At 39.3% G+C, this 61,582-nt stretch overlaps 2 protein-coding genes and 1 long non-coding RNA gene across 11 annotated transcripts; 2 read left to right on the top strand and 1 right to left on the bottom strand.

Annotated features, from left to right (window-relative positions):
• Positions 1-1,364: 1,364 nt before the first annotated feature.
• On the top strand, positions 1,365-20,947 carry syt9a (synaptotagmin IXa). 2 transcript variants are annotated; one of them, XM_028580739.1, is made up of 7 exons: positions 1,365-2,035; positions 7,975-8,470; positions 8,956-9,511; positions 17,780-17,900; positions 17,997-18,168; positions 18,383-18,512; positions 20,285-20,947. In XM_028580739.1, exons 1-7 carry the CDS (start codon positions 1,888-1,890, stop codon positions 20,351-20,353), a joined length of 1,692 nt encoding a protein of 563 aa, XP_028436540.1. In that variant the 5' UTR covers positions 1,365-1,887; the 3' UTR covers positions 20,354-20,947. The 2 variants fall into 2 exon arrangements, with proteins under 2 accessions (XP_028436540.1, XP_028436547.1); XM_028580746.1 differs by lacking the exon at positions 20,285-20,947 and having other exon boundaries at positions 18,383-18,521.
• Positions 20,948-24,041: 3,094 nt separating this feature from the next.
• Positions 24,042-27,769, bottom strand: LOC114553439 (uncharacterized). Its single transcript, XR_003692336.1, has 3 exons — positions 27,598-27,769; positions 26,115-26,265; positions 24,042-24,419 (listed from the first exon to the last, which is right to left on the bottom strand). It is a non-coding gene; the product is annotated as an uncharacterized LOC114553439 (long non-coding RNA).
• Positions 27,244-53,000, top strand: ppfibp2a (PPFIA binding protein 2a). Of its 8 annotated transcripts, XM_028574651.1 has the most exons (23): positions 27,244-27,272; positions 32,750-32,997; positions 37,677-37,763; positions 38,740-38,853; positions 40,583-40,714; positions 42,454-42,759; positions 43,056-43,148; positions 44,706-44,817; positions 45,624-45,685; positions 46,346-46,424; positions 46,587-46,711; positions 46,790-46,857; positions 46,946-47,006; positions 47,262-47,400; positions 48,279-48,420; positions 49,822-49,950; positions 50,224-50,374; positions 50,560-50,671; positions 50,963-51,051; positions 51,203-51,325; positions 51,666-51,791; positions 51,902-52,090; positions 52,187-53,000. In XM_028574651.1, the coding sequence occupies exons 2-23, from the start codon at positions 32,755-32,757 to the stop codon at positions 52,406-52,408; spliced, it is 2,904 nt and encodes a 967-aa protein (XP_028430452.1). In that variant the 5' UTR covers positions 27,244-27,272; positions 32,750-32,754; the 3' UTR covers positions 52,409-53,000. The 8 variants fall into 8 exon arrangements, with proteins under 8 accessions (XP_028430452.1, XP_028430467.1, XP_028430461.1 ...); XM_028574666.1 differs by lacking the exon at positions 42,454-42,759; XM_028574660.1 differs by lacking the exons at positions 27,244-27,272; positions 32,750-32,997 and adding an exon at positions 33,607-34,228.
• Positions 53,001-61,582: the final 8,582 nt, after the last annotated feature.

Genomic DNA, 61,582 nt, shown 5'->3' with positions numbered 1-61,582 from the left:
AGATCACAATCCTCATCCAACTTAAACACGTTAAGGACATGTGGCAGTCCATGCTGAGCTGGGAGAGAGCTTATGGGAATGCAGTCTATGCAATGTTTGTACGCATTCTTCATATTGGCCTTTTACCATTCTGAGGACAAAAAAATGCATTAGTCCATGAGCAAAGGAAAATAAGTAAGACATACATGGAGAGAGTAAGAGACACAGTGAGAGTTATGGAATTTAAGAAATATTAGGGAGTAGTTTACAATGAAAGAAGACAGCAAGGAAAGAAGAGGAAACATTATAAAATGAAAATGGGGAAAAAGGTTGAGTGGAAATAAAATGCTGGAGCATTAACGGGTGGTGTGGAGAAGAGTGGCTGACAGAAGAGAGAAGAAATGGGCGAAGAGTGCCTTCTGTCTTTTACAGTTGCCATGGACACCAAGAAAGCTGACTTACCGCTGTGAGAAGATTTTTGAGTGGAAAACACACTTTTGCTAGTGGAAAAGGCATTTAAATCATGGCATTCAAATTTATGTCATTTTTTCATCCCCTCATCCCTTTCTCTTAGTATCTCTTTTTTTCCCTTTTGAAATCAGCAGAAAAAGTGGGACATCCTGAAGCTCTGATATATTCATAAAAAGTATTTACTTACAATTCTGTTACACTGTTGTTCCCTCTATTGGCATCCTCTTTGAACTTTCTTTCTTCCAATAACCTCATTATGATTACTATACGTCTTCATTACAGCAAAGGACCATTTTATATCATACATGAAATTATCAGTCAAGATTAGCCTAGAGCATATTATATGTCGTTGGATGGTACATGTCACAGACTGCCTGGTTTCACTTGGTGTGGTGCGCACACTCAGGCTATTACTTTCTACACTCAAGTGCAATGGCATGCACCCTGAAACCACATAGTCTATGCCCTAATTACTGGACTTGTCAATCACTGAAATGAACTCAGTATAGATGACATTGACTGTGTGCCTTTAGAAAGACTAACTGATCAGCTATGTAAATGAATAACAGGAATGACAGCACAATAATGTACACTCTTTGAAATATTGACATTGATTGTCCCATGAGAAATATATGGAGGTGTTGATTACAATCCAGAAACGATTTAATAGCAACTACAAAAAATAACAAACTAAAGACAGGATCTCTCACACAAAACGTGCACATGCAACGTTATATGCGCGACTGCTGAGTGATAACTCGCTTTGCATAAACAGAAATTGACTGTTTTCACACACACACACACACACACACACACACACACACACACACACACACACACACAAAAATCATGTCATCCTCTGATTGGCCACGTGCATGCACGTAAAACCACACCAGGTTCGTCGTAGCGGAGAAGTGATCGGATTTCGCTACAGGTAGAGCCGCTGTCAAATCCAGCTATTTCTCCCTTTAGGTAAATGCTGCTCAACTTTTCCTGAGCTTGTTACCGCTTGAAGGCGTAAAGACATTAGATGACAACGGACCGCCTGGTGCAATGATTCTCTGTGCAAGAGTCCGGCTCTGAAGCGCGCGCACATTTCAGCACCCTGGACAGCGCACGACGCCGCAGTGGCGATGCGAGGATTCAACCGGTGGCTTTCAACCAGAGCAGCAGTGTGAGGAGACCGTTTGACTGAATGTTGCATAAAAAAAAACTCATGTGGGAAACGCATCTTGCTTTCTCGGTCACTTGGACTAGTGTTTTTTCGTTCTTTCCAATAGAGAGCGTCTCCGTCGACTCCATCGTGTGGGTAGGGTGTGCATAGTTGACTCCAGAAGCCGTGCTGAGAAGCGTGGAATAGGTGACTGTCAGGCGGGCGGAGTTGGGTGGTGGTGGTGCCTATAAGAGACCTTCCATTTATAAGGATGCTGGTGGGAAATGCCTGGAGACAGAGATGAAAAGATTTGTCAAAAGGCACTTGAACTCCTGTCAGATCTTTGTTCGAAGGGGGAAGTGCAGAACGAACACTGCCTGGATTTCATCTACTATTTTCGAGACCTTGCCAGGCCACGTTATACGGATTCAGGTGAGGCATCATTTGCACGCTTGATGGAACGGTTGCATTTGTTTGAACTGCAGTAAACGCGCATGTGACCTCTTTAATTGGACATTCTGCGCCTAAAACTCAAAAAGGTGGTCCAAGCTTTTACTTAGAGTGCTTTTACAATCAGTACCCTTTGTTTGTAAATTCGATCTTCACCATGTTTCCCCACATTACTTATTAGCTTATTTATTATATAATTTCCATTGCAACGAAATACACGTGCACGGCGATAGGCTCTCATTTTCACGGAGAGCCAAATTCGAGGTCTAAAATGTTCAATTATTATTTCCAAACAACATTCACGTGAACCTGACATTTGTAAAGTGTGTGCTATTACTCCAGTTCATTCTTGACACGTGCACAAATGCCGGTGTTGTATAGAACTCTGTTTCACCGTCGAGATCTGTTCCCCCCCTGAACCAACCTTTAATCCTAACCCTAACTACTGAAGGGGGAGATATACGTACAACACCGGCAGTGTTGTCACAGAATAACACATCAAACACAACTGCCTGTATAGGATTCTCCGCCCTGAGTTGCGCTTGCGCTCACCGGTAGCAGTTACTTTCGTGGCACATCCATCTATCCTACTTCTTTAATAGTTTACCAAATATTTAAGTTTTCGTCTTACCTAAAGCATGTATGTACCGTGAAACATTTACTAAATGGATGTACAGAAATTTAAATATAACTGTATTGCAGAAAAGGACGTCGTTTTTGAAGAACAAAGCGGGCATTCAGTCACATGTGTGAATGAATGTGACTACAGAGTCACGTTTCATCATTAGCAACACCTAGGCTAACCATCTTTGTCAGATTGACATGCGTGCGTGCGTGCGTGCGTGCATGTGTGTGTGTGTGTGTGTGTGTGTGTGTGTGTGTGTGTGTGTGTGTGTGTGTGTGTGTGTGTGTGTGTGTGCAGAAGAAAAAAAACGAGGGAGATAATGTGCAGGAGCAGGAAAGCACAGTAACTGCTCCTACTCCATTCATTCTGCTTCCATTAGTTTGCTTTATCATTAATCACTCCTCACCACATTAAAGACCTTTTCTATATTCCCACACCTTTCTTCATGCTACCTCTCTGCACCCCTTTGCTTCAACCTCTCCCTACTTGTTTCCTCCTGCTTTCCTCCATTCCTTAATCTCTCAGCTCTCTCCTCATTCATCATATAGGCCCATCCAGTCTTGTCTTTTCCATTGCACTGACAGTTTGAAAAGTGGAATTGCCATAGTAGGTGCTGTAGTGGAGTTAGCTATCACGATGGCTTGCCTATTCGATTCAATTTCAGTAACCCAGCATGCTGGCAGCACCCATAATAAGAATGACAAAGGAAGTAGATAACAGTAGATAAAAGATCAAAAACTGTGTGTGTTAAGGGTACTGCTCATGAACATTTATGTGTTTTTCACAAATATTCATAAAACATATTGACTTGGCAACTGAAGAAATCCTTTCTTGTTAAAAGTAATTTATAATGGATATGTATTTGTGGCCATCTTGTCAAATGTGTCTGGTATCAGAAAGATAATCAGAGTGATCAATTCATGTGGAAAGTGAAACACATCAAAATGAATCAATATATCACTCCCTTCCCAAAGTCCATAATTTAAAGGGCAACTATTATAAAGCATTTTCAGGATAAACATTTTTTCTCATACTGCCTATGGCTGCTGCATTCACTATGTACTGTGAAAAATCAACAATAAAGGCTCCTAAACCAAATACTACACAACCGGACATGTCACAGCAGTAAAGTGACCTGAAATTGGGGAGAGAAATGACCAGCAAAAGAAAAAAAAACCTCCAGTCCTGCCTAACTAGAGCAGACGACCAATCATAGAAGGCCGGCTTAGAGTTGCTGTTGAAACTGGAGTGTTCAGAACGATTTAGCTGACAGGGATTTGTCTAAAATACATGTACCTCATTATTTGAAATTTTGGCGAAATGAAAAATCCGACATTATAACATTGTAGATATGACAGAAAATATGGAAAAACATAATATGTACACTTTAAGGTTATTTAACCCAAATTTATTGAATGTGTTACATTGTCACTGTGCAGTATTTTTTATGCTCACACAGCCAACTAACAATCATACAACCATCTTGACTTATCTTGTATGTGAATGCTCGCAAGTTGACAACATGGAAATCTAACCTATCCACCCTTTATGATGTGAATGCCACCATGAATTAATCTAGCACGTAACCCCCCATAAAACCATGACTTGTCATGTTTACATTTTGCTTTAAACAAAAGATATTTAATGTGTTAATTAATTAGCTTTAGCTTTTATATTTTGTTACTATTGGACAGAGCCAAACTAGCTGTTTCCCCCTGTTTCAGGTCTTTAGGCTAAGCTAACTGACTGCAGGCTGTAGCTTCACATTTAGTGTACAGACATGAGGGTGGTATTTATCATTTCATCTAAGAATTGGCAAGAAAGTGAATGTGAATTCAGTAATGGTTGCCAAAGCAGGATCCAAAGTACCACTTTTTTTGTAGCCATCTAATTAGTTAGACAAGGACCATCAGGTCAATGCAACTAACATTCTGTGAGGCTAGAAACCGGCAGTAGTCAGGGCCTTGAGAACAACCAATTAGCAATTAGAACCACTCATGTGTAATATATGTTGTGTACTCTGTGTTGATACTAACTGTACAAAGGTGAAATGAAGATATTTCCAATAACTGCATACACACACACACACATATATGTTTAAAGCAAATAACATCTCAGGAGGTAGAAGGTCATATATTGCTTTTTTAGCTTGCCTCCTACACTATTGCACCTTTGAAGGTCCTGTGCTCTAAAATTGGTCCACCCTCCTTGTTGTGATGCAGTCTCTGAATCCTTCCAGATGTCTATAGATTCTTCTCTGCCAGGCAGCACTCTGCAGGCAGCCTACCAAACTGACTGTGGACTAAGTGTCCTCAGATGGCAAGTCCCTCAATTTATCCACATTATTCTCCCAAATCACACATACTCTGGTATTCACAGAATCTCAGAGCAAGGACAGTTTGTCCAAGGTCTGGACAGCGCCAACACACAGAAAAATGCTGCATTAGGCATTGCTGATTTGGAGGGTAGGTAATGCAAAAGTATTACCGTCTTAAATCTTTTGAGATTTGTTGTGACTGTAAATGTGGTGTGACATTTTGTCTTATTTACTTTTAACTAATATGAATGTTAATGGCATAATAAAAAATATAAAAGCTAACTAACAAACGGTTTTATAGCAAGTGTTAGCTCTACATCAGATGTGCCTGGCATGCTTCAGTTTAAAATGATTCCTGGATTATTCCTGCTTGCAACATGTTCTGATGTTTTAAGCAGCATTATTCAAAACAACCAACTCTTTCAGGGTAAAATTGTAGTAGCATATCTTTATATTCAGGATTTTCTACTGAACGTAGAGTGCAATAATTAGAAAAGGAAAAAAGAGGCTGGAATTCAATAACTGTCAGAAATTGTTCACTTGTAACAATTAGTCATACCTTAGTAAGGGCATAGCAACAGGTACACAATACATAATTCTAATATTGTCTTCATATTACTATACTATACTATTTTATTTGTTATAAATAAAAGTTATGATATCATGGTTTAACTGTGGGACAGTGAAGTTAGCCATCAAGCTGCTTTTACTGTAGATACTACCTGTTATGACATGCACCATATAAATACTAAATATTGGCCACTGTCACTGCTGATCTTAATTGTCCAAGTTCGTCATGAAGTCAGCTAGTCACCGAAAAGATATACAGCGAGTTGTCAGCTCATATGGAAAATACATCTATCTATAGTCTGGTAATCAACATCTACCTGATATGATGCTCATTGTGTTTATTATGTTTCTTTAAACATATCAGCATGCATTGCAGTGACACACTGTGCTAAATAATGTGAGTATAGTTACTCAGGAAAAGCAATCATTAGTGCATCTAAAGTGAAATGGGATCATTTTACTCATTAGTATGATTAAAGTAAATGCACTGATTATATACCTATTCGTTTCTTTTGTGTTTTCGTTTTAAATCCTGACAAATCTTCACCAACATTGACCTCAACAAAACCCCTTTGCTATAATACTGTAGGCAACTGTTGCACAGGCAGCACATAAACTAGGCTCAAGTCGGTTTCACTGCCCTCGCACAGAACGATTCTTAGCCAATAATAGACATGGTTATGGCGATACAGTAGACTGATACTGAAAAACACATTATGCAGGAGCCTGGACTTTTCAATATTCCTCTACATTAAATTTAAGTAAAAATTACAGCAGCTATACAGGGATGGCAGTTCAGAAGGGCATTATAAGTCTCAAGTCTATGTAAAATACAGTACTCACATTCCCCAATGCACGTTGGAAAAGATTTTGGATGCTGTGATCATTCCTCCTGTCAATACTCTGCTTTCCTCTAATTACATTCTAAAGTTCAGACAACGCTAATACGATGCTTCAACAGTCTGAGTTAGCCATATTAAGTGGCTACTTTCCAAAGTTACAGTCTTGTATAGAACACAATTCATTGTTTTTAGTATACATCAGCTACACCTCAGCAAGGAAACACTGTCAAGGGAAGCATGAGGGAATTTTTCACTCAAATGATGACTTTGGAAGACACCTTTCATTTGTCTAACTCAGACTGCTGAAGCCTCATGTTATCCTCGGCTGAACTTGTGTGGACCGGATATTCCCTAACATTGTTCACTAAAGCAGAAGTGATCACTGCACGGCCAGTTCGGAGAAGAGGAACAAATATAGTTGCTGATTCTAACTCTTTCAATAGACATGTGAGTATTGTGTTAAGACTTAAAAAAAATCTGGACCTATCCATTTAGAGGTGAAAAACAATTAAAGATTAACAATGGACTGAAATTGTGGCGCATGGCAATACATGTACTTTTTAGTCTTGATGTCCAGATGGGCTGGGCTGTTATTTATGGAGTTATATTACTGTCATTAGTCAAGAGCGCATTATTTCAATTTGTTATTGCTGTAAAGCTCATTAAGGTTTAGAACAATATTTGTAATGGTACTATATTACTTCACTATTATTATCTGCTAATTGCAAAGTAGCTGTCTTGCCTGTATTTTACCTTCTGGTGGACTTATGTGAAAGGCTTAAGATTAGATTGAATTAAGATGTGGTTATAGGACACCATTTCACTCATGTGAAGACTTTGTTTTGACAAAGATAACTCCTGTTGTGAACTTAAATTCAGTTCTGCTTTTATCTTGTTGTCAAGCGTTTACAGTAATCAGCCAACTCAAGCATAGAAAGTGCATGCCTTTGATAATTACATGTAAGGAGGAAGTCTTATAGAAACTAATCTCAGAAATGCACTCCATCCTCATTATAATGTAACCTACATGCTGACCTAAACTCTACTGATGATGTCTACTCTATTTTAGCTCTTCACCACTCATACCAGATAAGTGTGCATAGACTAGGATCATGACTTTAAATACATAAATCAGAGTTAGTTCAGGGTCTGACACAGAAATTAAAGCTTTTACCTTAACCCCTAATGTTTTGCTTGGGGGGGAGGGGGAGTTTGCAGTCAGAGGCTCCAGAGGATAATTAAATAAATGTAGTTAATCCATATTAATCTTGTCAAGGATGTTTTGTCAAAATGTAGAATAAAGTTTCTTTGTGACGTAGTGACAGAAGCATGATGTGTCATAAGACATTGAGAGAAAAGAGAAACCAGCATAAACCGTCACATACCCGTGAGCGTTATTGCAATAACACTATGATGAAATATGTGTAAAAAGGTTTTCACAGTATTTGCTGCTGCTGCTGCTGATGATGATGATAAAAGGGTAAATGTGTAGCTTTGCAACAAAACAGGAAGGAAACTGAATTCACTGTCAGATCCTTATTTCCTGTCTCTCTTGTCACCTTCTCAGATATATCGGTGAGTCTCTTGTCATTGGTAGTGACTGCCTGTGGCTTGGCCCTGTTTGGGGTCTCCCTGTTTGTTTCCTGGAAGCTCTGCTGGATACCATGGAGGGAGCAGGGGCTCTCCCCCACCACCAAGGAGGCCCATGGGCACCTCAACCCCACCATGAGCCCTCTGCCCTCACAGCTTTCAGCCAGGCAGCCAGTATACACAGCTGTGGACCCCCCGCCGCAGAACCGCCGTGAGTCGTCACACTGCTCCATTGCCAGAGAGCCCACTACTGTGGCATCTGTAGTGTCAGTGGAGGCTCCGATGACTCCCGTATCACCCCCACCTGTGGTCATGGCCACACCTGAGGCAGCTATGAAGATCAGTCACACATCTCCAGACATCCCACTGGACGCACAGAGTAAAAGCCGGGTAAATGGGGTTCACACCAACCCTCGTATGCAGAGACAGACCACTGAACCCCCACCCTCTGGTGACTTGATGTCGGAAGTTGGGTCAGTATAAGCTTTTTGATTATCGTTTTGTCTTAGTCATAACTACTAGATTTCTGGAACACTTCCACCAACCTCTTACATTCATTGATGTTTGAACTCATCAGTGCTCATGGCTCTTAACCATTGCCAGACAAAAATATCAATTTATTCTGCAAAACTTCATTCAAAGCCCACGTTTAAAGTCCAATGGCAATGTTTTTTCAACTTTTTGCTTTCTACAATGTCTCTGCATGACAAATAAAATTCGTTTAAGGTTAGGAAAAGATTGTACTGGAAAAAATGTGTATTAACAGGACGTGAACTCTACACTACACAGCTTTACACCGTGCTACATATAGAGAACACTACTTCCTTCATGGGTATGCAACTTTGGCACTGAGTGTAAATTGTGAGGTGCAGAATCATCCAGTATGGATGTAAATGCCTTTTCTGACCTAATCTGTTGATGTTGTATGGTGATGTTTGTGGTTTTCCTCTGCCCACAGACAAGGGTCCATTCGCAGGCATATCAACCTGTCCAACCCAGACTTCAATGTGGCCCAGTTCCAAAGGCAGGACTCCCTCACTGGAATGGGGCTTGGCCTTGGTCGCCTTAAACCTGAGCTCTACAAACAGCGCTCCCTTGAGGGAGATGAAGGCAGTCGCAGAGGCGGGGGCTGTGGGCGCCTGCACTTTATCCTCAAATTTGACTGTGACCAGGAACAGTTAATAGTTAAGATCCACAAAGCAGAGGACCTCCCAGCCAAGGACTTCTCTGGTACCTCTGACCCTTATGTTAAGATCTACCTGCTACCTGATCGCAAGACCAAGCACCAGACCAAGGTGCACCGGAAGACGCTGAACCCTGTGTTTGATGAGGTCTTCCTGTTTCCCGTGGCGTACTCTGAGCTTCCCACACGTAAGCTGCACTTCAGTGTCTATGACTTTGACCGGTTTTCACGTCATGACATTATTGGCCAAGTGGTTGTGGACAACTTCCTGGATCTGGCAGATTTTCCCAGGGAGACGAAACTCTGTCGGGACATCCAGTACGTCTCCTCGGTGAGTCAGCAGTTATGTTTAATATGATGTCATGCTCACTTAGATATGCCATGTCATGTTTAATTTATTATTATTACCACAAATGTGCAAAATGTGTTTTAAGAAGTCTGACAGATTTGCTGCAACTTTAATGAGAGCTGAGATGATTTAGCTCAGTTGAGTCCTTCAATTCAGCACAGTCTGTCTCTCGCTGACAGTATAAAGTGTAAAATAAGTAATAAAGTTGACTGCTTGTTTAAACACACTGAGCTGTCAGCTCTGAATAAACAAGAGACGCATTAGTTGGTAGGTAAGGTCAATAGGTCTCTCTTTGAAGAAAAGGATTTGTGTGTCTCTGACTGCTGGTGAGATGGAGAGTCTTGTAGCAGTAAGTAAAGTATCTGTTCCATATCTGATATCAATATAGTTGCCTCCTGCAGTATTTTACAGACTAGCCACTACCAACAGTGGTACATCTCAGGCATCTGTACTGTACTGTTATATAACAACTTTTACACATATGCTTCATTGCCTTTTCAATTTTTTAAATGTAGACTGTAGTTAAGAAATGTTAGGAGGCAGTGTGTGTGTGTGTGTGTGTGTGTGTGTGTGTGTGTGTGTGTGTGTGTGTGTGTGTGTGTGTGTGTGTGTGTGTATGTGTGTGTAAGAGAGGGAGAGCATTAGGGTCATACTTTAGTATGAGGTCATGAGCGCCTGTTATAGACAATATGTGTCAATATTTATGGGTTTATGCTTCCAGTGATTGCTTCATTGACAGGCATTTCATCATGTGAGCATGTCCAGTTGTAATGTGCAATTGATCCCTTTCTTTGTGGCATGCTTAAGTGGCCTTAATACGATTCCTTGCCATTGATCGCTGCAGACAATTCATTTCATCCTAGTGAGGTCAATGAAGCAAGATCAGTGAGGCACAGGTGTTGTGGTGGGTTAAATTTCCGTAGGTCCTGCCCTCGGTTACATCTGTTAAGATGACTTTTTTTTTTCTTGGGTTTGCAATGTTGAAGCGTTCAGAAATACGAGCAATCTCTTTTGTGAGTACAATGCTATCACAACCAATAGAACCAATGTCCCAAGAAAACCCAAGTTGTAATATACTGTAGTTTTTTTTTTCTTTAAGACAACACTTTTATTATTGCTGAACTGTAATATCAACTACCTGGCACCATTAAGCAGACCACTAAGTCAGTTCTACAGTGTATAAAGCAGCATGCAGCTATATTACTGAGCAGCTGTGTGTGTGAGGATTTGTTACCTTCTGCTCTGTCCCTCACTGCATATGCAAATGGTCTGCACTGCAGCTATTTCAGTTTAATAAGCTTGGTAGCTCAGGACCTGAATTTGTGTCTTTTACCGATCCACTGTCAATCCAGGCTAAATATAGCCACTGGAGTAATGTGGTCTATGTAATTTAGCCAGGAAAGGAAACTTGTTAAAACTTGAAACTTGTTAAGGTGTTTTTCTACTTTGGTCTCTCACATTGTGCAAGAGAGCTGCATCATTTAATTGTGATATTCATTTTCATTCATTCAGAATAACTGCTCCACTGTGTATCATTTGTGTGTGTGTGAATCGTTAAACCAGATGGTAGTGCAGAAATACATTTGAAAGGCATCTGGTGAACATGTTTTAGAATTGCCTATTTGAGCGTATTTTGTTACAGCAATATCTCAAGACAGGCCATGATATTTTGTGATTATATCACAGCTAAGGGGCGTTGTTTGGCCCAATTCCAAGCTAAAGTGAGCTATTGCTTTTATAAAACGGTCATCACGTATGGCAATATAAAAGTTATAGTCACATTACAATTAAAACTAACTGATCGAGGCAGCCTTAGACCAGCAACTAACCGATGGAGGCAGTGGTAGATCAGCAACTCCTGTGTTCTTCGAGGTAAAATTGCTTCCACCTTCCTCTCTTCAGCTGTCCTATCCAAAAAAGAAGAGAGAAAAAGAGAAAGAAAAATAATCTTGTGTCAATGGAGTCGGGCGTCTTTGAAGACAGCATAGATTACAGATTCAGTTCCCTGTCGGAAAGGGCTGTCTGCAGTGTAGACGGACCATACTCTAGCACTGTGGAGCTCTGGCAATATGAGACTAGCTGAAGACCATTAACATCTTCCTACTCATGGCCTCTAAAAATACTCTCTTTCTCTCTGTCTCTCTCTCTCTCTCTCTGTCTCTCTCTCTCTCTCTCTCTCTCTCTCTTTCACAGCACGCATGCATATACGCACGCACCCAAACACACACACACACACACTCTCTGTATCCTCCTGCTTTACCTAGATGCTAGCTGCTGCTTTCTGTAACCAGTGAATGCTGAAAGCAAAGGCAGGTTAGATGGATCCATCCAATCCGTCTTTGCTTGACCACACTCACTGCACTGAAAAGTGCATGTAGGCCATATCGGCCACTCACACAGTACAAGCCATATATACGGCCATAACCACACTTGGCATCCACAAAATCAGCAGCTGTGTCCCACTTTCATAATACATACAAAGTCTAACTGGGTTTTGAGTACGTAAAAGGGACAAAAATAAGTAGTAGTTCATAAATAGTAGATGTCAATCATTAAGTAGGTTCACTTGAATTGTCTGGTGTTGATGGACACTGTGGCCTTATATTACTGTGCATGTAGGGAATGGAAGAGGTACTCATGGCCAGAAAGAGTTTAAAGACAGCTGCGTCAAGATCCTGGAAAAAAATGTTTCTTTTAGTTAAGTTTAATTAGGTGCAGCTGTTGTAGTTGATTGATGTTTAAAATAAAGCATTTTAGTTACTACTAAACTAACGGCAAAACAGTGAACTATACTTCTGTATAGTGTTAGTATGTAGTGTTACTGTGTAGAATGTAATTAGGGGAATTATCAGGTTGAGGACAGCAGGGTGACACGTTCAGTATGCTCTAGAGTGCCCATATGCTTGATGTTCTAGGGTCACAATGTGTAACCATTCTGGTGAGAAGCTTCAGCCTCTAATGAGCTGTCACAGTGGCAAAGTACAACAACCAGCTTGACAGCTTCATAGACACATAAAGGATCATGCAGAAGCGGGTGACTGCTTAGCTATTCTGGCATCCATTGTGGTTGGAAAGGCAGAGACCCATGTTCAAATGCAATCTATTTGACTTGTCATAAAGTAGAATAAAGCACCAGCACTGCCCCCAATATAGTTTGTTAGAGGGCAAACCCTGTGTGGAACAGATCACAGGGATGTACACTGACATTTGCACTTACGTATATCTTGAAAGCTTATGTCTTCTTAAAACCAAAACAAGACAGTGTTAGTGTAGGTTGACTTAATATGAACGTTCTAGCTATCAGTTCTAAGTAGGTATTCATTTATTTACCATAACAAAGCTGATCTGGGGTAGAAAATAAGAGAAATGGCTAGTGAGATGCTGAGAAAATGACGAAGATATCTTTCAATATGTCAGTGTGTGTCAGAGAAAGACGGAAGGGAAATATTGATAATGACCAAAGTATTGATATTTTGTATAAACTTGTTTTATGGTGCAGTGCTGACACTTCTGGCCTTTACTATTGATTGTTAATCAATGTTACCCAGTTGGAACAGAATGGTATGTGACAGGTGGCGATGGGGACCAGAGATTCACAGTATCTGGAGTGCTCCATTCTCACACTGTTTTCATTTTATGCACTAATCAGGTCATGCACACATGCCCACACATACAGTACACACAGACTCTTACACTTGTTCTCAGACATTTGCACACATACAACTTAGCTCTGCGGAGCTTATTCCCGCATCTGCTTCAAGACACTAGTACTTGCATACAGGGCCACGAACGGATCAGCCCGAGCATACATCCAGGACATGGTCAAACCCTCTACCCCAACCCGCCCATCCGCTCTGCATCAGCCAACCTGCTTGCTGCCCCCTCACAGCGAGGGAGAGCTAATCACTTAACGAAATCCTGACTGTTTCCTTTCCTGGCTCCTAAATGGTGGAATGAGCTCCCTATTGACATCAGGATGGCTGAAAGCCTATGCGTCTTCCGCCGAAGGCTAAAAACACATCTCTTCCAACTACACCTCGGATAAAATAAAAAAAAAAAAAAAATATATATATATATATATATATATATATTTCTTGAAGCTGCACTTTCATATGGCTCTTAGTAGTTTTACTTATTTAAAGCTAATGTACTTGCACTTACTACTTGTTGTCTGGAGTTTGAACCTTCAGGGTTGAAAGCACTTAATTGTAAGTCGCTTTGGATAAAAGCGTCAGCTAAATGACATGTAATATTTAGTCCTTATGTTTTTTTCGCGCAGCAGTTTTCCTTGGATTAGGGTGGCACCTAAATCATGGTTGCAGCTGTCGCCGTGGTCCTGCTCCCCGCCCTGCTATGCCCTGCTACACCCTGCTACGCTCTGCAGTGCCCTGCTACGTCCTGCTGCGTCCTGCTATGCCCTGCAGTGCCCTGCTATGCCATGAACTACTACAGCTACTATTTGTAGTCATAGTTCCATTACCTTTATTGAGACTATGATTGCCACTGTTCATCACACACCCAACCGGCACCTTCAGACACCGCATACCAAGAGCCTGGGTCTGTCTTAGGTTTCTCCCTAAAAGGAAGTTTTCCTCACCACCCGAGGTTTCTCCCTAAAAGGAAGCTTTTCCTCGCCACTGTTGCACTAAATGCTTGCTCTTGGGGGAATTACTGGAATTGTTGGGTCTTTGTAAATTATAGAGTGTGGTCTTGACCTACTCTATCTGTAAAGTGTCTTGAGATAACTCTTGTTAGGGGTCCGCGTTTGCAATGCAACGCGGTTCACAGATCCAGCGGAATCTGTGAAATGAGAACTTATGATGCTCGTTCGGCATGCCGTTTTGAGTCTCTGTACCAAATTCAGCGAAGATCGGCCATTAGGGGGCGCTATACTCAACATAGACCAGTTTTGGCCCTTTTACTCAATCAATGTGAATGGGATATTTGCAACGGCAATGTACCACAGACCTTGCGGCTCAAACCTCTTGATATTTCCCGACGTTTGCCTCCCACCTTTACGCTTTTGGTCCCGCTTTTGCATGCTTTCACTAATGCAGAAGAAGAAGTGCAGAAGTAGGATATGTTGTATCCAATGCATTAGAACTCATTTGTCATAATCAAGGTACAGATTCCTAGAACAATAGGATTATCATTAAGTCATGATTGTCAGTGGGACTGACCATATGGTTTGTTCCATTGCCAGATTTGGATTGTTTAGATCTATGAGTTTTTATGGTTTTGAAAAGGAGCATGGCAATACAAAGAAAAGCTTTAAAATATATTACTATTAAATGTGGCTTACTTTTGGTTTCTTTGGTTTTATTTATTATTTTGATTGACGGTTGTGTCTTTAATGTGCTAGGGTGTGCAAATTGTAAATGATGGTTCCAACCCGCAGGTATTAAATGCCGTTTTTTGCCTAAGAGGGATTCTGGAGCACATGACCAGCCCTAATCTCTCTCTTGTCCCACCTGTATCTGGAGTGTGCACAAAGACCATGGACTATGAAGCGTGTTAAACCCACAGGATCCTTTTGGGATGTGGAATGCATTTTCTGGAGTGATTGTCAGTTAATCCATCATGCAAATTAAAATGCCTTAGACCATAGCCTTGTAGAATACTTGATCCTGATTGTAACAAAAGACCAACGTCAAGATACAAGGCGATATGGGTCTCAGGAGGGGAAGTCTTAAACTCTTTTTCTTTCTCTCCCGCCTTCTTTCTTATACTCATATAGTTTGTGAAAAAGAAAGAGGACATCAAATATAATATATATTTTTTAACATAAATCATGACCTATTTTTGTAACTAAATGAAAATTTCATTAAACTTCTTCAGACTCTGCTAAGCCAAAAGAACTGTACGTTGTAATGCACATTATCCAACTGTATTTCATACTATGCAGTTTGAAACAAATAATAAAATAATAATTTAATTAAATAATATATAAAGGAGTGATAGAATGATTATATAGGGTATTTCACACTGTTCCTTAAGGTCTCCTAATAGGGTATGTAACATTGGTTGGGCTGAAAATGGCCCAGGTGCTGTTCTATGGGCCCTAATGCAACCCTGTGAAAAATCCCTGGATGAAACGAGAGGTTGTCTCCATTATATGGTATGCTCATGAATATTTAGTTGGCTGAACACACACACACACACACACGTGCACACACAGCCCCTCCCCTCCATGCCACTCCGTGCACACCACGTCACACACTGCACAGAAATTTTATACATTGTTCGTCTGCTGTTTCATTACTAAATTCACTTCTGAGACTTTTTTCTGCGAGAAATCAACTATGTAGAGCTCAAATATGTGAAATTGATGGCTAATTGCAAATTTGGTCAGACTGTGTCGGAGTTCAGGAGCTCCACAGTCTGAGGTGACAGCCGGCCGGTGCCTGCTGTGGTTGCAGCCTTGCCGGTCGGCCTGTCCACCTTCACAGACCCCACTGTGAGCTGGCCGGCAGCCCATACCCAGCGCAAAGTCACCATTTCTGTATTACCTACTGAATGGCCGTGTGTGTGAGTGAGAGCGCGGTCAGCAAGCTTGTTACGCCCACAATCTCTTGTGGCGCATTATAACTTAGAAAAACCACAGGTTCCAGTTAATCTTATAATGGATGTGTGTTGAGTTATTTAAACAAATGATTGGGGAAATAAACGCCTCTTGTCCACGAGTCTCCTGATAGAGCTCCATTCAGCTCACAGCGGGGTCTGTGAAGGAGGACAGGTCGGGCTGCAAGGCAGTGACTCCGCCAGGCACCAGCCGCTGTCGTGTCAGATTGTGGAGCTCCTGAACTCTGACACAGTCAGACCAAATTTGCAATTAGCCATCGATTTTCGTAAAAAAAAAACTGCCCATATTTTCTCGCATAAAAAATCTCAGAAGTGAATTTAGTAATGAAATAGCAGACAAACAATGTATAAAATTCCTGAGATCTGCGTGACCTAGATTCAGAAGACCAGCTTGCCTCAGATCAGTGGTTTGTATGTAAATGTTGGGGCATGACAAAGACTAGAGCCAAATAAGGTACGGCTACCGAGTTGAAGTCAACTATTAGCTTTGTTGAGATTTGCCCGTTTTCAGCAGCAGTTTCAAAGTGTGAGATTTGCATAGGAAATAGGTGTCACAGGTGATTTTGAGGTTCTATGTATGCCTATTTTACCCACGAACTGTCGTAATTCAACTATGACAAGGTAAACTCGGTTTTGCATTCTATCACCCCTTTAATATATAAAAAATGAATAACCCCCAACTTAGATTAGGCTCCAATTATAAGTAGTATATCTATTTTTTTCTGATTGTTTTTTGCACAGTGAAGTTCAATCAACCAAGATCAATTACTCAATAGTGCCTAAGTGTGTGAGAGGGTGTGTCATATCCAACAACCCCCCCAATAATCAAAACTGGCCAGTGCAATCCCCCCCAAGAACTTTATATAATTTCATTTACATAAATTAAGACATCTGCACCATAAATTGATGCAGAAAAGGAACAAATTGTTGCAGAAAAATTCAGCATAATGCAAAGTGTTTGATGCTCAAAATTTTTATTTTGGAGATCTTAACCCCCCCCCCTCCAATGTTGAACCCAAAGTTACACCCTTGTATTTCAGACATTAGATGCCATTTATCTCATCATCTAAACCACAGTTAACCGAGCAGCTCTGAGTAGTAATGTGATACCATAGATTCTTGGTTCTCAGGTTTTATGTTCACACACGTATTAAACTCACTGAGCATCCCTTTAAGAATGATTGCATTGAAAGTTAATAGCAGAAACGCAATCTTTCCGCCAAACCACTAGATCAGCAAGAGATTCTGCTGTAGGAGGAGTTGTCTTCACCAGACACGTTTGTGTGCTTTCCTGGTTCTCACTTCTTTGGTGGAGTTATTTTAAGAGTAAGTGAGAAGTGAGCTTCTGCCTTTCTGCAGCTCAACAGAAGTCTCCATGCCGGGTGAAATGTGGGAGGCTTGTATTTGAGCAATGTGACAGAAGAGAGTAGAGAGAGATTCAACTCTGTAACCAAATGCCAGATGGCTATGCCATTGTTCTTCACCTTTGACTAGTGTACAGTAATGAAAAGCAGCAGTACTAGAAATAATGTCATTAATATCATTTAGATATGAGCAGCTGTCAGTATATCAATATAATAGCAACAGATACTTGCATGACAGAAATTAGTAATATATCATCAAAATAAAGCTTATGGTAGAGTTAATGCGTTCTGTGTTGTCTTTCAGGATAATGTGGACCTCGGGGATCTGATGTTTTCGCTCTGTTACTTGCCCACTGCGGGCAGATTGACCATTACCATGATAAAGGCCCGCAATCTCAAGGCCATGGATATCACTGGCGCATCTGGTAATTGAAAACTGATACTGTCTACAACTACAGAGTTTCGCTGGTATCCTAAATGAAAATGAATGTCTTTCCGTTCTGTTTGTCTCACTTTCATAGATCCATATGTGAAGGTTTCACTAATGTGCGATGGTCGCAGACTGAAGAAGAGGAAGACATCGACGAAAAGGAACACTTTGAATCCAGTCTATAATGAGGCTATTGTCTTTGATGTCCCTCCAGAAAATATAGAGCAAATCAGCCTTATGATTGCAGTGATGGACTATGACCGGTTAGGAACCATTGCAATTCCATACCTGCTACAGGACAAAAAGGATGAAATGTTTTTAAAGTGCTTTTTTGTAAACTCTGACTCTTTGTTGCTGTCATATAACTAGTTTAACAGTTTGAGTTTTCACACTCAAGATGTAATACATAATTATTTTTGGAACGCATGGTAGTCGCGATCACATTTTTTTCCTCTCTCCCCCCCTCTGCACCTACAGTGTAGGCCATAATGAGGTTATTGGTGTGTGTCGAGTTGGCAACGATGCAGACAGCCTCGGTCGAGACCACTGGAGTGAAATGCTCACGTGTCCCAGAAAACCTGTCGCTCACTGGCATCCTCTTGTTGAGGTGAGGTGACTTTACTGTGATGGGTGTGACGTGTTTCCATGCATGCACGAGGACTGACCACATTTTGAACACAAACTATTTTTTTGCTCTTTTTGTCATTGCTCTTACACATGTAGGTTTTAGCTCTCAGGAAAGAATATGCTAACAAATGTTAGAGCAAAATGAAATTTGGTAGATGGTTATAATCAGCTATTACTGTAACAGACCCTGAGACGTGTGTCCAGTTCAATACATTGGCAGATTTTGTTACAAAAAGCAAAGTGTGTGCAAAATGTAGATTTCCAGGAGATAATATTAGAGACGATAAAGCTTTATTTAGCCATGTGGTAAAATTGTAGCGGGAGTATTAAAGGGATTCAGTAGAGGAAACAAAGCAGAACACATACAATATATATGCTGCCAACATGTTTGTCACATTGCATGTTAAAGAAGTAAAGGAAAAAGAAGATGACTAAAGGCAAATAAATGGATTACTGACATTTATGGAAAACAAACTCTTTTAAAAAAACACGAGGCTCCACAGAGGGTGATGCTGTGTTTGTGAAAGTAGGCTTACTAATCTGGATCTGACGGCGGAAATATTACCTGCTCTGAAACAGATCACATCTTGTGCCAAAGTTACCATGCCGATGCACTGTAATGTACCTAGTGTAAAAGACCAAAAAGCCAGTTTTAAACCCTCAGTTATCTTTGTAATTGACTAGGTCCCTATACAGGACAGATCCCTTGTCTTTCTAGAGTGTGCCAGATCACTCATTGTATATTTATAGTCTTTATTTTCTTTCTTTTTCTAGATAGTGCAGTGGGGAACTAGCGAGGGAAACAAAGTAGACAAAGCTCTGACGCAGTTCAGCCCCAGGCATGTTGGGGTACATGTAGGTTTTAGATGAGAGCCACTCAGCTCTCTCATGGCAGTTCATGTTTTTAATATGTGAAAAACAAAATAAATGCAATCACCCAAATATCTACCCTTGGAAAAAACTTAACATTCACTGGGAATTGCAGAAGAGTGGATGAGGCAGAGATACTATATAACCTATTCTGACAGCAGAGAAGAGTAAGTCTCGCTGAGAAGTTGGTATCTCTGACCAGTGCACTCAGCCGGACAAAAATGGCTTTATTGGGTACATTTGTGTGCACATCAAAGGTCTGCGTCTTGCAAAATACAAAGACAGTGAGAGTCAGAGATAGCTGGAAATTGAGCTAGTTATGTTTCTTTCATGGCTATTAAAGCATGTACTATAGTACTTTGAAATCTTCATTGGAGCCTCAAAAAACACCACTTATTATTTGCTTCCTCCCAGTTTATATCAGTCAGTGGTTCTGTCTTCACAAGTCCCTCATCCTTACACCACTCCCGAAACTGTAAAGCACTAGCCCTAACATGCTGATAGGTTCAAATGCAGGTCTATCTACGTGTTTGTTTGCCAAGTAAGCCACTTTTTCTGTAATCTTTGTGCTTGCATTTGGCAACAAACAGTCTCACAGTCTATTCCAATAAAATTGAGTGAATACATAAATAAACTGACTTCACAAAAATCCAAAATAAAATGGGAGACATTCACTGTTTTGTTTTACTGCCAAAGTTATAACTCTGTGGTGGTTAATACATTTGTTTTGAGGTTCCGAGATAAAAAGCTGCAATTTTGAAAATGTATCCCTGGTTTTCTTTGATAGGACATCTGTTTATATGACTGTGTGAGAAAGGGTTTGTTTTTACACGTGCATCGCACAGCTCTAACTGAATGTTTCTGCTTGACTATTCTTTGCAGTACCAGGGGACCACGGGTAATAGCCAGGGAGGATCCTGTAATTCTCTGAAGACGCCTCCTTCTCCGTAGCCTTGAGCAACACTTCAGAAAAGAGCATCCATCAACCTGAAGCCTTGGCTGTATACCTTTGGACTGTAGTGTTGCTGAGTGCTGCACACATATGTTCCTAAAAGAAGAATGCAGACATCAATAAACTAATGTGGAAAAGAGAGACACAAACTGTCTTGAGCTCTACTCAGTTGGATCAGTTGCATGTTGAATGACCGCACAGATGGATGTTTTCTTTTCTATGATGTTCCATAAGAAAAACAACAGGCATAATGCAGACATTTTAAGTCTGTGCTATTCCTGGGTTTATACAGTAGTAATTGTTTTTTACTTAGTCTTGTTACTTGTTTCAATGAGGTGAGTCTGTATTTGCACAATGTACTAACAACCAGTTGAACTGCCATACTGTTTTTTAATTTGGTGGTAAATTGGTGCATGAGGTCATGGTTTGGTGGGATATCTTCTCCTAGTTTGTTTGTTTTTTGTTTCTATTTTTGGGAATACGATGTGTTGTTCTGTCAGTTGATGTACAGTGACGGTTGATTTTCTAGGCAACGTATCTGTAAGAAAAATATGTTAAATGTTATCAATAAATATTATTCTATAAAAAAAACATTGTTGATCTCTGCCAGTTCAATTGTTGTGAGCATTACAATTTAATTGTGCAAAAATGTTTTCCTCATTTTAGGAATATAAGAAAAACCAAGATGGACAACTAGAAAACATGTGAAACAATAAAGTAATGAAAATTAAAATGTAAAAAAGAGTTTGATTTATATTGTTTAAGTTGTGACTTTTTTTGCAACATGTCAATTGAATTTCTCTTTAAGATGAGTGTTATTAGAATTGCAATCCATAGAAAGACAGCCACATGGAGTTCTGAAATAGGCGAGAAAGGCTGTTTGTGAGCAGATTATCAATGCCCGTAGCCACAGCATTGAACCTTTGCCAAATTAGCTTGTATGGTCTATAGTACAACATAAATATCTTGTGTCTCTAGTAATACTGCTAATGTTGAGATTGGACCCGCACTGTTAATGCAACTCTAAATGCTTCTGTTAATCCTGTGTATTGTATACAACAACAACAATACATAAATAAAACAGGAGAGTCTTATGAAGAAATACAAAGATATTATGGAATTGAATTGCCTTCCTGATTAAATTATGCAGAATTCCAAGAGGAACGCTAATAAGACTTTTTTCAAAACCTGTGAAAAAGATAAGAGAGAATCCAAATGAGATTTGGAGAGCTAAAGTTAGGTCAACTTCCAATAATGTAATTAACTATTAACTGCAAATTACATCTGAAATAGAGGCGACAGTATATCACACTTTGGGCTGCATGCTAGGAAGGACTCTTCTGCTTCTTCTATTACATTTTAACAAGGTTTTGGTTATCCACAGTTATAATGTTTAGCATTTAGCAGTGTTGTGTTATGATGCTATAATAATGCTGGTGTCTAATTACTTTTGTGAAATGGAGACTGTAAAAACATACACTATTCAAACTGGCTGATTTGGTATGAATAATACAGTAACATTGTAAGAATCCATATTTCATATAAGATATTTATTTCTTTATGCAGATGGCTTAAGATTTACTAAAAAGCAGTAAAAGATTTTTTTTATCACAGTGTCTGACCCAAATCTTTTTTACTTAATCACAACTGCCTTACTGCTAAGTAATTAACTTAGAGAGACAAAGATGAAACGAGGGAACAGAAAGAGGATAAAGAACAAAAAGATAAAAGAGAGAAATTGGAGAGACTGAGAGAATGTCTCATCCTGACGAAGAACTGTCTTTTCTATTTTCTAGTGTCTTGCAGTTATGTTGGTGTTGTGTGAGTGTGATAAATATAAACAAGGGCCTAGTGTCTGCATCTTACTAGCACCACGTTGTCCTAAAGTTTTTCTATCCATGCACACTACAAACTGCCTGAGGACACCTAAGCTCTTGTAATTACCAAAAATGTCTAGTACAGAAAAATAGCAAATATAAACGTAATCCTAGCATATTCCACCTCTAACACTGAAAATATACATAAACTGTTGAATGACTAAATAATATTTGACGATATATAATATGTGATAACAACATAAACAATAAATACAAATATGTGCTTACAGTAAGTGATGATGTAAAATGTTAGAAAGATGTTTACTTGTTTTGTCTTGTATTATGGCAGGATTTACTTACTTCGAAGCTTAGCAGCTTTTAATTATTTGGCAAGGCAATTAAGCTTGTTCAAAACTTTTTTTTTTTATCCAGAACAGGTTCATTAGAAATATTGTCCCATAATCCCAATGCAGGGTACAAATGTGTTTTCTGGTCTGTGTGATTTTTAATAATGCCATTTGTTCCTATTTTATTTTCCCTCTCTGTCATCTGGGTAAGGATGGTGATGGCAGGACTCTAACTTCCTGGCATCTAACATCTGTATGGTCTCTGTGAGTCCAAAGAGTAAGTAGCCCAGCAGTGTGAAAAATAATGAAACCGTTTAGTGCGTCCACTCTCACATGGTGCTTAGCCAAGCCACGGCTGGACGGATTGACATTTTAGATAATGAACATCTACTACATGAATGCTATATATACATATTAAGTTTAGAAATATGTTGTGTGGTCTTTATTTAAATGCATGCACAATTTCAACAAAGATCTGGCATTAAGAGAAAACTTGTATTCAATATCCTGAGAAAGGAGAAAATGAACAGCAGCTGATAGTTTGACAGCTGTCGAACTATCTAACATTTAGATGCTTGCAGTATATTTCCTTAGCAGCAGTTTTTTTTAAGAAAGCTCACTGTAGAGAGATCTCTGTATGAAGATGTTATTTTTTTCTTGACTAGTGATGCACCCTGTTGGTCATACTGTGTATAACAGCACCGTTTATGACCTAACACATACAGTAATATCAAAGATAAGGTAATAAATAGTAGGTAATCAATGTGCTTAACCAGTTGAACCAGTTAAGTAAGTTGACTGCAGTCTTACAGTAACCCTCCAGAAGAGATGCTATATAATAAAGGATTGATTCATGTTTTAAAGAATCAAAATGAAACAAACAAATGAATAAGCTGTATTTCTTTCATTGTGATTGATATTGACTTTACAGTTTTTTACAATCACTTTGGCACTAATTTCAGAACCTTGACGTCATTTTTCAAAACTCTAGACACAAAACTCACAACCAATGATTAAAATGTACATTTTTTAACACTTTTTTCAATTGATTGGATACAATACACATAAACCTACACTGTTAGACTTTTTATTGTATATTTGCAGTAACGAGTTACTGTAACTAACCCATTACAGTACCATAACTGTACATGTTATTTACAGTATGATGCCCTTACCGCAGTTCCATTGTACAGTATAATACCCTTACTGTAACTTAGTTTTACAGTATAATAACCTTACTGTAACTTGGTTTTACAGTATAATAACCTTACAGTAATTGTACTGTAATTACAATTTGCTAAATTATACTGTAATTGTCATGATGTATTATAGTTTTACTGCAATTGTGGTTCACAGTATATTACACAATTTGGCATTGGTAGTACAAACTATTGATTATTTTACATAAATGCTATTGAATTTAATAAATTCCAAATAATTGACTTTAGTCCATGTACAAAAGTAATACATTTTTATTTTCGTATTATACAGGTACAAATACCAAGAACAAGATAATAAAAAAAAAAAAACAGACACAATTTACACACAAGCAATACTACAACCATGTTTAAGTATGCGCCAAACAATGGGCAGCCTTGATGTCTGAGCAATGCAGTTACCATTTGATTTGACTCAAAGAAAACACATGCACATTTTTTTAATTAATAACCTAGCCATCAGTTCATCCTTTATCTTGGCAGTTGTTTTTTTCTTAGAAATCCTGAGTATGTTTGAAAAATGTGGTGTGGTTGTTTACCACAGAGGTGAAGTTGTTGGGAATTTGGTTGGGGAGGGGAAGGAGAAGCAGTCTGTTGAGAAGCATTTGTTAAGGACAATGAAGGGGCCGGACCCATGATACTCATGCTTGCTGATCCACATCTGCTGGGGTGGTCCGTCCTGGACTGTATGGGAAGCAGAGAAAGGTCATGAGTTTATCTCATCTAAACTGTTAACAGACTTACAATTTCTGCAAAAACATAGAATATGAAAAGTATAAAAAATAACACATCAGTCATCAATAGTAGCAGTTTACAGGGTTTTTCCTCCCCAGATAATTCAAAGGTCTTTTTACTTTCTTTTGCTGTCTGTCTGTCCCAGCACAGTTAAAAAAATGTTTTGATTAATTTTCTAATTTCAGAATTCATACACATTTTTAATATATTTTCATGACTTTTCCATGTCTTTAAGGCATATCTTTATGACCAATTCTCTCAAACATCTGTATAAACATGAAAAGTAGAAATAAAATAAATTACAAAATTTACCACAGTATACAGTATATCCTAAAGGTTACCTTTTTTTCAACCTGGACCCTATTTTCCTATGTTCTTGTGTCTAAGTGACAACAATCTTTGACAATCTCTGACAACATTATGGAAAGGATTCCTACCGAGGTCAACAATTCTTCTGTTAAAGAGTAAGATCCTTTTTCTAAATCATAAAAACATCCCCAAAATTGCTATTGCTAAACCCACCAGACTCGGTGTAAATAAACAGTAACTTTTGATCGTCTGGTGGGTTTGGTGATGGTGATTTCAGGGCTTTTTCTTGATCTTCCTCTTTAACTAAAATGTCTATCTCTGTAGGGATCCTTTCCATAATGTTGTCAGACACTTAGAATAATAATCTGAGACGGTCAGTGGCAAAAACAGAACTTTTAGTGGACAAAATTGACGACGCATATTTGCCCTATATGATTACATTGGAGCCCGGTTCGAAGCTGCATGTTATGGGAGCGGCTGGGTTTGTTTGTTTTCCTTGTCCTGTGTGTCTGTCCATGTGCTGGCGTGGCTGAAAGTAAGTCAAGGGGCGTGGCCGGGCGATCCACCTACCTGCACGGCTGCTGGCTATCCTGCAATCTCCTTCTGCTCAGCTGTTGCTGATCATCTCATCACGGCTGCAGTATTTAGACCTGGCTGGAACCTGTCTTCGGCGCCAGATCGTACAGCTACCTAAGTGGTAACTTGGCCCCAAGTGAATCGTGCTCTCAAGTTTCTTGCCTCTTGTTTTTTCGTGCTCCGCTTACTTATGTTTGTTTTTTGTCTTCTCATCCAGACCTACACCACTCGAACCTGTGCCTACGACTACTGTGCCGCTAGACTTTAGCTCCTCAAACGTTTCATCGCCTCGTTTGGATCCCTGTGAGGGTGGTTTTTGGACACGCCACGCTCTGCCCATGCCGCTCAGTCCTGTCTCCTCCACCAGCGCAGCAGACTGTCTCAGGCTGTTGTGTTTTTGTTTTTGACATACATTAAAGACATTCTAAACTATTTCCTCCGTGTCTGTGTGTGGTACTCCGTGTTCTGGGTCGTAGCCATAGCCATAACACTGCAGGTCAGTGTTCTTGCTCAATACTGGACCAATTTCAAAGATTGTTGTTCTTATCAGTCACTTACAAAAAAAAAAAAAACATATGAAAACTTTAACTAAAATTAAAACAACACTTTGTAACTTTTGCTGAGTAACTGTGACCGAGTAACTGTGCATTTAGTTCTGTCGATGTTGGAGCAGGCAGGGTACGTAGCCGCACTGTTCATCGTACTGTGTAATCATTTTTCTGATGTTAACTATATTACATCACACAATAAAATGCTTACCTAGTTTGATGTCTTCCACTCAAACTCGGTGAGCCGTTGGAGGAAGGTGGTGACTTGGGAGCTGATGCTTGTCACCTTTCTTTGGACAACTCCCGTCTTGCGGCTTGTACCCACTTCGGCCATGCACTTGCTTCCCTCATCTGGGTTGATCCTTAAGATATATAAGATATATCATAATAATCAACAGCAGTCATATTTAAATAGAGATTTAATAAATAGTATCCCCCTTTAAATATACAGTATATATGGAAGTAAACCTGCCAGCGAGCACGTTCGGTTCAGAAAGTCACAGCGAAAACACATTGGGCACGTACGCGTAAGCCATCCCTCTTCTCTCGGCCCTCTCTCTCTCCGATAGAAAGAGACAGGATTTGTGGGGAAAAGTGTGGTATTTGTAGGCTATATACAGTATATGTGTCCGTGTCACTCTCTCTGTCCGTCCATCGGTCTCTCCCTCCTTGTGCCTGATCATGTGTCTCGCTGTGAGAAGTCAAGACAGCCCAAATCCCCATGAACCTACTGTGGTCTTCCTGTATGTGATTAATCAAGGGGGTAAGCTTTGCTTCAGAACTCGAACCTCCTTTGGCGCCATTTTGATGCTACAAAGCGATCACATCCCATTAGCATTCCAATGATTTGTCATTGTTTGACATTGTTTATTTCTAAAGAAACACGACAATGTATAAAAGGCTCCATTACCTTGTATCTCACGTTATGGCTACGTAGCAGACGTTTTTGTAAAAATAGACTAACTATTGTGTCATAACCACAAGACTTACTATCACATAGTAGAGGAATTACCGTATAGTACAGGAGAAGCTTGCAGGCAGTTTTGACTTACATTAGCTGTTTAAGTTTAATTACTAATGTTAACTAGCATGTTAGTGATCAATAATTAGCCTGTGTCTATGTTATCTCCTTACATATACCTACGCTCTCCGTCTCTGCAAGATTTGGAATGATTGAGATTTCTCTTGGCACAGCTACCAGAAGACTTACAACTTTCAGAAACGTTGCTCACGTCACATTTACGTTGTCTCTCTCAGTTGGGGGCTGCGCAGTAAAGCTGGCCATCACCGGAAAAGTGCTTCTAATAGCCTTCACTGGTCTCCGTCCAGAGACACGGGATCTGGTGGTCCATTCTTATATACTGTCTATGTGAGTAACTGCCTTGCTTGACACATTCTCCGAATGACACGAAATTATTGCTGCAGCTCGCGGGCCGAAGTGGCCGTTCCGTGACTAATATGAACGGATCGATTGGATGACATAGGCGCTGAAATAAAAATAGCTGCGCTACGCAGGTATGCGCAACGCTTACGTGCCCGGTGTGTTTTCACTGTAAGTTACCACAGTAATAGGGCTCTATATACCCAAGTCTTTTTCTCAGTTGTTTTCTCTTTGTCAGTAAGTGTATAGAGTGCTCATATAGTCCAAATATGTACCATTACCTATTAAATGCTTTATGCAGATAATTACTTACCTTGTACCAACTCCACTGTAGTAGATGCTGACTCTTCTTGATATTCAAGATTGAACGCATAAAAGGAGCCAAAGAAGACGAATATTCAAGATTGAACGCATAAAAGGAGCCAAAGAAGATGACAAAAGCACTGGCGTTAAGTTGGTTAGCTTCAAAGAGGACCTTCCCCTCAATGCTGACTATCCAATGGGTGGAAGACGTCAAACTTCTTCCTAAAAAACAAACAAACATCTTATCTCATTTACAGTGTGTCACAGAATACCAAACATACATGGCTAATAAAACATCCTCCTCTTCTTCAAACTATTTCTCGTACCTAGCATGATCCGCCTTGGTGTGGTGGGCAATGTCACCTCCTGCTCAATTGAAATCTTGGTCGAGGTTGGCTGCAAACTAAAAAAAGAAAAGCATCTCACATATTGGAAGTAATTGGTTGTTGTTCTACATATGAAATGATGAAAATTAATATTTTTAAGTGCATGCATGGTGTTATAAAACACAATTACAACAAGATAAAAAAAAATGCATGCCATGCATTAGTATGCAAGGAACCAGTATAATGTAGGTAACTCTTATATTGTTAGAATAACACAGAATGTTATATGATGCATTAAAAGGTTAATAATAGATAGCTAGATAGCTAACAACAACACTATTTTGTGAAGAAAAACTTAAAGCATAAACCATGGTAGCTAATACGCTCAACTCCTAACACCATATTCTTTGAGTTAAACAATATTTGGCTTAGGTCTCATAAACTAAAAAGGATGAATTCAATGATATCACATTACAGAATGCAACAATACTACTGTAGCGTTGGGCACTTTTTTGCTGGACATATTGATGGTTTTAAGTGGCCAAACTCTGAAGCCAAGGGGAAAGAAATGCTATCTACAAATGCTCCACATTAACATTACTTAAAGACGTCTTCCCTGTCACCCGACATAACTTTTAGAGTGGGTGTTTTTTAAAAAGATGTAATGTTAACATTAGGTGCTATTAAAACTAGATGGGCAACTGTAGAGGTAACGGTTTAATGTTAACTTTACCTCCACTAATGTTAGGTTAATAATGCGGAACATTTTGCTTAATCATGCTAAAACACTGACAAACCAACCCACAGACTCAACATAAGCGGAGGTAATGTTAGCCAAAATGCGGCAACAGCAAGCTAAAAAGCTAGCAGTTACTGACCTTAAACTTCTAGAATATGGGTTACATTTTAATTTCCCGAAAGATAATGGTGGTCTGACAAGTGAAAAAGATGTCCCTAACAGCACGTGTAAAACAAGTTGTGTTAGCTTTAGGCTACCGAACGTCGTCATTGTAGCTAATCCTCACCATGGGGAAAATGAACTATAGTTAACAGTTTGTTCTTGCCTAGCTATGACGAAGGTTGGTAAACTAAACCTACGTCTCTGCTTGGGAAGGCCTGTGAGCAGAAATTTTAATGTCACAGAATTAGCAAAAATTGGTCTTACCTTGACCCTGCTCCAGCTCTCTTCGAGGAGTGGGTGTAACGCTGGACTCTGGTGCGCACACGCACAGACCAAACCGGGCGGTACTCCTTTGAAGTTACTCCTTTCAACGCCTTCGAAGTGTCTACGCGCTACTCTTCTGAAGTCGTGAGGTCAGAGTTCAAATCTGGCGGTCAAGCATTTATATCCATAATGGCTTTCTTGTTTCTCTCAATAAATGATTGACACTGCTGAAAAAAATGTCAAATTTTTTAATTACCTTCACTGCTATAAGCATAACAAATTAAATGTATTTCATTTTATAGTGATATTTTATTTTTCCATTTCATTGCTATGCTTCTATAACATTAACTAACAATTTAATTTAAAATTCAGTTAGTCTTATTCAACTACAGTAGCACTACTGCTGTTGTTTTACAGCAGACAACTGCAAATTCAAAATATACAGTAAATCACTGTAAATTAAATGTTATTACCCATAATGCAATGCATATTACAGTAATGAACCGGAAAAGAAAAAGATGGTATTTTACTGGGCATTTTGTGGTAAGTAACTGTAGAAATTACAGCTAAGTCTAACAGTGTAAGATCATTTGTTCATTTAACAAAGATCACCTGTTCAATATGACACAACTTATCATCAAAGTACTCCTATTTCAAAAAGCAATTCACACATTACATTTCAGATGATTGTCTATTCATTCCATTACAATCATCTAACTATCAATCGATACAACTACTCAAAATGATAAGTAACCGTTGCATTACTCTTAATGCATAGTTGTATGGAAACAAACAATATTCCATGTTTAGATCATGAACGTTTCAAGATAACGAGATTCATTGTCACCAATTAGCGTGGAGCATGAACCAATTAGACTACATGATCTATGGATGTAATTTTTCATCATCCTTCTTTACTGTAATGCATTACTGTTTACCAGATACTGTTTCTATGCTCCCATGTACCACCTTTAAGAATATTTACTGTACTGACAGTACTGCACTGTATGGATGCAGGCCCTTGGAAATGCAGGTCCAAATTTGCCAACTCGTTACTGATGATTGAGATATATATATATATATATATATATATATTATATATATATATAAAGTACTTTTATATATACTAAAGTATATATCAATTATATATATATATATATATATATATATATATATATATATATATATATATATATATATATATATATATATATGTACTGTTCAGTGGCCAGGAGATTAGACTGGGGTTGTACTGGGCAGCTTCCAGGTATGAAAGTGGAAATGTGTGAATGTGATCAGGTCGTCGTTGCAAATGAGAATTTGAGAATTTGAGAATCAAAAAATGAGAATCAACTTACCTGGATACTGTAAATAAAGGGTAAATACAGTAAATATATATATATAGGGATGTATTTATATGTAGTACCATAATGAAACATGTATCACCTATTTTGTACTACAATATTTAATGATTGTACGAACGATGACCCACTGAAACTATGGGTAGCTTGTGTGTGGGTGATCTAAAGTAACATTTCAATGGTATTTCACAATAAATTTGTTTTTTGGACCAGTGATTGTGCAAGTGCAATATTTCTTTAAAGATATGAATGCACAATGCATTGTTTTGAACATTGGACAGCCTGTGTTACAAGTGATGATCGTTTTGAGTTTTTAGAGTTTTGAAAAATGACATCAAGGTTCTGAAATTAGTAGCAAAGTGATTGTAAAAAACTGTAACAATTTAACTTAATTCTCCTTATTTTATTTCAGATTTTTGTAGGGTAAAATGGTAAAATATGTAGAAAAAATACCATGAGTTAGTACTTTTAGAGTTCAAATAAAGTTTACCTGAGACATTACAGCAAAGGAGCAGTGACTTCTGTGTGTCAGGACTATTTTATATATCTTATGCAAGTCAAACCACTGACTCTAATATCAAATCAGTAAATGAAATACCAAACCTCAAGCTCTTATGGGTGTGACTGCTCAGTCAGCTGCTGCTTTTTCCAGCTTCATTGTGCTTTTCTTATCATTATGAAGTGTCTCCTCTGTCATTAACGTCAGTCAAAATGGGGTTACTATGGTCCAATGCGCTGCTGTGACCTCTGTGGCTCCACGTAAACAAATGTTGACCAAAACAGTTGGTTTTGAACTAAATATATGGGTATCCTCGCCTCTTCCACTTTTTTTTTTTTTTTGCAGTAACTGGTCAAAATTCATTCACGAATGTAGTTGGTGTGGAGGGAAAATATATACAAACAAACAATTACTATTTATAGAAACAAAGAAACAAACTATTCTACAGTAAATACGAGCTTTGGCCTCATGTGGATAACAGCACTGACAATGAGCATGCCTCTTGCCACAAAATGAAAGGGGACCCAAAAGCCACTTTCAGGAGGTTATTTACTTGGAAGTCACTCAGATGTCACGACAGCTTTTGAAGCTTTGGTGTAAAAAGGATCTAAGTGCAACAAGAAAGGGGAGTAGTCTGCGACACGTCTTTCTGTTGAAGAACTCTCACTGTCTCTCATTCCACCAGCTAGCACTCTTCTTTGTACCATTGAATGAGGATCTACTAGTGTTGCTTTATAAGACGAAAAAGTTTGTTGCCATGGCGTCAAATGCCAGCGACGTGTTGGAGGCTGCCTTGGAGCAAATGGATGACATTATTGCTGGTAAGAGTTTTTGTTTCATTATCAGGCCTTCAATAGACTGCCCAGTTTGTAATTGCAGGCCTCCATAAAACCGGTGCTATCCACGCGATTTTCACATACATATATAGTACATAGAAAAAAAGGATTTTAAAATTGCAACGGATAAGTTACAAACAAGAGCTAGAAAAGAAAACAGGAAAACATTGGTTGAGGATGAGAGATACGTTTTTAGCAGTGTTGAGAGGTTTGATTGAAATGGAAATGAGCAGTGTTTTTGATTAGATGAGTACCTTTCTGTAATCTTTCTTCTCAATGTTCTTCAATCAGGCAAATGCTTTTGTACTTGTATTGCTTCTCCTTGAGCTTCTAAACCTCACTATGCACTAATTGCATGAACTCAGAGTTACTTTGCAGTGTCTTCCCTTCTGTATTTTCTAGCAGGGGTGATACATTTTAGTCAGAGCTGTTTGTCACAACCTCAGCAGTCTGTTGGTGTTTTTGCACAGGGTCAGAAGACAATGTTCTATTAATAGAGGTGACAGTCCAACCATTAGCACACTCTAATGACTCTAACCCTTACTACACCACAGATGACAACTAATAATCACACACTGTCATTAAATATACATACGTTACAAAACCATGCATATGTCCACACTGTGTCCTGATTGCATTACTGTACCTTTAATTCAACTTCAGATGGCATAAATGAGTACTTTCTGCAACTTAGACATGATGATTACAGTATCAGTTAAACCTCTAATTTGTGGATTTCGGAACCCACAGTGTACAGCCATTTGATGCTGTTTACATGTGTTGCTTTACATCCACTGGAGTAACATTGGAGCACAATAGCACCCTCAAGAGGCCATTTCAGGAACTATTCTTATTGTTCTGCGGCCTGCCAATCACCCCTTGAACAGTTGTATACTCTGATGCCCAAGAAATTAAGATTCTGTAATCAGATTTTCTCAGTTAAATCTGTTGATTTCCTGTTGTTCTTTCCTCTAGGCAAAATGGGTGAAGGGCTGTTCAGTGCTCTTATGCGGTCCGGTGGCCAGGATTGCCAGGCCTCAGAGAGTACCTCACAGTTAACCCTTGCCACACTTGTGGACCCTGCCCTCAAGACTCTCCAACTGACTGAGGCCCTCAGGGCAGTGCTGGAGGTTCAAGGAAGTGATGAAGAACAGGACTCTCTCAGGAAACATGTCTCCACTAATACAGCACATGTAATATTAAAATGGCTGAAGAGAGATGAGGTAAGTGCTGTGTCACTTACATCTGTAGGCCCTAACAACTCAAAGAGGGATGGATGACAGACCAGAACAGCATTATATAACACCCAGTATGCAAATACAATACCCAATCTAAAATATCCAAAATCCAATTTATGAGAAAGTTTTATGTTAGAATTGTGCAAAGACATATACTATGCATTCTCTACATTCTACTGGTGCATGAGTCCCTGGGTTTTATTAGTTGTGTGATATGGTGGTCTTTGATCTGGCCATCAAAGTCTGGAGGGCTTTTTCCTGTCTGCTAAGAAGTAGTGAGCTGGAAGCTGGATCTATTGCAAACTGCTCTGGTAATGAGATCCAGAGCTCCTGTTTAAAGTACAAGTTGCTCCCCCTTTTCACTCCCTTATTTCCTTCATTCTTGTGCCTCTGCATTACTCCTGTCCTCCTTTTTCTCCAATTATCTGTTTATCTGGTCCATGTTAGCCACCACCAGTATTTTCCCTCTTCTACTTTACTTCAATTTTAATATTGTCAACTTTACACACCGGTTCCCCTTCAGTCTCCTGCACTGCTTCCTCCTCCCCTTCTGTGTCGTCCTTACTGACTTCTTGCTCTGCACCACATCTGACAAGCATGTGCTGCAGAAAGTTTCCTCTCCCCTGTGCCCCTTTAGGAAGCCCCACAAAATGATCTTGACCGAGAGGTACCGCAGACGGAGCGAGACAGGGCTAGAGACAGACAGAGAAAGGTACGGGAGAAAGAAAGGGAGGACAGAAAAAGATGAGATATCATGAGGTGCAGCTGAATTGCTAAAGCAATTGAAGTGTGCTTGAGAGGGAAAGCAGGAGAAAGCAAAAGGGGGAGTAAGAAAGTGAAAAAAGTGAAGAGAAGAAAGAAAGGGAGTACAGCCAACTGGCATATTTGGAGTTATTCGCCTCAGCTCTAAAAGTCTCAGGCTGCCCAGACTTCAAACCACACGGACCAAGGTCCTCTCTGCTCTCTCTCTAAGACTGCAGTAATGGAGGGTCTGTGAGAGAAGGAGAGTTGGATTCAGAGAGATCGAGTGCATCCCAGTTAAGAGCCATTGTTTTGTTTTAGTGTGGATTTTGGTTCTGTTCATCCTCCTTTCAGCTTTATAGCACTGACTTAATTCTCTTAGTATCTAACATTTAGAGCCAGACCTACAGTACAATGGGCCTGCAGAATGGAGTATGATATTGACTTCTACAGACATTTTGCCTGGCTTAGGAAGGTAAGACATTCTACACTTGCATGTCGGCTCTTCATGCTTTCATATGGCACCAAAAATCGCACAAAGGATCTTGGTTATTTTGCTCTTGCAGTGTTGTTGCTTTTACAACGTAATTATGGTTGCCATGGTAGATTATTTGGGAGCAAGAGTTGTGAAGTGTTTTGATTGGGAGTTAAAGTGGTGTGCTGCAAAAAATGCAACACATGCACTCTGATATACAAGCTCCTTGTGGACTGGAAAAAGTAAGCAATACTAATACTGGCTACTATGTGATTACAGAAATGCCACATGTCTTGTTTTAGGATAGATAGTAAATGGATCACCACATAGGTGAATTGTTGAATGCACAACAAGTACGCCAAACTGGTCACAAGCTTGAAGTGTTTGAGGTGAAAGATAAATGGATATGCATGTCAGCTGAGATCTTTGGACAGCATATACCATCTTGCTACCATTAAGAAGGCATTAGTCCTTCTCACTGCCTCCATTAGGTTATAATTTTTACTGAATGTTAAATCCATAGAGGAAGCATTTTCATGCATGCACTTGTCAATCATTATTATGTACAATTTTGAGCCTCAGGTTTATGATGTAGCGAGGACATGCTAGCTATACTCAATAATCTACACAAGCAAAATAGTTGATTTTTCGTAGAGGTATGACTAATCTTCATGACGTTGTTTGGAATCTTTTGAAATAGTAAATAAGTAAGAATAGTAAGTATAATGTATTTATAAAACACTGTTCAAGTCAATATACAAGGTGCTATACAAGAATCATGGATATTAAAATATGAAAAGAATTAAGAGGAAAAATAGAAACACCTGTACTATGAAATGCAATGCAATATGATAGCCCTGTAATTACTTCTACTTCATCTCAGCTCAACCACATCGGAAACCTAAACCACTGTTGAATCAACATCTCTGTGACAGTTTCACAAAGGAAGGCTGGAATATTATTTTGAATTGAATTACAATATGGATCTTTGCTATTATTATTATTATTATTATGGTGTGTTAGTAAAACTCTTGAAGATCAGTGCTGCTCGTTAGACCTCACGTAGACCTCACTGGATATAATTTACATTACTGTATTAGTAATTGTATGGTAAAGTATTGTAGTCCAAGTTGCAAAGCACTTGCGTTACCTAGGTTTTTCGGAAAGAAAAGGGAGTTTGGATCTGTAGTTAGGGGGCGGATCTAGGATTGGATTATTTAGATAAATTGGCTGAAAAACATTTTCAAAATTATAAGCATTTTAAACTCGCAGGGAAGGTGTCCAAATCACAATGGCTAATTTGTGTGTCAAGATGTGTCATTGTGACCGTTGAGCTTTAAACTCGCATTCTTTGGGTACAAAGGGAAACATGGATCTCAGTGGGATATTATCCAGGTAATGACTCCTCTAGCTATTTGGGTTATATTTTATTGAGTCAGCCTGGGTTGACTCAATAACTTGACTTTCCTAAACTGGAACTGGACTGATTGTTATTCAGAATCAGGTGTGTGAATGCAGACACACAAAAAATATGCAGAGCAGTTGTCCACAGCACAATGCCCGATTAGATATGTGTATGATCATCTTGCAATACCAGGTGCTTGAACTTTTTATTTTATAATATATATATATATATATATATAAAAATATATTTATATAATATATATTTTATATATATATATATATATATATATATATATATATATATATTGTATATAAATATATAAAATTATTTTCTCATTAGAAAATTCTGAGAATTTGTGGACTTGGTTAAGACAACATAGAGATGCCTGATATTTATTTTCACAAATATCAATAAATGCCAAACTGATGTTTAAAGATGCTCTATTTTGTATTGACTGAATGCGTAGATGAGGACACATTTTTTTTCCATGAACATCAAACATTTAATTTGGAAGAAATTGCAGGATTTGTTCATACTACTGTATGCAGTACAATGTTTTAAAGCACTGTGTGCTCAGTTTATGATGAATCGAAAATCTGAATAATATTTTTCTCGATATCAGTCTGGAGATGAAGTCGCCCAAATTTGGTGTCAATTGAAACAAACATGGGAGGTGATAGGTTTAAGAAGTTTTGTAGTTTTTGCAAAAAGTAGAGTGATGGACTTCAAAATTGCTACAAGGTAACAGCAGAGCATAATTGCTGCTCTATTGGAGCTACAGTTTGGCATAAGTCGCGACGTTGTAGTATGTACGGCTGATTTGTTATGAATTTTTAAAGTTTAGAATTTTAGATGGCTGTTGTAGCGCCACCATCAGGACAATAAGCACACAAATCGCACTGATTAAGTACGGCATGGGAACATGGATTTCTTAGGAATAATAATAATATTAATAATAATGATGCTGTGTACAGTATATAGCATGTGCGGGACGCAAAAGCTGGACGCAATGCTATATATACCTAGGGTCCACGCAGCTTCGCTGCTCGGCCTCTAAATAAAATACAGGCAAATACCGTAGGGTCCACGCATCTTTGCTGCTCTGTCTCTTATAATTAAGCACACAGCAAGAACTACGGAGGCTGGCCCCAATCCACTGAAAGTAAGCCCGGGACTATTATTTCCAAATACTGAATTAACTGAAACTGAAAAAAAAAATGACTATGCCGAGGAGCGACTGTACAGGACGCAAATGCTATTGATCACCAAAAGTTACATAAAATAATATCTGTAATAACACTTAAAGTATGCATACTGTGTATATTCAAATATTATACTGCTAAAACACATGTATTCAGTGTTTTTAAAGTCTGACTCAAGTATATTAAAGGCTTAATGGTATTTTAAAATGATTGCAAACCACTTGCTGGCTCAGGATGATGGACTTTGGTCTACATAATGTTTCCATAATTGTGGTTGAAGCCTGGATTTTTGAGAAATTTGAGCCCATTTGGTTGCACTTTGCTTCCCTTGCACACTGATGGCTCTGAAATATCCCTGACTGCACAGGCAGCCCTGAACTCAGACAACATTTTTAATTTCCACTCATCAGCCGGTTTTAAATGTTGTATTGTTGTATGTTCACTGCTGGATTAGGACCTGCAAACCTTTTTTTTAAGATTATTTTTTGGGCATTTTTAGGCCTTTATTTTCACAGGATAGATGAAGATATGAAAGGGGAGAGAGAGGGGGAATGACATTCAGCAAAGGTCGGAGTCGAACCCACAGCCGCTGCATCGGGGAGTAAACCTCTATATACGTGTGCCTGCTCTACCAACTGAGATAATCCGGCCACACGACCTGCAAAGCTTTGACAGACATTTCCACACATGATCCACTGACACAACAAAGTTTGAGACTGAGACTTGTGTGTGTACGCACATCTGTGTGTTTGTGCTGAGAGTGCAACCTTATTAAAGAAAACCAACAGGGCAACTGTTCTGTATTAAGAGTGTTATTTAACAGCTGACCTTTATTCTGAAGGTAAACCTGCATTCATCTGGCAATAGTGAGTCCTACCAGGAGCGGTTATCACGTCTGGAGGGAGACAAAGAGTCACTTATTCTGCAGGTGAGATTTGTCACTCCTAACATACAAAATACAAAACAATGTGATCTCTGTCTGTCTCTTTTTGTGTAAGATTTACATGACCTTTAAATAGGTTTTAAACTAAAGCATGCCCAGACATTTGTTTATAAAGGTGAATCAATTTCATTGGGTATAAGCCTGCTCAAAGAAAAGAGGAACTATGACACCACACTGTGAGCAGGAACTGATTCTGAACAGTGCCCATATCACATAACAGCGCCAGAGGAGAGCGACAAGGAAAGGAAGGGCAAAGGTAGCTCAGAGTGTTGTGTTGTAAATGTTGCTTAATTGTTTTGTTTTTCTTTTGGATGGGCGAAGCAACAGTTTTAAAGCTGGGTTTGGTGCTTTTACAACACTAGAATATCTTGTTTTGTGTGATGTCTTTGTCTGAATGTGCATGTGCGTAGGTGTGTGTGTGGTTATGAGGACTGCTGAACAAGTGCTTATCTCAGACAGGTTGAGGCTAGCACCACCATGTGCTGTAGCGTGTAGGTGTGTTTGAGAGCAGGTGCCCCGTTTGTTTTTCAGGCTTCACATTAAAACATTCCTTTAGAAAATCCGCTCCACTTGGCTGGTCGGACTGGCCTTTTTCGCATGTGATTAGCTATTATGTGGCTTTATAGTTTCTCCGCCGATTTATATTTAACCTGCATTCTCCTAAGATTACTGGAGCCACTGAAGTGTCGCAAGCACCTAGTGAGCACAAAGGATCATTCATTTCTTCTCAGCGGAAACATTTGCATTGTTTGATCTGGCACATATGTAGAAATTTCAACAAATATTGAGGGTAGCAATTATATGAAAATAGCTGGAATTAATGCGTACTGTGATAATCTCTGTAATATAAGAGAGAATCATAGGCCTAAAGTATTTTGCTCGGTCTACGATTTGGTTTTGATGTGGAGAAAAAGAGTCTTAACTCTACTATTTTTCTGTCCACACACACAAATACACACAGGTAAGTGTGCTGACAGACCAGGTGGAAGCTCAGGGGGCCAAGATCAGTGATCTACAGAGTTCTCTGGTGGAGCATCAGCACAAACTCAACTCCACTGAGGAGATGCTACAGCAGGTACACAGCTTTAAGACTTTGTATAAAAAAAAAAAAATCTTACACTGGACTTTCTCAATACCAAATGCTTGATGTATTACTGGACCAAAATCAGGAAAGTCTGACTTCCGTCATGAGACATCCAGGGTTTTTATATCAATATTGTTCTACCATTTAATAAGATTTGACAGGGCCCTAGACTGTCCTTCTATCTTTTAAATATGAGTCTTCTGCAGATCCAATCTTTTCTCATAAGCTGTAGAATGTAACTCGGAATGAGTTCTGCTTCCTGGGAATAAATACCTTGCTAAGATTCCAGTGTTTCTGCCTGCAGAGTACCTTGACAACTAACATATTTAGGATGCTCAGACTCATTCCATGGCACTGTATTGTTTTCTGGTTCATGCAGGGCCAGACTGCTCTGTCTGGGCAGGTGATTAGAGCACCATGCTCTCTGACACACACACACACACACACACACACACGCATGCGCACACACACACATGCACACACGCATGCGCACACACACACACACACACACACACACACACACACACACAGAGACAGGAAAGGAGAGAGGGACAAATGAGTAAGGGAGGAACAGCTGAAAAAGGTGGAGAGATGGGAGGGAGAAAGAATAGGGGTGGTGCTCCCTTAAGAGCTAGAAGTGTGTGCAACTTTCAGTTGTTTGCTTTAGACTTATAATCTACAACAGAGACTCTGCTAAACACTACGAAGGACACTGAATGGACTGGAAGTATTAAACTGTAATCTACTAAAAACTGCTAGAAACTTGAAACCATTGTATCCATGAGGGAAATATACTTACTCCTCCTTTGCTGCAGGCAGACACTGGAGTAAGGTGAACCAGGTATTACACAGAATCAATGTATCATTCCTACAATGCTGTTCTAATGCTCTAAATTTCCATTAAAAGTGGACTGTTTCATCCTATTCTGACTAATTGCATGGGTGCCAGGAATGTGTTTTTTTGAACTATCTGATGAGTTGTGAACTTAATGCTCAGTGTCTACTTCTACGTGTGCAGTGTATTAAAGGGCAGCCAGGGCTGGTTTCTTGGAGACATGGTCATTATGGGGCTTTGGACCTGAGCCGTAAATCTCTTCCTGGTGACAAAGCTCTAATATTTTCCATGTGTATGCTCTAGAAGAAGCCCAGATATTTTCCAAAGCCAGAGTTTTAAATGGATGTATCCATATGTACTGTTTGCCTGCCTCCGATATTCATTTCTAGACTTTAAGTGATTTAGCACCTGCTTGACATCCACCAAATTAGTAATACATCGTCCCGCATAGCCTGGCTTAACTTTCAAGGCTAACAGCCATTCAGGACAGATAGTCACCTCAGCACCAGCGGTTCACAGTGATAGGAAAATGCACCTGTCAACGTTATTTTAATTTTCTTTCAATGAATGTTTTGCATGCTTTTGGTATCTCTCTCTCTCTCTCTCTCTCTCTCTCTCTCTCTCTCTCTCTCTCTCCCTCTCCCTCTGCTGTGTACTTTGGGCGAGCTGTGAAATAGGCATTATAAATAGTGGTCATGGGTTGTGTATATTTAGCCACTCAACGGCTGCTAAACCAGTGAGTTTGTCTGAATGGACTGTCAGAACAGCAAGCTTGCTCTCCCTCATACTTAATGTTGCCTTTGTTCAGTGAGTATTGAGTGTTGTGTATCATTGAAGGGATTATGTATTTATGTATGTTTGTATACTGTATGTTGTTAATGACAGGAACTCCTGCATAGGACGTCACTGGAAAACCAGAAGTTGAATCTTATGGGGGAGGTGTCCTACCTGAAACTAAAGCTGGCAGACATGGAGGGAAAACAGAGCCATGGAGCTGAAAGGCAGCACAAAGCAGAGGTAGGGCTTCTTGCAGAGCCAAATATGCATACTTCCTTGTGGTATTTAATTTTTAATATGCAGTACAATCTGCAGGTATGGTTGTATTGTTTGTCAGAACTTATTTAAAGCCAATATGTATCCATCAAAACAAGGTTGCCATGTTGAGTAGCACTGGGCTTTATTTGCTTAATTTTCTTTAATTAGTAGCATTATTTAGCTAAAATCCTCAGGAACTTCTGTGTTACTTCAGTCCTCGGAAATGTGAACCTAACTCTACCAGGAATGAAGACGGTACACACAAAAATCTGCCTTGTGTTCTGATGGATCTAACCTTGAAGTCAGCTGCGGATTTTATGGAAGATCCTAAACACTTTCTGGACGGACGGAGGGGAACATTCACCCAAACCCTGGCTCTGTTGTTCCTGGGCAAAGTCCACAGGAAAAAAGTCTCCAAGGAATTTACATTTTTGTCAGTTTGAACTGAATCATGTATTTGCTTAAGACCAATGCGTTAGGTTACCAGCACGCATCCTGGGCATTCAGTGGCCATATGAATTGGAGAAAAGAGGAAGCAAAGAAAGCAGAACTACCACCAGACAGGATACTATAATGTATGTAGTTACCATCAAAACACTGCTGGTCAAAGACCCTTTATGTACTCAGGTTAAAAGAGTTCCTGCATAGCAGAGCTGGTATGATGGATGGCGGGATAAATGTGAGTGTGTGTAGGCTTCAGCCCAAAGAATTTTGTTCTTGGTAGTGGGTAAAGGTTGACATAGCCATGAAAAAAAGGACCTTCTTCCTAACATGCGCCATGTTCCCAAAACCATTTGACATGTACAGCATAAAGTACATGAAAAAAGGATTTATTTAAATATGCTTGGGTGTTTTGATTTGCTTTGTATTTCCTAAGCAGAAAGTAACGGTGTACTGTACGTGTGATTTAGTAGACAGCAGTGTTTCAGCACTTCTTAATCCTGCTTTCATCATGTGCACAAACGCAACTTTCCCTACAACAGCTGCTAGGACTTAAGTAGAATGGGGGAAAAAATCAGCTTTGAAAACTTTACTGGCCTCCCACGTGCTGCCTCTACTACAAAAACATGTCCACACACACACACACACACACACACACACACACACACACACACACACACACACACACACAAACACTAAACATGTGGAATCCTTCTTGCTCTGGAGCCAGTAAGCTCACAGTTAAATTTAGCCACGCAGGCACTCCATATCATCTGTCATATCCGCTGTACCGGACCCCAAGTGAGACTTCCTCTGTCCACAGTCCGGGCATAGCTCGGCTGCTGTTTACACTCTTTCCGAAGGAACATGGGCACGGATCACCTCTGAAAGATGGCAAACCTACTCACCCCTCTTGCAATTTATCAATGCAAACTACCTAAACTGGATTTGTTTGAATTCAGAAATATGGCACAGCATAATGTTAATACAATTATGGTCAAATCAAGGATTCAGGTTCATGAACAAATACAAAACATGTGTTGAACCAGATGAGACTGGCCCAGCGTGTCTGTATAAAACAAACCAAGGATTTGTGTTTCTAATACAGTCTCACTAGCATATTGACATATTTTGGCTGAAGACCAAATTTACACTTTCTCAGGATTTAAATTATCAGATTATGTAGACATGAGAAAACTGATTTGACATAAACACCTAGTATTTCCCTTTCTCCTATTAAACATTTCTCTCAACTATTTTCCCCCCACTGCCTCTGCCAGACTGTAGTGAATTTCATTAGTGAGCTGCAGGAGCAGATGTGTAGGTTTCAGAAGGAGATCAATAGCAAGATCCAGGAGAAAAAGGCCTTGGAGATCCCGGCGGACAGCAGCTCTCCAGTGTCGTGCGGCTCGTGCCCCACGGAGTCCACCGAGGGCGAGGGCTCAACCATCGGGCCGTCCTGTGACAGAAACCCAGGGCTGATGCACAAACTAGAAGAGGCTTCAGATGGGCCTGATGGGAACGCACACAACCTGGAAGGGGGTAGCTCAGATGCAGAGCAGAAATACTACTGTGGAGAAGAAAGTGTAGGCACAGCCTGCCTGCATGACTTCTGTTGTGTACAGCATGGGTTGTCTCACTTTAGTGTGTGTAGATGCAAATAAAACTAGCACTCACTAAATATCCTCAGCAGCACTAAATGTCACCGTGCAACTTGCAAAAATAGTCACATTTATCAGCTATGTATCAGTGTGGGGCACAACTAATACATGCATTTCATGTAATCTTTAATAGTGTGTGTAATGCAAGGTCAATGTGCAAATTTACTAACAACACCTGCATATTTTAAGCTAGCTAAATGTTCTCATGCCTTCTGTTTCAGGGCTTACTTAAAGAGCTCAGGATTCTCAAGGACAAAGTGGAGCACCTGGAGGGTCAGAAGTTACACTATGAGAAGAAACTCAAAGCAACAAAGGTAAAAGAAAGTTCTGATTTTCACGGTGTCTAGACTGCAATACACTATCAGTGCCCAAATTCCACTGCTAACTGTCCACTCAACTTTCCTAAATGCTGTCCAATCCGATGTTCCAGCCAGTTCAGTGAGTCATTCTGTTTTGTACGAACACCTACAGTATATTTTCTTAAGAAGTCTGAGAACTATTTCACCTTCCATTTTAAAGTCCTGTAGAAATAGATTTAATGATGGCTTAGTCCTTTTTTATGCCCCACTTGTATACCTTGGCATGATCCCATAGCATTCAACTTCTTAAACTTTCTTGAGCAGTTTTACATGCTCTAACTCTTGGATGAATTCAAATCTTGCTGTCTTCCTTCTGGTACAATATCTGTCTCTGTCTGTGTATAAGATATATTGTGCCTGCACATTCAAACAGCAATTTGATTTTACTACTTCATTCATATAAGTGTGGCCTAGTCAACCTATAGTCATAACAGATTAGATTTAGATTGGCATTAGAGTTAAATGGGAATACTTTTTTTAAAGGCTGGAGTTATCCACATAGCTCAGTCATTTTGGTAGTTCTCAAAGGAGGTCACCCTGGTTTGCAGTGTATGTGAATACTGTATATTACCATCTGCCGTTCTTTATTTATATAAGTTCATCAAATATCCTATTGGCATCTCTCCATCAACTGGATGTTTACCCAGAATTGCAAAATGCAAAAACAAATATTATATTTCACAGAATGTGTTATCCTCAGTGTGGAGCTTTGGTATATTGTTTGAAAAATATTTTATGAATCAAACTAGGAAAATTGCTTAATGCACCTTCAAGTAACTGGCTACAGATGTTGATATGGCAGATACTGAGCTATATAACCAAGTTTTTCTGAGTGAGTTTATGTAACTAAACAAACCACTTGGGAGTAATGTTTTGAGTAAAACAGGTCAAGGTCAAGGTCAAGTTTATTTATAGTGCACATTTATAAGCAGTCACTACTGCCCCAAAGTGCTGTACAGATACTAGATACCGGTAAACATTATAAAAAGCAAACTAATTAGCCAAAAAGAAGAAGTAAAAACCCACTGAAAACATAATATCCCAGAAACAATAATAATTAAAACATATGTAAACATGATTACAAACAATGTCAAGTGTACCTTCCACTTTCCTCTAGACAACTTATACAGACAGAAAACACTGGTAAATAGATCAGACTGAACTTATCTTTATTGCCATCTGTTTTTTCCTTATACTCTGCAACTTATTTTAAAACAAACTATAAACTCCGGACAGGAATGGCCCAATATTTGATTCTTTCAAATTTAAAGAAGAACCATGTCTCTGCTTTGTTGTAAGTGTTCGATATATATGTGGTGAAAAATAAACAAACTATGTCTTACTAAATTTGAGTTTCAAGTGCAGGCACTAACACCCATGTTAATGTCTGGTTTTTGTGTATGTAAAAAGCGCTTTTAGCTGTGCACGTTAAAACAGACGTGTGTTGGCACATACAGTGCACAGACCTGCATGTCGTTTCTGCTAAGATTCCTCACTGTGTGGCACCCACAGGCAGAGATCAGCAGCCTTCAGCAGCTTCTGCTCAGTAAGAACGCTGAGATCGAGAGCTTGCACAATCAGCTGCTGGCCAGATCATCTCCATCCCCTGAAAGCTCGGAGAGAGGTAAGCAAAGCACCCAGCCTCAAGCCCTTAACCAACCTGCCAACAACAGCCTCTCACTCTGACAGAGTTACCCAGCCTGATAGGTGACACAGTTAATGACTCCTTTTTGCAAACATTAACTTGCAGTAATAGCTGTGGGGAAAGTCTGATAACCTGTTTCATCATGGGTCTCTGTCTCTCTATCTCTCTCTCAGAGGAGATGTACAGGAAATGTAAGCCTGAACAGTACTTAATGAAAATAAATTTAAACCCATGGGCCATGTCTACTTTTGATCTTTCATTAATTTTCTTACTCCAGACATGTCTCTGTATTGAATTATGTTTTGTTTCCTTCTGGTCTGAGGGGCAGCTTTACAATCACCAACTGCTTTCCAAAAATGACTCGATGCAATCTCTCTTCCCTTTGGCTTTTTCATTGTCTTTATGAATTCTTGAGAGCATAATGTCTTGTTTTTTTCTTAATTTTGTCTGGCATAGATAAACACATCTCTGGGGTACTTGTTTAGTATAATCACTGTCTCTCACCAGCAATGCTGCCTGTGTGCCTGCAATAGTTATAAAGGAAGTTCATCAAACATGTGAAAGTGGAAATGGCCAAAGCTATGATTGGTAGATTAAAAAAAGGCTTGGGTGAATCTAAAAATACATAGTTTGAATGGCACTCTAGTGAGGAATAAATCTACAACATGCTAGAATGTATTTCTGCCTAAATAACCACGTCACTATGTGTCTATATACAAAATGCTCATTTATATGACAGAAGAAGCTGCCTATACAAATAATCAATGTTGTATTTCTCATTATAGATCAGGAGCTGCAGAGCCTTAGGAGTGGAATGAAATCACTGACGGCTGCTAATGATGAAAAGGTAAGTTGCCAGTGATCTGGAAACCTGTCCTTTCTCTTTCTGGTCAACACAGCTGTAGCTACAGAATGTGAATATGCAGCTTGTGTGTTGCCATCAGTTTACTACGATGTAAAGTTTTTTACTGGCCTGTATATACAGCTGATATCATCATGCCGTTCAAAAGGTTAGAAGGTAACTGTTTTTAGATGTTGTCATTTCTGAAAGGGAACCACCCTCCATCCATTTATAGTACAGAGGGGCTTTTGTATTCTCCCTCCCAGAGAATCTTGGACTTTAAAGACTCACAGATGAGGGCCTGCAATGGCACACTACTGAAGACCCACACGCACACACACCCCAAGGCAAGCCATTTCAGGCAAAGCCACACTTAAGTAGGCCTCGATCTGCCAAGCCTAATTTTGGAGTGAGCTGCATTAAGAGAACCATGACAAAACCAGGCATGGGCACCACTTCAAAACACACACTCTGTATGCAGCTGCTTACCACAACTAAGATTTCCAGCCAGGCCTCTGTCAATCCCCTCCCTATTACATCTTTGATGTAAAGGCCATATGGTGAAAGAGGGACGTTTATGTGGCGTATTGGTCAGCAATAGAGTGAAGCAGATAGTCTACATGTGTGTTTCCTAACCTTAAGGTTTCCTCTCTGTTTTTTCTTCAGGACAGACGTATCGAAGAGCTCACTCTGCTCCTGAATCAGTGCAAGCAATTCAGAGAGGTCACTCACACCACAAGGCAAGGTAATCGGTATCAATTCACAACTTTATCCTTCCCTTTTGGCATTAGTATTATGTTAGCAACAATGTTGAGCACAATGAAAGCCACCACACTTCACTCCTTAACAGAAATGTGCGCCACTACTCAAGTTAAGGAAAAATAATCTTTTCTCTTTGTTACTGTAGCTCCACCTGCTGTTCGTTCATTGTCAAATGGTAGGACTCCATCAAGCAGCAGTGAGGAAGAGGCGCACGTACTGATGAAGAATACTGACTCTGCCAGTGCAAAATCAGTGGATGTAAAGTCTGAAGTGGGTACAAACAAGTTCAGCTATGAGCTCAAGTTTTTTGTTTGCATAACATAAAAAATCTTTTAATACCCTCCACAGGTTTCCACAAGCAGTTCTTCCTCCCAACAAACATCTATTTCATCAGCCCAGAAGGACAGTGATTCCAGGTAGTGAAACAGCTTTTTGTCAATGGATGAATCGCCAATATCTCTTTGTTGAATTTTTACTGAGATTACTGTGTTTTTATCTTCTCAGAACAGAACCACAGACCTTCTCAAGTAGTATGAACGACCTAACAAATGCACCTTTACAAAAGGTATTTTATAATCATCATACAGATCTAATATACCAATAATTTTCATAATTTAGTTTAGTTTAAGTTAATGTATATAACCAACCCTGAATTATTCTGATCCTTAATTATTCTAAGGTATATAAGCTACTGTTGCTGTTTCTTACATAATTGATACATGAGAGAACTCAGAATTTGCTCATTTGTACAGTATCAGGTTTTGTACAGATATTTAGAGTTATTGTCTTTTCTATTTGTATCTGTGTGTGGTTTATCCAGAGTGGTCTGGATGACACCAGAAGTCAGACGCTGCCTGTAAATTCCACTCTGTCGGAGCAGAATGGGAGCGGAGACAGCAGCAGTGAAATCCAGAGTCAAAGGTCTCCAGATGGGAGTGAAGATGGAGACTCCAGCCAAAGTAAATCCAGACATATTAATTCAGTCAAGTGTGCATTAATAATCCCTGACGTAGGATCAGACTTTCTTTTTCTGTGGACTAGTCTTGAGGCCAGTAATTCCCATGAGAAGTATTCATATTTGGAGTAAACCACTCTCCTTTGACCAGACGACCACTGTACCTTTGATCACATGTAATTGCAGAGGCTCCTGACAGAGCAGATGTATCATGGGATAGATTTTCTTACTAAACACACCCTCTCTCTTACTCTGATTGACCACATTCATCCCAGCTCCACCCTTCCTCAGCTTCACTGACCAGTTTTAACTTGATCCCCACCCTGATTTCTTTCTGGTGCGTTCTGCTGTAGAGTGGTGACTGACTGCAGCCCATATCATAACAATCACACCTTGTAAAATATAGCTAAAACCCCTTCATTTTCACAGGGCATTAACAGATTATTTGCTGAACTCAATGGTCCGTAACCTGTGTTCCCTCTCCTGAATAGAGCACTGTGAAAAGGCAGACCGCCACACGTGCGCTACATAGTCTAAATGTTCTGTTTGGTATGCAAAGAGAGAGAGAAAACCATTCACTGCTTTCAACATCATCGCCATCAAGATTGTGTCTTTAACAATGCCTCAACTACAGGGAACTATATACTTGGACAGTCTAATCTTTTCAAAGTTCTCATTATTGAAATGTTGTTTTATTTGGCAAGATTACAGTGAGGCTATGTCTGCTAATTATTACAGGTAAACTGCCATTTTTAACTACTAATTAAATGCATCTTTGCAATGTTGCATATAGGTAGCCCTCAACAGTACATTCATACAATTTATACTATATTTCTATACCATGTAGTATTCACTGACTGGTGTTTTTGAAACCTCTTACAGGAAAGTTGGAAAAAGTCGATGACAGCACTTCAAGCGATAATTCCCCTGTTCATTCTGGAGCAAACACACAGCCTGGCCAACGGGCTGTGGGCTCACCAGAATACATGAAGAATAACAGGAGCTTTAAAAGGCTCTGGGGAAAGTGAGTGTGGGAAAATACATTGATACATCAACAATGCATCAACACAAATGATCCCCAAGACCAAAAAAAGGACAACCAAACATTAAATTGACTTAAATTAAAGAATATGTATGATAGGTATGGTAAATCTAAATAACATATGTATCATATAGTAAAATACATTCAATTGTATAAATAACACATATAGGTTTATGTGATGTAAAGAGAAAAAAATGATTTAGAAATAATTTATGCATATGTGAAACTATCCTTCTACTACTACACTTGGCCTACTATCACACTGATCAAGTAAACACTCAAGATCAAGATATCATTACTGAAATAACACAATTACACAAAACTGTCAGACGTTGAGTGATAATGATAACTGTTAGTAACGTTCAGCATTAAAAGTCTACAGTAGCTTAAAATATTTTCAATTATCACATATAGTATATCTTACATCTTATTATTTATATGTAAGGCCTCCGCTGCGCGTCGAACGGTTCATGCCTCGCCGTTGTCCATTAATACCTGACAATGGACACCTTGAAGGGCATTAACCCGCTTATACCATGGTCACTTGCCAAATATTTTTAAAACAAGTTCATATTTTAATTTGTTTTACAATCAAAATCTTAAGTTTTTCCAAACTATAACTCTGTTTCTCTGGTTACGTCTAACGGTTTGACTAATACCTGGAACAATCATTCCCATCCTATAAGGTTCTTATGCAATGCAAACGTTGTTCACTCCTCCAGGAAATAGGAAGGACCTTAGATACGACTTGCCACCCTTAGCAACGGGAGATATTTATAGTCCGCTCAGCTCGTAGAACCCTTCAGCTTAGTTACGAGCCAGAAAGCTAACACTATGCTAGCAAGATTCAAAGTCAATAACATTGTGTACAGTTGGCAATCAGTAAAAATAATTAGACAGTATGTTGAACAACAAAACAAGCTAGCTATCCATTGCCATTGTCCTACAAAAACCACTTTTACGAACAATTTTATCCGCAATGTGTAATGTTACTGTCAGCTGCAGCCTGAAGTAGCGACCCAAACAGTGAGCAGGATTTGAGATAACGTTATTCACTGTGAAAAAAAGTCAGTTCAGAAGGGCACTAAAACTTACTTCTTGCAGCTTGTGTGTTAGCGCCATCCTGTGGTGTTCAGAGGACGAGGCACAGAAGCACATCACAGTGTTGGAAATAACAGATTCACATTTCCTTTTAGTTTTAATGTAGCGCATTCATTTAGAACAGTAAACAGTCAGTTTCACCGGAACTCCTTTAGTAGGTAACACTTTTTTATTGACACCCTGTAGCCAATCAGAATCAAGTATTCACCCAGACCATGGTATAAGTATCAACACTGATGTGAAAGTAGTTTCTAACATGTTTACCCTCCCTCTCCCATACAGACTTCGAAGAACCCAGTCTGGAGGGCTCCAGGCAGCGGATCCAGATGCCGGTCAGTTTAGAAGAGGTGGACTGCGTGCGACAGCAGGACCCAGACTGACCAGGACCCCCGAATCTTATGACTCTGCACGGTAAAGCTCAGTGTGCCTCTACTGAACCTGACTTTGTAGTACAGTAGTCCTATGTTAAGTTATTAAGTCGCAAACTTTGCTGCTTTACAATAATCTGGTTTGGTTTCTCCCGCCTCCACCATTTCTTAAATACCCAAATGAAAAGAGGGCTTTTCTTAGCATAACAAATTCTGTTTTAAATGTATGATATGATTCATGCATTAAGATGACCATTTTAAATACAAGTAAGAAATTTATAAATTAATTATTTGAATTGTGTTTTATTTATTTCAGTGATATGAATGTTCCATTCAGCCAGTGGACCAAGGAGCAAGTATGTGGCTGGCTGGAGGACTATGGACTGGGCCAGTATGTCAATCTCACCAGGCAGTGGGTTGAAAATGGACAGATGCTGCTGTCTGCTACACCTCAGGAATTTGAGAAGGTTAGAGCATAAAACAGGATATATATATAGTATTTAAGTATTAGATCAGAAAAAAGAAATATCCATGGATAAATTTGAAAATTAAAAAAGATTTATCGGACGAAATTAAACTGCATGGTGGTTAAACCACAAATTATTCCTCAATCTTTGATTTTATTGTGACAAACGTTCCTTTCTGACCTCAGGAGATGGGTATGAAGAATCCACTGCACAGGAAGAAGCTGCAGCTCGCTCTGAAGGCATTCACCACTAAAGTTATAGAGAAATCGTCAGAGCTGGACTACATCTGGGTCACCCGTAAGACTCTTTCTACATACTGTATTACATATTTTGAACTTCTCACACTGCATTCTCATTTGGGTCAGATCTACAAATAGAGAGTGGGACTTCTCGTGCCACAAACCAAACAAAGACATGTCATGTGTGAGATGTAAATATATTTGAAACATGCAAATATAGCCAGAATTCAAAACCAGGAACTGTATCTTAACTGAGCTATTACAGTGTTTTGACAGCTGAGGATACTTGATTCAGCATTCAAAAGTTTAGTGAGTGAAGTGAATTAATGTCTGATTTTCACCCATTTAGGCTGGTTGGATGATATTGGTTTGCCTCAGTATAAAGACCACTTCCATGAAGCTCGAGTGGATGGTCGAATGATACAATACCTCACAGTGGTAAGACTTAACCACGCATCTACTGTAACATTTTCTATTAAAGTGGAGGCCTGCAAACACATTTAAATTACATTGACATGATTTAAAAACATGGTATGGATGTGTATACTTTTCTATAAAGTTCACTGATGTTCTTTTACCGTTCACTCAGAATGACCTCTTGACTCTAAAGGTCACCAGCCAGCTTCATCATCTCAGTATTAAATGTGCCATCCATGTCCTTCATGCCAACAAGTTCAACCCCAACTGTCTTCGACGTAGGCCAGGGGAAGAGGTAAGCCGAGATGGAAAGTAGTTAGTGGAAATCAGGGATTGTGCCAGGGAGTGTTTTATGTAGTAGTTATATATGTTTTATGTTGTATGTTATGCTACAGTTTTTGTGTGAATTCTGCTCTTAGATGGTGAATAGGTGTCGTCACATGAGTTGCCCACAAGATGGCCACAGACAGACATCAAATGCTTTTTTATGTTTTTCCTTTCATACTGTATGATTGCTTCCAAAGCCTCAGCACTGTTAAAACTTCATTCTGCCCACTTCCAGTGTATTTAGTAGAAGGGTCAAACTGTTACGAGTAAGATGAATGATTAATACGTTCTATTTTTAATTTCTTCAGAAACAGCCCTCTCCCTCAGAGGTGGTGCAGTGGTCTAACCATCGCGTGATGGAGTGGCTGAGAGCAGTGGATCTAGCTGAGTATGCCCCCAATCTACGGGGCAGCGGTGTTCATGGTGGGCTGATTGTAAGTCATGTAGATTTCAAGCTTGTCTGCAAGTTTTTCACACACTTACATTACATTCCTGGAGACCTAAATTTGTTGCTTTCACCTGCTGTCAATATGCTCTTCCACAGATCCTGGAGCCTCGCTTCAGCTCAGAGACTTTGGCCCTGCTGTTAAATATTCCCCCGCAGAAGACTTTGCTGCGCCGCCACCTCGCCACTGCCTTCTCTGCCCTGGTGGGGCATCAGGCCACGCAGGAGAAGCGAGAGTATGGCAATGCCACAGGCCACGTGCCCCTCACTACCACTGCTAAAGTAAAGGTAAGATCACAATCGAAGAATCACAATTTTATGTAGTTGAAGCAGCATAAAATCTAAATGATTAATTAATGAGTTGGACTTTTGTTGTGTTTTCAGCCAAAGAAGCTGGGTTTCACTCAATTTAGTCACCTCAGGAAGAGGAAACCTGATGAATCTGCGGACTATATCTGCCCAATAGACACTGGAGCGCTGACAGTGAATGGAGTTTCTCGCTTGCCCTCTGCAGCACTTAGGGGCCTTAGCCCCAACTTGGACAGACAGACTGAGAGGCGCGAGCAGGTGGGGATAAAAGCTCTGGCTAATAGCCCAAAACAATAATTAAAAAAATACAACACACTCCCCTATCACTCTCTAAGTGACTTTGCGAATCAGTGGAAATTCTGATGTGGAAAAGTACCCAAGATGAATCCATGAGGTGACTTGCTGGATGGGCTGCAAAAATGCTGTGTTAAGCAGGTGATGTTAATTGTTGTTAATGTATTTTTAACCAGATGTTGTGTAATGCAACATTCATCTAAAATGGTGATGAAAGGTGACATTGTGTTAAATGTTTTATGAAAGCTGCTCTCTGCATTCCATCTAGATTTGGATTCCACAGCTTCTACTTATGCATTTTACTGACCATTTTGTATCTAAATGTCTGCAGATTAAGTTAGAATGTTGATGACCATTTGTTGTTATATATCTGGATTGACCGCACAGTATAATAAGTGACACCAGTTACTTTAAGAATGTCTTCGATTCATCTTCTGTATGAAAAATTAAATAATTTTGTTTCTTTACACTACACTTACTCTTCTGCACCTTCGAATCAGGTTTGTTTGTATAGGATTCTCCTATCCAAATGTTGCCTTGTTTCATTGATCATTATGAATATGCAGTAATATAATAAGCACCAGGTCAACAGTTACCATAGTCTTGTTGTAATTTTGGAGACCATCAAAGCAAATGCTTTTGCTGCCATCTGGTGCTTAAATGCATACCACTGTCTCTAAACAGCTTCATTAAATTTCAGCTCAATTATTGCATACAGGACTTATGTGAGTAACAGATGCAGTTTACAAGTTTATGTTTTGAGACTTTTTAATTTCAGAAAATTATTAGCATTGGTGCAGTATATTTCATTATAGTCAGAGAGACACCCCACTTCCTGAGGATGGATCTTAGGATCTTAAATGTGCAGTTGATCTAGGACTGCCCACTACTGGTCAAAAATCTGAAATACAAGAATGATTGGCACCACACTATTGTACAGGAGGTTTGGTTTGTGCCAGCCCAGGAGCCTTAATAGCTGCCATAGCAGTCAAGACTGAAATATAATCTGTTTTGATTTGGTTGGTGAGTTAATGAAAATAAATGAATCAAATAATCAATGATCCTCTTGTTGGTGAATATTAAGAGCTTCAATTGAAAAATTGGCTTGTTTTCACACAGTTAACATTTTTTTTGTGTATAGCCTAGTAAGGAAAATAATATGATACATTCCCAACTTCACCAAAATATAATCTGGAGTTTAGGAGCATTGCCTGCTTATACAGAGGCAGTTATAGACAGTCGTCCAGTGAATGTTGTTGACCCCAGAAAGATTCTACGGTTTGAGTATGGTAGGCTATATAATAGAAAGGATGTAATACAATATCCAGCTTTAATTTGAACTATTTTTGACTATGTCTTGATAGACCTTGCTGTTGTACAAAGTACCATGTCTTTGACTCTTTGCATTTAAAAAAAAAAGTAAAATAGTTTCAGGGATGCAATTCTGACAGTTTAATTGGTAAACTATAAATAAGTGCCATGTTGTGCTGTATTGCATTTTTGGTTTTCAAAATAAATAATTCTCTTTGTGGGTATACCAAATAAAAGATCCCTAGATTGCGTTGCACTCATCAACGACTAACTGGCTAATTATTTTTACTGGAAAGAAGGGAGAGCCCTGAAAGGACATTTTAAGCAGGGTATGTTCATAGGCCAAATGAAATGTAGCAGACATTAAAAATATGCCTCTGGCTTGATATTTGTATGCTTTTAACTAATGTCCACTTCATTTAATAATATATAGTGTGTTGTAATTGTTATGCAGTTACTGTATATGCCAAATGAGACAGAACTAGTATTGGTATAGTATTCCATTTTACACAGACTGAGTGCTGTAAATAAATGACCAATTTCAGTCCTAATGAATCTACTAGGATTCTGCTTGTGTGTCTGTTAGTGTGGCAGACAGGGCAGCAGTCATCCCCCCTCTGAACCCTTGCAGACACCTCATTTAGACCAAACACAATAATTAGGGAATCTTTTACCTCTGCATATCATTAGTTCCCTAACGGAGAACATCCTGATCAATGATTACAAATGACAGGTTCATAAATAAATTAGTCCTGTTGATAAGTGTGTAACACAACTCAATTGATCCATGTTAAATAGAAAAGAGAGGGCTGCATGAATGAGGATTGGGATGGTGGGTTTTGTAAATGTAAAAGTCTGAAATACAAAGAAGAAACTTGTAATATTAGATTTTTGTAATGATTGGGAAGTGTGCGATACATAAAAGGCAGCTTATACATTAAGAAAAAGTTGTAGGTTTTATAAAAATAAATCCGCATTTTAGACCAGCAGATGTCAGTGTTGCCTGTGGTTATGTCATGGGTAATAAACTAGCAGTGCTGAACATTTACAGTTGACTCAGTGAGGTGCACCACTGAGTATTTAACTTCTTTGTCATTTAACATTATTGTTTAATTTTCCCTTTTTCTACTGTAGATATTTGACAGTCAGTAAGAATGCGATTTCGATTCAGTGACACTGCCTTGGTCGTTAGTTTACTATAAGAGTGTGTGTGATCTGTTGGACTGCATTACTACACTTGTAATAACACCTTGAGCCGGACAGATTGGATCATGGGTATCATGCCAGCAGAAAGGACATGAGATGATGTCACATAGTTAATCAAACACTGAGCTCAGTCTGATGTGAGAGGTCTGGAGTTTGTGCATTGGCTAGGTGGGTGATGGACAGTCCAGTATTAGAAACTGAATAGAATAATAAAAGCCCTTTTAGACTCAGTCACAATACAAATGATCAATTAAAAAATAATACAGACAGGCAACTCTCCCTATTTTAAACCAAACGGTGTGTGTGTGTGTGTGTGTGTGTGTGTGTGTGTGTGTGTGTGTGTGTGTGTGTGTGTGTGTGTGTGTGTGTGTGTGTGTGTGTTTAGCAATGTGTGTACACATGTGTTAAGAGAGGATGGCATTGTTAATAATTGTGCATTTTAGCTAATTTCAGTAATGTGATCCAGCCTCCACTAGCTGACAGTTTAATAGCTATTATTTGTGTCACCCTCTCGCATAACGCTTTAGCAGTAAATTGCTATGTGCAGGAGACTGTGGTATGACTGACATCTTACCTTGTAATATGATACCTATTGTTTTAATTAAGTGAAAGCGATTGTGACATTTATTGGTTTCCAAGTTACTTGTTAATGGCAGTATAAGAAAAAAGGTGGAAGTATTGCATAAATAATTTGCAAACAGTTTGCTAATGATTACACAAATATTCTCCCACTGAGACTGTCAATTCATTTGAATACATCACAAATAAAAACACTGCATTGGTGATGCAATAAAAAACCCTCTTGGCAATGCCTGAGCCCTCTCTCTTCTCTCATCTATTTTCTGTGTGTGTGTGTGTGTGTGTGTGTGTGTGTGTGCGCGTGTTTGTGTGTGTGTGTGTGTGTGTGTGTGTGTGTGTGTGTGTGTGTGTGTGTGTGCGCGCGTTCGTGTGAGTGCTTAATGTTTATTTATGCTGCATCACGTTTGTGGTGAAATTTGCCATTTAAATTATAGATGCAGACTTTTATTCTGTTACCAAGGCTCCTGTTTAAAGTAATGCCAGTGTGTAAGTGCTTTAAGTCATCACCCTGTCTGTTTGATCTATGGACACACTCAGATGTCTTTAGTGGAGCGTAATCATGTTTTTATATGATGTCACTGGTCGTTCCTGTCATTAACTTGCCACCAGCTTGCCAGTTTGGGGAACATATTCGATGTTAGGGTGGTGCATGTGTTGCGTACTCCCCATCCAGCCACTAAAGCTGTATCTGTCTCCAGCGCACCAGTTTGTTCTGACAGGCCTGCCACAATGATGACTGCATCACCCAGATGCGGCAGAGCAGCTTGCGAGCCAACCCTGACATGCCGTCAAAATGAGCAGCCAGCCGTCTGCATGAGCCTTCTTCTGCCCCATCAAACCTCAGAGCTCATCTCTTCCTGTACAACCAGCCACCATAAACCAGGCTGTTTGTCAGTGCATACCATGTAACAGCCTTATCTAGCTTAGATGTTGTTTTATAGTATTTACTTGGAAAATAAGTTATAGTCAGCTATAAATCACCCTGAATGATCTGAACTCACCACATAGAAATGGTGACAGTGGCAGTCCAAAACATTCATGATGGGACGTGGTTTTGGAAAATAAAGTAGGAGAGCTTGGTTATGATCAGCCCCCTTGGCGCCAAGGGGCCTATTTATTGGTAGCCAAAGCAACTCACTCCCTGTCATGCTTAGTTTCTGGACCGGCGTTTTAATTTCCTGAAAAATGTGGCAAAGAGAGGAGAGACATCAGTCATTATGAGATAAGACAATTATAGAGACATTTAAGGATTCCTCCAACCCACTAAAGATTGATCATTGTGTCACCACTTTGGTTATTTAATCAACAGCTGGTCATTTGTGACACACTCCCTTATTAAAGCTAATTTATGAATATTACTGTTCTCAAATATGTCAAGGTGGTGGTTTATTCCCATTATAAACACACACACCAGGACAAACAGGACTCCAGAAGCTTGGGACCACTGGGATTTGAAATTGTGACTAACACAAAGATCAACCTTTAGGGTGAAGTGACACACTGTTGAAAAAAAGATAGAGAAGAGGGATTTTTGCAAGTGGTCTGAGACCCTCACATGTAGAGCAAAACGACTAATATTACCATAGTTAAGGAAAAAGATCTGGAAAATTGATGCATTAACTACTGATAAAAAGGGAGTTGCGACTGTCCACCTCAATGTCTGAATATAGTCAAAACTATCATAAAAGTGCTGAAACTCAAAAGAGTTCCCATGTCACAGGAATGGAAGCAGTTTCCTTTCCTCAGGCCATCATCATGGGTGATTAAGACTGACATGCATCACCAGAGGCTTTCATGTCCAATGCACCTGTCTGACTCTCTGGGTGAAACTGTACAGAGGAATGCCATTGCAGATAACATTTCATATGTGCCACACCGCCTCAGAAGCATTGTGTACCAAAGCAAGGGCAGCGATACGGAAGATAATGCAGAATGGAGGTTTTCTTGCGTAAAAATGATTTGGGAATTAAATACCTTATCTGTGTTTAATTGACTATTAATTATATATATAATATAATATTTGTTGTCTCTCCTAGAGAATCCAGAATAAAAGAGTTGTGTAAACTGGGATCATGCCAATAGATACTTTGTTTTCGACAGCTTTTAGAAGATGCACACAAAGACTGCAGTTCTTTATGTGGGTTGGTTTCTTCTTATTCTTCAGGGCCCATTACAGGGACACAAAGAGAAAGTCAATCAGTAGAGGTTAATGTGGACAATCTGTAAAAAGGAAAGCAAATCGATGCAAAACAATCTTGAAGTGTTGCTGAGTAAAATTGTTATGCCAGTGACATGGTGTGTGTATGTCTTTATACATACTGGGTTGTATGTCTGGCATTTTCAACCGTCAGTTGCAGTACCTATTACACTGCAGGTTTACCACACTTACTAGAAGTAATTGGCTCCCATTGTTCTCAAAAATCAATTAAAAGCAGCTTGCAGAAGAGAAACTGCTGCCTTTGTTATTCAACAACAACTTATTTACTTTTTTTCATAACATTATAACACCAATTAAAATTGCATCATACAGTGTATTTAGTTTGAACAGATCATTCCATCAATCTGATGCTGTCCACAAGCAATCGGAGATGGCAGAACCAGTTGAGAGCAATTACTTTTTTTGACAAAATATGTGAAGTGAAAATGGGGCACTGGAGTCAATTGGGGGACTTAAATATTTAGTTTTTCCAAAAAAGGGTGAATGTAAATAAGAGTCTATATTGGTCTGTATGAGTGGGTTTTCTGTGCATTGTTTTTTTTTTCTCCTGGTAGTCTTTACATGAACACAGGTGTCTATTAACAATAGCTCACAATCCTCCTGTTCACTTGTAATCTTTCATGTTTGAGTTACTGAAATTTTGGATGAAGCGGCTGATACTGGAGGAGTGCAGCTGTGTGAAAGGGTCACGAATGTACCAGAGACAGATGCCATTGTCAGATTAATCTATTAAAACTGTTCCATGTACTAGGTTATTTTGGAAAGCACTGACAAATGGCTATTTTGTGATTAAAGGGTCCAGTGTGTAACGTGTTTAGTTGTTCATTATTAAAATCTGTGTTGCCCGTTCACAAACTTGTCCTTTTTCATGAATATTTACCACCACCATCAATTCCAAGTATTCCTTTTGGTTTGAAAATTTACATTTGCATTTGCATGAACTGGGGTAGACACTCCATATTCATGCGCTATCTTGAAATATGTTAGCCGGTAAGGGACATACAGGACATAGTGCTCTGCCTTTTGTGTTTTCGCTGTCACATGATAAACTCAAAGGTGCTGCTAAATTGCTAATGGGTATATGATCTCAATGCTAGATGGGAGAAATTCCTACACATTGGACCTTTAAGGTTTAGGAAAACTTTGTGTATTCATTGTATTTATTCATAAATTCACCATTTACTGTGGTATTTTGAACCTCTTGTAAAAATGCAATGCATGTGTTAGAGAGGGGATACATTACATCCCCTCTCTAACACATCCTGTTTACAAACTTCAAATACATACAGCAAAGGGGATGTTAGATGAGAGTAGCTCATTTGGACAATATTGTATAAAGAAATATGCAAGAAAAAACAAACCCCAACAGCCATGCTTGATGAAATTACAGACAAAAAAACGGTCTCTGATGAATTGGCACTTAATTACTGCTTGATTAGCATAATTATGCATGTTAATAGCATCTCAAATGAATTGCAGTTGTCAGGAGGGAGGAAGCATCTGTAGTGGTGGCAGCCTGATACATATTTTTTCCTATCCAACAGCGTTGTCTAACTCTTCCCCTTAAGTGTTCACCATTAATCACTACACACTCCTTTTCCTTTGGAGTGAAATTTGGCATTTTGGGATAATTGGGCTATTATGGTGTGCTTGTCACATCTGTAATAGAAGGCAAACGAGCCCCCTCGTGTGCTAGCATTCAGAGATGATGGCAGAGTATGGGCACTGAGTGGCATGGCAGGTAAAGATATGGCCCATTCATACTGGAATATATGATCATATTAGTTTAGCCAATACTGTAGATCATTATACTTACATCCTAAATATAGGCTTGATTTACACTACCACCCTGACTTGGTCTGATACAGACTGACGTCTAAGTGTATATGACATACACACACACACACACACACACACACACACACACACACACACACACAGAAAACACACATGGTGTAACTTTTTCCAAAACCATATACAAGACCCTATTGTATAAAGACTTACATTTTGATACAATTTCCTTACAGTGCTTCAGTCATCTTTGCTGGCAGCAGGTGGAGGAATAGGCTGCCTTTTTCCTTTGCCAGCAACACCAACAGAGTTAGCCATGTAATTCACGATGTAAGAAAGATTATTCCTTATTTAAAAGTATGCACACAGAGAGAGAAAAGTTTGTACTGCAAGAAGCTATACACTGAAGTTGAATGAACACTTCTGAAGTGACAACTTTAAAAGTTTAAACTTAAAATTGGATTGGTGTTACTGTATTGTACTGCAACATTGTCTAAAAACAGCAACTTGGTGCAGACTGACAGACTTTTCTAGATAACCTTTCGGCTCTGAGTTGGAATAATTTATCCTGCAAGAATCAATGGTATGATGGATTGCATTGATATCCCTCTCTGTGTCTTGCATCACAGATTCTAAAGATGACACAACCAATTTCATGGTAAACATTTCCTCTCACTGCCACTTCATCTGGCTCCTTATTATTGGCAGACATGTAGAAGAGTGGAGGGAGACAGGGGGAGAGAGGGGGGATCTCAAGGTTGCAGGTGGCAGCCAGGAGCACTTTGAGGCAAAGGGCATGGTCTGAGATGAGCTCTGACTGCTTCATTGGGAATTCTCCACAGGAGTATATCACATTTGTAATCATCTCTAGTTCCATTTTTTATTGAAAACTGTGTCACAGCCAACAGTCTGGTGTAAGCTAACTCCAAGAATAAGATAAGAATAATAAGATAAGATATTGAAAATTGGTAAATTGATATCAAAAGAACTTCTGTGAATCACTGTCACACTAAAATATATATTTTGTCTTCTGTAAATCAAAATTCAAACAAATTATTTTAACTGGAACTGTTAAAAAAGGGCCAGGCCTTAGGTAGGTGTAATTTGTGTCTATAATCAGCCTAGCCATTGGCCTGTGTGACAGGGAGTGCCGTATTGGATATTAACTCACTGACGCCTGGTGGTCTGTCATTCCCACAGACAGCCTCTTAATGCCCTAATGGCTCATTTACATTATTGATGAGCCAACCCTGGGTCACCTCAAACACGGACTATTTAAAGGAAATAATTTTATGCAAACTACATATTGATGCACTAATGATCAATTGGCCCTTGTTTTGTGTGTTAATAATATGCAACTGTTGCAGTGTGATGTACATCTTCAATTAGAGAGTCACCCTGCTGGCTGACTCAAACAAGTGGTGCGACTGCATCATTTGTTCTGCTGACTGGTGGTAGAACTGAATATGCCTATTGGATGAGAGGTGTATTATCTTCAACTCTACAACTTTGGTCAAGTGGGAAATTATTTTGACTTGACATTGTACTACCGTATTAACGTGATGAACCCAAGACACCTCTTGTTTCTCTCTCCTTTCACCCCGATCCAGAGTTTTGTCCAGCCCACTGCTGCCACTCTGATGTCCATCCCCTCCTTTTTCAACCTATCCACCTAACACAGCACAGAAGCACTGCATTTCACCCACGTCCTCCACAGATTCTTTAATAAATCATTTAACTCATCAGATAAGCAGTGGTCAATTACTAGTAATAAACTGGGTTTAAAGCATAATTAGAGGTGCCTGGAGGTTGGAGTCTGGACTTGCTCTTATCTTTGACTTTGTCTAACTATGTCTCGATATTTACATGATTATATTGTAGTCTTGTTTTTTATTACAGCACTAGATGGTTGTAGAATTTAACTGTATTACATAATGCAAAATGTTTATTGGTAACCAATTTCCTTGTTGTTTTAGGGCTTGTATGAAAAGAGAAAATATGTGACACAAGGAATTATATTATATATATAAAATATATATATAATTGTTTGTCATTTGGGAAAGAAATCTCTT

Source organism: Perca flavescens, chromosome 1 (assembly GCF_004354835.1).
Source record: "Perca flavescens isolate YP-PL-M2 chromosome 1, PFLA_1.0, whole genome shotgun sequence".
Classification (NCBI taxonomy): Eukaryota; Metazoa; Chordata; class Actinopteri; order Perciformes; family Percidae; genus Perca; species Perca flavescens.
Note: the sequence above shows the minus strand (reverse complement) of the source record. Positions and strands in the feature narration are given on the sequence as shown.

Coding starts and splice junctions, on each gene's coding strand:
- syt9a (XM_028580739.1), top strand. CDS start 1,888: ATGCCTGGAGACAGAGATGAAAAGATTTGTCAAAAGGCACTTGAACTC. Junction 9,512..17,779: donor ACATCCAGTACGTCTCCTCG/GTGAGTCAGCAG, acceptor GTTGTCTTTCAG/GATAATGTGGACCTCGGGGA. Junction 17,901..17,996: donor GGATATCACTGGCGCATCTG/GTAATTGAAAAC, acceptor TCACTTTCATAG/ATCCATATGTGAAGGTTTCA.
- ppfibp2a (XM_028574651.1), top strand. CDS start 32,755: ATGGGTGAAGGGCTGTTCAGTGCTCTTATGCGGTCCGGTGGCCAGGAT. Junction 37,764..38,739: donor AAGAGTCACTTATTCTGCAG/GTGAGATTTGTC, acceptor AAATACACACAG/GTAAGTGTGCTGACAGACCA. Junction 52,091..52,186: donor CTACCACTGCTAAAGTAAAG/GTAAGATCACAA, acceptor TTGTGTTTTCAG/CCAAAGAAGCTGGGTTTCAC.